At 38.7% G+C, this 60,948-nt stretch overlaps 3 protein-coding genes across 3 annotated transcripts; 2 read left to right on the forward strand and 1 right to left on the reverse strand.

Annotated features, from left to right (window-relative positions):
- The first annotated feature begins 20,574 nt into the window (after window positions 1-20,574).
- LOC134535465 (protein yellow) lies at window positions 20,575-24,712 on the forward strand. The gene is made up of 2 exons (XM_063374576.1): window positions 20,575-20,678; window positions 22,935-24,712. The coding sequence occupies exon 2, from the start codon at window positions 22,935-22,937 to the stop codon at window positions 24,063-24,065; it is 1,131 nt and encodes a 376-aa protein (XP_063230646.1). The 5' UTR covers window positions 20,575-20,678; the 3' UTR covers window positions 24,066-24,712.
- A 9,396-nt stretch (window positions 24,713-34,108) lies between these two features.
- LOC134535467 (ATP-dependent RNA helicase DDX55) lies at window positions 34,109-60,171 on the forward strand. Its single transcript, XM_063374578.1, has 11 exons — window positions 34,109-34,356; window positions 34,895-35,002; window positions 37,129-37,401; window positions 38,577-38,773; window positions 40,441-40,620; window positions 41,803-41,894; window positions 43,566-43,771; window positions 44,272-44,440; window positions 44,836-44,962; window positions 46,430-46,727; window positions 59,369-60,171. The coding sequence occupies exons 1-11, from the start codon at window positions 34,261-34,263 to the stop codon at window positions 59,417-59,419; spliced, it is 1,797 nt and encodes a 598-aa protein (XP_063230648.1). The 5' UTR covers window positions 34,109-34,260; the 3' UTR covers window positions 59,420-60,171.
- LOC134535466 (uncharacterized) lies at window positions 50,088-53,782 on the reverse strand. The gene is made up of 2 exons (XM_063374577.1): window positions 53,112-53,782; window positions 50,088-52,103 (listed from the first exon to the last, which is right to left on the reverse strand). Exons 1-2 carry the CDS (start codon window positions 53,307-53,309, stop codon window positions 50,283-50,285), a joined length of 2,019 nt encoding a protein of 672 aa, XP_063230647.1. The 5' UTR covers window positions 53,310-53,782; the 3' UTR covers window positions 50,088-50,282.
- Window positions 60,172-60,948: the final 777 nt, after the last annotated feature.

Raw genomic sequence — 60,948 nt, forward strand, 5'->3', positions numbered from 1 at the left:
TAGGTGTAAGTTTTGCAGTAAATAGTTTATCTTGAGAAAGAATAAAAGACAACACGAGAAGAATGACTGTGTTAAAAATCCACTGCGCAATATGATAAGTTGTGTTCGATGTAGCAAGTCGTTTACGCGGAGAGAGAGCCTAAAAAGACATGGCAGAACTTGTAGCGCCAAGCCTGCGTACAAGCTAGAGGACAACGATGAATCTACTAGCCTAAGGAAGAGTGATCTGCATTACGACAATAATTTTCTTGGCTCTTCCGATCTCGACAAAGAACTAAAATTGAAGGAGGATGATGATTTACGGAAGAATGAAGACAATGGAAGAATCCTTAACGTGAAAAGTGAGAATATATTCCAGCCGAATTCAAGTAGTTCTTTCCTACTTTGTAAAAATGATGGACTCCTAAAAAGGAAGCATGAAGACGATGAAGACACTTCAACATCATCAACATCGAATTATTATGGTAAATTGGGTGAAGACGATTCCTTCTACGGTGATTGTTACAGTGACTCTGAGGCTGCTGACAAAGACATAGCCTATGATGAAGCACCTAAAGCTGCCAAGATCGAAGAATGTGGCGGTGTCCTGAGACCGAAACGTTGGAAACGACGTGATATATTAAATAAATCTGATCAAGCTTGTGATGATCACCGTCTCAAACATGAAAGTTACCCTGAGGTTGGTGGTAAAACGGAAGACACCAGAGATCATAATATTTATTATAAAGGTGCAAGGAATATGGTGGTAGAAGAGAATGATTACACATCATGGAAAGATCCAAACATATTGGTTGACCGGCTAAGACTTCTACATGGTTCGCTTTGTGCAGGAAACTATTCGTGCATCAAAGAAATATCCTTCATACTCAAGGAACTGAGGAATGCTGGCTACATACAATAATGGCTTGTTTTACTTGCATTTGTATAATGTAAAGCAATAAAATAAATAATTAAAATAATAAGAATTTAATGTTTTTATTTCTTGTATTCTGATTTCTAACTAAGACTTAGATCTCGTAAATTTTGCATCCTTTTTGCCTTTTTTTTGTTTTTTTTTTTTGTTGATGGAGCTTCCAAATGTGCTTCCTTATTCGATGGTGCTTCCAAAATGTGCTGCCTTTATGATAGTGCATCCAAAATGAGCTGCCTTTTCGTTGTCGGTGCTTCCAAATGTGCTGCCTTTTCGTTGTCGGTGCTACCAAATGTGCTGCCTTTTCGTTTTCGGTGCTTCCAAATGTGCTGCCTTTTCGTTGTCGGTGCTTCCAAATGTGCTGCCTTTTCGTAGTCGGTGCTTAAGAATGTGCTGCCTTTTCGTAGTCGGTGCTTCCAAATGTGCTGCCTTTTCGTTGTCGGTGCTGCCAAATGTGCTGCCTTTTCGTAGTCGGTGCTTCCAAATGTGCTGCCTTTTCGTAGTCGGTGCTTCCAAATGTGCTGACTTTTCGTTGTCGGTGCTGCCAAATGTGCTGCCTTTTCGTAGTCGGTGCTTCCAAATGTGCTGCCTTTTCGTTGTCGGTGCTTCCAAATGTGCTGTCTTTTCGTAGTTGGTGCTTCCAAATGCGCTGCCTTTTCGTAGTTGGTGCTTCCAAATGTGCTGCCTTTTCGTTGTCGGTGCTGTCAAATGTGCTGCCTTTTCGTAGTCGGTGCTTCCAAATGTGCTGCCTTTTCGTTGTCGGTGCTGTCAAATGTGCTGCCTTTTCGTTGTCGGTGCTTCCAAATGTGCTGCCTTTTCGTAGTTGGTGCTTCCAAATGTGCTGCCTTTTCGTTGTCGGTGCTGTCAAATGTGCTGCCTTTTCGTAGTCGGTGCTTCCAAATGTGCTGCCTTTTCGTTGTCGGTGCTGTCAAATGTGCTGTCTGTTCGTAGTCGGTGCTTACAAATGTGCTGCCTTTTGGTAGTCGGTGCTTCCAAATGTGCTGCCTTTTCGATGACGGTGCTTCCAAATGTTCTGTCTTTTCGTTGTCGGTGCTTCCAAATGTGCTGTTTTTTCGTAGTCGGTGCTTCCTATTGTTTTACCTTTTTTGAAGGTGCTTCCAAATGTGCTTCCTTTTTTGTTGATGGTGCTTCTATTTTTTAATGTTGTTTTGACTCTAGTATTTTAGTAAATTGTTCTTGATTTGACTAGCGTATTATTCAAACCGGTTAATGTATATAAACGAGTCCTATACAGCAGGACGCTTATTTTGTTACTGCCGTTGACGGTGTACGGATCACCTAGTTTGTTTCTTCTGGTGTATAAGTCGCGTAATTGCCTGTTCTTGAGACTTCGATGGCATCTTTACCGACTTTAACGTCGTACTCGATGGAGGATGTACCATCGACTACGAGAACCATGACGTCGGCGCCGACGATGTTGGAGCAGATCCCGTTGGCAACGCCTCTGACAATGCTGGAGGAGACTTCGATATGTGCTGTTCCACCATCAGCTGAAGTTTCACCATCTGCATTCCAGACTTCAATTCATGAAGAGCGTGCATCGCATCAGTGCAAATATTGTGACGCATCATTTACTAGAACTTCAAATGCGCGCAGACATGAAAGGAGCGGTTGTTCTAATAATGTTCAAAGAATACAATTTCAGCGTATAAAATGTAATAAACTAATTTCACGTCTCGATAGCTTACATCGTCATTATAAAAAATGCTCCGAGACGTATAATGAACATGGTTATTGTTTCGACTCATGTGTTGTACCGGCTAATGAGACTATATAAGTGATATGAACTTCAGTCCGTCTCTGGCTGTGGTGATGAACGGATCGTATAGACATTTAAAGTCATGTAAAAGGCTTAGTCCGTACAATAAGAAGACTGTTTGAATCGAGAAATCCACAAAACTTTAGTAATTTGTCAGTGTTTTTTTTTTGTACTTGTAGTAGTGAAGTATGTATGAAATAAAAGTTTTTTTAAAAGAACTTGCGGTGTTTTTTATTTTCTCAAACCTTACACTTTAGTGGTACTTTTTTAAAATATTAATGTTGTTTTGTATCGACAAGGGATCGAACCACGGACCTTAGTCGATCCAATCAATCAGTATATTGATTACAAATTTATTTAATGAATTTTGAACTTTTTCCCGAATCTCTAGCATTAAAATTACGAATTTCCAATATGGTAGTCTTGACGTCTGATAGGATGATGGTAGTAGAGGATTTAAAGTCTCTTTACGAAAGTTTAACATGGTTTATTGAAATTATTATTTTTTCATAAAATTAAACATTATTGCATCGATCGGGTATCGAACCGAGGACGTGAATCGATCGAATCAATATGTAAATTAATGAGTGATTTATTTAATGAATTTTGGAACTTTTCCCGAATTTCTAGCTAAATAATTACGGATTTTCAAGATGGCGGCCAAATTTCAAGATGGCGGGTGTCACAGTAATAAATGATTACTGCACTCTATCGGATAAGAACTAAACTAACATGGCGTGAGCGCACTCTCGCCGACGATACATTGATGATGGCTTCCAGCATCAAAGACAAGATGGCGGACATGACGTCATACTAGATGACGATCTATATGCTTTGAAAAAAAGTGGTGGGAGTCAGTCTGCTAGCACACACTACGGGGGGAAGGATCGGTCGCCATTTTTAATTTTTTTGCCCTCGCCGGGTTCGAACCGAGGACTCCGAACTCCGTGTCGTAAAAATATAATTTTTATAAATCTTTTATTAAAATATTAATAAATGGATTTTTTTTATAATTTTTAAATTTTTTTTCATTAAAATCGGATAATAAATAAAAAAGTTAAAGATGGCGGCCGTAACAAAATTTGCAACGGTGACGTCATCATCCAATATGGCTGCCATGACATCCTTATTTTCAAGGTCGGCGGCTTATAAGCGGCTAGCTCTTAGGAGTTTTAAGCCGCTTTTAGGAGTTTTCGTTTTTTCTAGGGCAAAGCGACTTTTGAGGATTTTCGAAATCCTAATTTTTGAACTGTGGAATTATTTGAGATTTTTTGGCGGAATTTTTTTCCACATAAATGGAAATTTTGGCGAATTTTGAGGAATTTTGGGCAAATTTTGCCCAATTTTGGCGGATTTTGGCGATTTTTGAGGATCAAATTAAAGGTCAAGGTCAAAGGTCAAGGTCAAGGTCATCCAAGATGGCCGCCGTGACGTCACAATCCAATATGGCGGAAAGGACACACAGCACCACAGCCTGGAAGCCTGTGCCAGAACATACTAACCTATACTACTTATATACACACACACGTGTGTTAAATACGCGATCTTCCTGATTGAAAACTATGTGGTGTTTCAGAAATAATATTTTTAGGAATAAAATTGTGACTATAATTATTATTTTTCCTCGAAAACTTCTAAAATACTACTTACATAAGAAAAGTATTGGTGAATAGTTTGTAACTAAAATTCAACTGTCAATAATACTTCAAAAAAATATACTGATAAATGGTTGAACACAACATCGGTATACAACTCACTGACTGATACAAACTTCATTTAAATATTGTATTTAAAAAACTATTTTTTTAATGTTTGTTTGAGATTTATTTATAACATGGTGGAATGAAATGCTACAGTTACTAAAAACTAAAACGCTACAAAACTACAAAAAAAAAGTATTTTTGCAAAACTCCGTTCCCCCGGAGAAACCCCCGGAATGGCCACCGCATTGGGAGCCCAAGAAAAGAAACGGGCTCCCCCATTTGGAAGCCACCTGGAAGGTTTTTTTCTGTTCCACCCACCATTTCTTTGGTAGCCTGAATTGTTACAAGGGATTGTATTCCTACCAGAGAAAATGCCACCATTTTGTCTGGGCAATTCGCCTTGGAGGAGCCGGGGCGCGAACCCGGGTCCTACAAGTCACAAGGCAGGCGCTCTACCCTAGAACCAGAGTGGTAGAGCGGATATTTACAGTCTTCTTAACACTGACATGATGTTATTCCACGAGTTTACTGTAGTTTCGTGTGTCATTAACACGTGCAGTAACATTTAACCTCGGTAACGAACATATTTATGTGTTCTTATGTTGTTCGTTCAGCATGAATACATTGTGTAATTTCATAACAGTGAAATATAATTTGTATAACTAGTCTGGAAATTTTTTAGTTACCTTCCTGCAAACAAACTTACAATCCCGCTGTGCAATAATTATATAGAAATATAGACTAGTAAAAATATATGTAAGAGCTTGCACTGTCGATGGTAAAGTTATTTTGAAATAAATGATAGATATTAAAAGAGCGTGTTTAGTTAAAATATGTATGTGCTTACAAGCATGAAGTTATTGTATTATAAACATTTTATTTATTTGGTTTTAAAGCCACAGAAAAGTTAACATTTTTATATCACTTTGGCTTTCTTTTGGTAATATACGCTGCTAATACTGGAAAACTATTCAAACAACAGTTTGTAAATAGGCATTTTCAAAATCTTAAATTAAGTACTAAATCTATGATAGTGTTGGAGATGTCAAATTAAAAGATTCATTTTTATACTGACATCGCCAGAATTTCAGGTAATGATAGGACTGGCCTTAAATCGATCATTTTCTGAAGACTAAGAATTTAGATGCCACGAGTTTTCTCATTATTTGAATACAATACAACTATATTTTTTTGGAACTTACAGTACAAAAATCTTGGTAATAGCTTACCTGAGGTAGCAGGAGCATAAATGTTTTATTTCATGCAATAAAACCCTCAGAAACCTAATTAAACCATCGGGATTATTAAACATGAACTTCTTTGAGTAAACAACTACAGACAGTTATTAAATATTTGTGCACATGGCAGTGACATTGCTATTTAATTATTTGTAATTTTAATTGTAACAAAAGTTGGAATACGGTGTGTTAAATATTTTGGTTGTGTAATATTTCTACGTGTAATAGTATAAAATATGTATTATGTTTTAACTGTTACAATATCAAAAGTTCATTAAATGGTTCTGTATGTTTTTTTTTTGCCCAAAAAATATTTTGTACAAAGTAAAATATCCTTCAACAAGAAATTTCTCTTTTATTATAATTTTGTTGTTTTAAATTATTATGTTCGAACCTTTCCTTCAGTTTAACCACTTAAATATATACAAAAATTTCGCTATGAAATTAAATACTTGATATTTTGAGATTATTACGAAAAATATGTAATTTTATTTTAAATACTTTTTTTAAACGTACGGGTTTCAAATACAATAAAAAACAATTTTTTTTGTGGTTCTTGAAATAGGGGAGATTGATTTTATATATAAAGTTTAGGACATACACCATTGCTGATTACAATGTATGTCATAAGAAACCTCAATAACAGACAAGAAATCAGCGAAAATCAGAGAACATCAAAACAGAAAATTACGTAGAAAGACGGGCAAGGTGGCCTAACAACGACGAGGCAGTAGTAACAAGAACAGTAAATAAAGACGAAAAATACTTTGGACAACTCACAGAATTGAGTTTTCAGTACTTTTACAAAATACACTTAAAAAGGAGGTGATGCAAGCTCAGAGTCACCGATTTGAAGTCCCTTTGCGAGAATAGCAGTGTATCTTGTGAGGAGTAGACCTAACTTTCAGTAGATGTCGAGAAATAACGAGGCAAACCTTCACCTGCGATCGCTAAGGCAGCATGGCCCAGCAGACAGTGTCTGACTGCCTAGCTGACGGCTTAGACTTCATTTTTATATCAATTTTTTTATCATCTTTATTGATAACGTGAAATTTCATGTTTATTTATTGAAAAAAAATTTCCCCCTACAAACGCTCTTACTAAATGCACAACATAATATATTTTTCAAATAGTTGCCAAAGTATAGCAATATTTACACTTTGCTGTCATGGTGATTTGCTACAGAGTTGGTGCGCATTTGCGCGTGTTATGTACTTATATAAAAAAAAACATAAAACATATGTTCTGTTCGCAAAAGTTTTACATGAATATTTTTTTTTTTACATTGACAGAGGGACGCAGATTTCGTTAACATTCTGTAATGCCACTCGTGGTTGTATCAGTTTTGCAGCACACCATGCATATTTCAACATGATAGTACTGAACTTTGGAGCGCTCAATTGGCGAAGAACTAACGAGTGTACTTTGATGGCATCTTCGCGCGATGGCATTGCACGTTGTTCTCGTAATGTAGTGGGCGCATAAACGCACAGAGAACTTCGAGAAAATTCACGTTTTAAATAACGTACAAGAAAGAAGATACAATGCGTGAGATTTGATACTGGTGGTGCGTTATGTGGTAAATTTGTTTGACGTGACAACGTCTAATAAATCGACGAAAGCCGGCTGCACGCACGAAAAAGTGTCCCGTTACGCACATTGTCCCATTACGCTGTGTCCCGTTACGCTCATTGTACGCTTGCGCCGCATCTATCTCTCTTCCACTCGATTGGAACAACCATCGATTTGACTTTCCCGAGGCACATTAAAAACTGGAAACACTCCCATGGTTTTTCTACTTTCCTATCCTTAACAGAATAACTCAGATTGGAAGAAGTTAAATAGCAAACATGTATAAAAGTTATAGTTATAATAATCTGTTCGTTAAAGTAATAAACATATATTTGAATTAATGAGTGCAAATAAAAGTAAATTTATCAATTAAATTGTGAATTTCATTTCACTCCTTCTTTGTATCCATACGAAATAGTGATAATTCAATGAAAATGATTCAATTTTATTCATAAAAGTATGCAATCGTTTCATCAGTGTTTTGTCATGACGTTTTCACGTTAAACTATCGTCCGCAAACCGACTTTACCGACAACCAATTTTTTTTATTTATTTCTTGTAATTTCCATGGATAAAAATGAATGTGTGCGTGGTCGATGAGGAATGTGCAGACGCTGTGGCTGCCGGCAGACAACTGCAGGACTCAGCACTCCGCCGCGCGACCTCGCCCAAGGTCGGGCCGCAGCCATTGTCCGGCCGGCGCAAACAAGCGCGAGTACGTGCTCCGCGGAGCACACGCGACCTGCCGCGCTCCCGGAGGAGCACCACTGCGCCCCCTGGGACACCTGCCGGGACCGCGCCACGCCGACATCACTCGCACAGTCAGGCGTACGACACTTGATCCAGCGAATAAACAGAGCATCTTCGACATTCTTTGGAAGGAAAAATATATATATATATATATCCAAATTTCGCTCTGAAAATTTTTTAATTACGTAACTCTTTACTGGACATCTTGACATCTTGATTTCTCGCTTTGTCTAAATTTTTTAATTTGGCGCTTCTTCCGAAGAAAATTTTTAAAATTTTGCAGAAGCATGATGTCAAGTAAGGGATACAAAAAAGGGATACAAAAAAGGAATAAATAAAGCATCTTGGAAATCCAATGATATATATAATATATATTATATATTATATATATATATATATATATATATGCGTGCGCGCACGCACACACACACACAGGATGAGTCTGAATTCAACGTACACACTTCGGGTGCAGGTTCATCGCGACGAAACACGTAGAAAACATGTGAACGACTTCTGGTCTAAAGTGCTCCCCGAGTCTGGTATACGTCTTTAAGGTTGGGGCTTAACTGCAGTTTATTATAAACTAGCTAATGCCCGGCATGCTATGCTATGCCGCTTTCAGTTTTTTTTGTATTTTTTTTTGACGAAGGGATTCATATACAAAGCATCTCTCTCAATCTCTCTATATATCTGTATATGTCCCTCTATATATTTCACTATATTTCTCTATACATAAATCTCTCTATATCTCTATATTTATATTCTCTCATTATCTCTATGTATCCACATCTCTTCAAATAACTTTATCTCTCTATATCTCTCTGTGTCTCTATGTCCCTATCTACATCTCAGTCTATCTCCCGATCTATACCTCTATATATTCGTACATATCCCTCTATCTTTATAAGCCTATTTATACCTCTATCTCTATAATTCTAATTGTTCCTGTTTATGTGTGTATCTTTATAAAAAATAAGACGAACACATAAACATTAATTTATAATTTTTTTACCTATCTATATTTTTATCTACCTTTTTACCTGTCACAGGTGGGACACAGGTATATAAAAAAAAACAAGCGCGTAATCGAATGCAACGTTGTGACAAAATTTCAAACCATTCGGTAAAGAACATTCGGAGATTTAAGATTTACATTTTGGTTCATATAGATCATAGAGAAAGTATTTAAAATTGAACACGGGTCGTCTGGATTATGTTTAACTAAATGAAGTTCTCAATTTGGTCATTGTCACAAAATTATTTCATTGTACGATATTTGGATGTCCTGGCCGCCAACTGTAAATGTCTGGCTACCAACTGGACGCTTCCCTATTCACAAGAGGAATATCCTGGGTACAGCCTGGATGTGTCTGGCCCCTGAATAGTCAAGCCTGGTTAATAGACCGTCACGTTCAACTGTTCAACACAAGCCAAGGCATGCAAAATGACTTGCATTTCATGAAGACTAGAAAACGAGAAACGCTGGTAATTTGTGTTTTTGTACTTGTAAAATATATGTAATAAATTTTTATTTGCTTTAATTTTATTTTATTCCCCTGGCCTCTAAATTTACCGTTAAATTTAAATAATTATTTATACCCGAAATTTACTCTTTAGCATTGTCCTTGGTTGAAACCAAGCAATGAAATCGATCAAATCAATTAGAAAAGAAATGTTTTCTTTTTGTTTTGTTTTTACATGACGTCTAATAAATAGATGAACGCCGGCTGCATGCACGAAAAAGTGTCCCGTAACGCACATTGTCCCACTACGATGTGTCCTGTTATGCTCATTGTACGCTTGCGCCCCATCTCTCTTCCACTCGATTGGAACAACCATCGATTTGACTTTTCAATCATGTTTTCGTCGTTTGAATTATTAATATTATGTAATTCAACGATCGTCCACCGATTTTCAGCACAATCGGTACGGTTATTTAAAAGTAATGTTGAATTTTCAAATACGTTTTTGAACGAACAGTGGTATTTTACAGTTACACATAATAATTCAAATTACACCCGGGATTTTTTGCACAATGTTTTTAAAAATATTGTAACACATTATAAATAAGTTTGGTGTATTTGGGATGCGTATTTGTTATAAAATCGTATTATAAAAACGAAATAATATTATTCCCCTATGGTGCTGTCATCTACGGTGACGGACGCGAACCGAACGAATCGCGATATCCGCTTCCGCGGCAACCACGCACTCGTTAATACATTTTTTTGTTTGTTTATCGCGAGGGGCGTTATTATTAATGAATTATAAATAAAATTTTGGGCCCGGGGCCACAATTGCATATCATTTTGAGCACTGGAAGACATAAAAACGTAAAATATTCTAGACGAATTTTAATCTGTGGTTTTCATTGCTTATTACAACAACAATTTCAGCAATAAAGGTTCATTATTCTTGCATTTTAAAAATCTGATAACTAGTATAATTTCTAGTATTTATTATTTTATTATTAAAAAAAGTAGCATCTGTCAGCGAGTGCAGTAATAATAGGTTATGTTAGATATTTTATTACATTTTATCTATATGAAATCTTGTTCATAATTATATTTAAACTAAAAGTTAATGTGGTTTTCATTGCTTATTACAACAACAATTTTGGCAATAAAGGTAAATTATTCTTGCATTTTAAAAATCTGATTACAAGTATAATATTTCAAGTATTTATTCTTTTATTATTAAAATAAAAATGATTCAATTTTATTCATAAAAGTATGCAATCCTTTCATCAATGTTTTGTTATGACGTTGTCACGTTAAACTATCGTCCGTAAACCGACTTTACAGACAACCAATTTTTTCATTTTTTATCTGTTAAGTTTCATCGTTGATTTATTCTGTTTGCCGTTGTGCACCGTAAATTTTCTTTGTAAATGGAACAGAAATATTCATGTAACCTTAACTATTTGTTAATTTGTTCATTTACATGAAAATAACTGTATCACTACAAAATAGTGTTACCATTTATGCTTCGTGTTGCCCCAGTAGCTCCAATATTTAGTTATTTGCAAACAGTTGTTTGAATAGCTTTCCATGGATTAGCTGTGCATGTTAAGCACGGTAAAACAAAAGAAAGCCAAAAGTGATATAAAAATGTTAACTTTTCTGTGGCTTTAAAACCAAATAAATAAAATATTTATACAATAACTTCATGCTTGTAAGCACACACATATTTTAATCAAACACGCTCTTTTAATATCTAACATTTATATCAAAATAACTTTACCATCGACAGTGCAATCTCATACATATATTTTTACTAGCCTATATTTCTATATAATTATTGTACAGCGGGATTGTAAGTTTGTTTGCAGGAAAGTAACTAAAAAATTGCCAGCCTAGTTATGCAAATTATATTTCACTGTTATGAAATTACACAATTTATTCATGCTGAACGAACAACATAAGAACACATAAACTTGTTCGTTACCGAGGTTAAATGTTACTGCACGTGTTAATGACACACGAAACTACAGTAAACTCGTGGAATAACATCATGTCAGTGTTAAGAAGACTGCAAGTATCCGCTCTACTACTCTGGTTCTGGGGTAGAGCGCCTGCCTTGTGACTTGTAGGACCCGGGTTCGCGCCCCGGCTCCTCCAAGGCGGATTGCCCAGACAAAATGGTGGCATTTTCTCTGGTAGGAATACAATCCCTTGTAACAAGTCAGGCTACCAAAGAAACGGTGGGTGGAACAGAAAACAACCTTCTAGGTGGCTTCCAAATGGGGACCCGTTTCTTTTCTTGGGCTCCCCATGCGGTGGCCATTCCGGGGGTTTCTCCGGGAGAACGGAGTTTTGAAAAAATATATATATATTTTTTGTAGTTTTGTAGCTTTTATTAACTGTAGCATTATCATTTCATCATGTTATAAATAAATCTCAAACATTTAAAACATTAAAAAAAATTGTTTTTGTACATAAAATATTTTAATTAAGTGTGCATCAGTCAGTGAACGGTTGTGTGTTCAACCATTTATCGGTACATATTTTCTTGAAGTATTATTGACGGTTAAATTCTAGTCAAAAACCTTTGTTTTGTAGTATTTTAGCATTTTTGACGTAAAAATATTTATAGGCACATGAATTTTATTCCTAAAAATATTATTTCTGTAAAACCACATAGTTTTCAATCAGGAATATAGTCTTTAACACTCGCTTTATATATATATATATATATATATATATATATATATATATATGTGTGTGTGTGTGTGTGTGTGCATGTACCAGTATAAATCCAGATGTAAAAAAAAAATATTCTATTTATTTCAATATGAGCAAAGCCTTTCATACTTTCCAACATAATCGTATGATTAAAACATTGTCAATTTTAGGCCTCGTCATGCAATGCGTGGTATATACGTTTTTATCTTACAAATAGACGCTTTGCAGTCAAATTTGCAAATGCAATTTCGTGGTATTAGGTGTTCCGCAAAGTATTAGTTTATCTCAACTACTCTTTAATATTTAATAAAGATATTCCAACGGTAATCAAAATTCATTAAGAAAAGAAACTGATGAAAAATATATATAATTGGGAAATATGTTTGTGAAACTATTCAGCAAGATATTTCAGCTGTCCGGATCTGATTTTCAAGTTAACAAACGTCTGTGAATAACGATAGCATTTATTGTATAACCTTTAGTAAAAAAAACTAATTTTATTAATTAGAATTATCACATATTAAGTAATGACATTAAACGTGGTGTCCTCTTTTAAGACCTTCGAGTTATATTGGATGCCAAGCTTTTTTTCACCAACATGTAGATAATACTATTAGCAACACATGAATATCTTTATATCTTATTTAATTTAAAACTTTCTCTGCATCAAAAGATTTTAATTAGGGAAGAATTGAAAGTATGCAGAAAAAGTTCTTAAATTATTATTTAGAAATTTCAGGCATTTAAATTACTTTGAATATGCTACATTCTTATATAGCCTATTTGCATTTTCTATTTATTAGACGTTCGATCAGTGATGCACTTTTTATTATAAACATTTTATTACCATTTTTGTTGGTTCAGACATAATGACTCGTTTTGGATTAAGAATTTCAACTTGCAATTACAGAATTAGTGACACTTTTAAAACAATTAGTAACTATAAAATGTGTAAAAAATTATAACTCCTTTTGAATAATCTACAAATATTCATTGTTAAAACTTTTTTATCTACATATTTATTTTGTATACACCATTTTAGTTTCGGTTTAAGATTTTTGTGAAAACCAAAGTAACCAATTGGTTAACTGAACTTTATCAATCTTTATCTATCTGTGTGTTGTGTTGTTTCGTGTTTTGTCGCATTGATGTGTATCAGTGTATATCTTGTGTTTTATTTGTTAATTTATGTCATAATTCGTTTATAGGTGCTGTAAGGATGAATTTCAGTTTGATCAGTTTTAATGAAGCAGGATAATATGCTACGCATAGTAATATTTTTTATTTTCTAATATAAAAAATACTTAAATTTCAGCAGAGTTTATTTTTGAAAGACTACAAGCCTGTGCAAAGCCCATCAACGTTCGAAATGTACGAGCCTATGTCTCCCCTAGAGCGCCTGTGCTGCTTGCCCTGTGCCAACAAACTACACTACACAAAAATATTTCCCTCGCATTTCAGCAACTTAAAAACACATTTTGTAGACTTTAAATAATTTATTATAGACATTAAAAACTTTGACATCTGTGTTTTTTGTGATCAGTCACAGAAAACATTACATAAGAAAATCCTTGAATATTTGAGTTGGATTTGCACTCATTAAATAATGATCTACAATTACTTCAATTAGGTATGCCAGTGTGCAAAAATGTAAATTCTATGAAGCTAGTTACATTACAATTTTACGAGTAAGGCCGTTTTCCTCATTCCGTAGAATGTATAAGAAATACAAATAATATGGAATACTAGGTACCACATGTATTTTTTTAATCGTCGTAATAAGAATACATATGGATATGATTTGTTATTGCAACTATCACCGTCTGAAGCGTAATCTGTAGGCTTTAACGTTAACCTGAGAAACAGCAAGAGGGTTGACAGCGCTACCTACCGAGTATTCTATACACTACTTGGAGGACAATGCTGCTGTACTCATTCCATGGAGGGTGTAAGAAAATATGTTAGAATTCCGTCTCGTCCTTTGTACTTATGGCATATTTCCGTTATGGTACTTTTTCGAAGAGGCCAGGCGCAATACTGCCATCATGGTAGTCTTCCGTCGCCCCCACTGTTATAGTCTGGATGCCTAGAGGGGAGGATTGGGGGTGAGAAATATGAGAGGAATGGAGATATTTACATGACTTGTCCCGCTACCACGAGTTAACGCGTAGGCGGGCTTTGTACAAGAGTTACAAATAATAATAGGTTTTCTGTTATCATGCTTCACATTGATATAAACTAATTCCTAATTGAATTTATTATGACAGACCTCTGTGCACTTTTGTTAGTTATTAATTCACAATAAAACCTGATGGGAAGTTAGGTCAAATATCCTCACATTCCTGCCGATTTTGTGAGGAAACACGTTCAGACTTTTGGAAAACTGATGAGGTTGATGTAACAATGTAATGCCTAATGTTAAAACAAAATTTACTTTTAAACAAAACATTGTTTCTCCGTGTAAACACTATTTTTGTGCTAGAACGAAGCATACTACGACTTCCCGGTCCATCTAATAATAACCTTGATAGCCCCCTCCCCCGACCACACAGCCCTTAACCAAGCCAACCTGCACCAGAACACACGTGATCTATCTACTGAGAAGTGTTTGAACACGCGGCATAACAGGAGCGCCTCTCGTGGTTTAGTCGAGCATGCATTGTGACCATGACAGCTTAACCACAATTTTAAACTCAATAAATCTTAAGAAAATCACCCACTGTAGTATTGCTTGTACCTAATGAGTCAGTAATTTTTCAACGAACATCTGTTTTGAAAAGCTGATTTGGGATCAAGCTTTGTGCTTGTAATGCGAGTAACGTCTTTATTTAAATATATTTCCCTGGCATGACGCTCCGAGCTGTTTGGGCCGCGGCAGGCCCGGCGTGTGACGAGTGGCTGCGGTCCCGCGCGGGTCGCAGCTGGGCTTCGGGCACGCATGCCACGCGCCGTGCAACACGACCCGCCAAGGGCAGCCGCGCCGTGTGTCTACGTGATAACGGCCTGCAACAGCCCAGGAGTGTGACCATACAGCAGTCCGCCGTGTTTACAGTCCGGCGCGCACGCCTCCGTACTTTCTGGCTGGGAATATGTTCTCCCCGAAAACAAATAACAGCTATAGGAAATATTCGTGGCATGATACATTGGCCATTTCGCACGTATCTTTGCATACCTTTATTGGAGCTCGAGGTGGTGGCAACTTCTCCAAAGTTTGTGTTTGATTTCAGAAATACGCGTGTTTGTGCATTCTTGTCGGGTTATGCGAAGCTAGATATTTGCAAGTGTAAAGTTGCGGTGGCCATGACTAAGACGGGCCAAGACGCCACCGTGGTGTCTGCAGTTCCTCCTTGGCCGAGATCACACGGTACTCCTGCCAGCGGCGCTCTACTCAGAGCCCGCTAGTTAGTCTACACTTTCAGTAGACGTGTCAGTTTCAGTTACATAAAGCAAACGTACACAATCTATGTGCATGTGAGACTTAGTTTTAAATAATTTTTATATTTAAAGTCTTATAATTTCATCTAGTTTGTGAGACATTTTATTCATATAGCCTATAAAATCAAAGCTTCCTTTAAATTTATGAAAGGGAACTTTGAATCGCAAAAACTACTTGGATAAGTTAAGGGACATGAGACGCTGGATTCAGCTCACCGGGCGGTACTGTCAGCTCGCGACTGTGTCCTGCCGCAGCTTCCAGGGAGGACCACCTGCCGAGATGTGACCGTCTAGATCAGTGCAGGGCACAAACTACCACGAATAGTAATACTTCTGGAAGCTTCTATTATTGTTTTTATTTGTGCAACATTGCGTTACAGTATTCTCCTGGAGTTACCTGTCTCGTTCTTCCTGAAAGTCAGTTACATTACACCGGAGTGCATTGAAGTTTTATTGCTCTATACCTCAAACTGTTCACGACCCAATTTTCACTTGCGATAGATACTAGCTGGTACCTATAGTAAGACTCGAGACACTCGTGACACTCGTGACACTATTGACACTCGTGACACTCTTGATACTTGAGACACTCTTGATACTCGAGACACTCTTGACACTCCAGACACTCGTGACACTCTTGATACTTGAGACACTCTTGATACTCGAGACACTCTTGACACTCCAGACACTCTTGATACTCGTGACACTCCACTCACTCTTGATACTCGTGACACTCGAGACACTCTTGATACTCGAGACACTCTTGACACTCCAGACACTCTTGATACTCGTGACACTCCACTCACTCTTGATACTCGTGACACTCGAGACACTCTTGATACTCGAGACACTCTTGACACTCCAGACACTCTTGATACTCGTGACACTCCACTCACTCTTGATACTCGAGACACTCTTGACACTCCAGACACTCTTGATACTCGTGACACTCCACTCACTCTTGATACTCGTGACACTCGAGACACTCTTGATACTCGAGACACTCTTGATACTCGTGACACTCGAGACACTCTTGACACTCGAGACAGAGGCAGGCATCAGTAGGTTGTGCATGTGTGCCTCGCCGGCAAGCCTGTGTCTGGACGCATCTTGCGCTAGAGGTGCGGCTACTCTGGGCCTGTTGTAGTTCATTTAGGCATTTTCTTATGTTGGGAAGGAGTTTATATAAACAACTAGGCTTATTACATGATATGATGCTAGTTGTAACTCTAGGCAGGGCAATTATGAAACTGCATCATATAAATATTGAGAGTTTCCTCCAAAATTTTGACGTTAGTTTTTCCTTAAAAATCAACACTGTTATCATGCATTCGTTCTAACTAGAATAAGAGAATAATAGAATAGAATAATAAAAAAGTCTAGGAAAATGACTCTTGATAATAATTTAACAGCAAAATTAGAAAAACTTTTGAACAAGTAAACTACACATAACTGAGATCTTACTTTTCATAATAACTCATAACACCACTACTCTCTAGAAGACTAGTTATGTTCTGACATTGTGATTGTGCTGCCACCTATGAGCAATTTAGACAATGAAACTTACATGCTAGGACAATGATCATATTCCTGGTAACCAGTAATAATAAATCATTTTTATTATTTGAACATAACGCAATTTGTGTTTTTCAAGTAAATACATTACATACTAAACATTTAATTGTGAATAATCATAACTGGTGTAAATTAGTAAATTATCAGCCAACGTAACTAAATTTATTGGGTATTACTATGTTTTTGGGAGACCAGGCCAGTACAATAAGCTTTTTGATTTTAACTAATTTTAACTAGTTAAAAATATAATATACATATACTATCAAGCTAGAGAAGTAGGATATAATTTATGTATATTTTTGCTAATTGTTCCCTGTCGTTATAAACAGTTCACAGCAAAGAGTCGTGTATTTTTTTCTGTTTTGTAATGTTTACCCCTACATTGGTGGATGGCCCAGGGCCCGAGCCCCTCCCCAAATAAACTTTACTGACCGACACGTGATGTGACAGCGGTCAGCCTGGACACACGGAGCATGCACCCGCATTACTCGTGCGTGTAGCCAGGTTGCATACTCTACAGGAGCTCGTTACTCTATTGTTATACTCCGTCCTTGAACGCTCACGTGCTTTAAGAGCTGGGTCACATGTTTTATATTCGTATGTTTAATTTGTCATTTTTAACTTTACTGTGGCTTGGTTGAAACTCCATCAAAAATTTGCGACCATTAGTCAAGTCTTCGTAAGAGATTCTTACAAACATATAACCACACAGGAGGAAAGTGAGCTCATTGATCCTTTTATTGAAAAAAAAAAATAGACATAAAAAAATAGTGCATGGAGTCCCTCCGCGCGGAAGAAGTGAAACTTCGTAATGTGGAAATGAAAATAGGAAGGGGTAGAAATTGATTTTTAGTGAAATCATATTGTATCAAATCAAACTAAAAAAAAAAACAATTAAATGAAATAATGAATATTATAAATTAAAATAGAACAATAAAATAGAACAACAAGAACGTATTTCAACTAATTTCACGACACTCACGCTGTTTACTTCGCTACACAGAAAGAATACCACGCGCATGTGCTTGGAATATTGGATGCTACTCGTTGCTAACGCTCGCGCTGGCCTGTAACAGGTATACTACGCACATGCGTTCGAGTGCCACGCATTCACTCTCGCTCTGTCTCTTTCTATTCCCCTCCCCAGGAGCGTTGAACGTTTAACGCAACTGTGCTTCCATACCCCCTTCATGGTAGCGTTAAACCTTGTTGGAAGTCGCATTATAAGTTTCACTTCAATAAAGTTTTTGAGTTCTAACACCTTTACATGTTGCCCGCAATAACGAGTATGAATTTTCATGTACATGTTTTGTATCTCGCAATGTTAGACATAATTTATGATATTATGACCGGCGCCAGAAGAACAAGTGTGAAGCATAGCACTGACTCCCATCTTGGATAACCGTGGCCTTATCTTGTAAGTGATTATTATCATGGCTCTCGTGATTTTGGTAAGATGCTTGAATGGAACGATATTGAATATCTAAGGAAAACTAAAGACAATGGAAGTAGCATCTCCATGAAAAGCGAGACTACATTCAAGCCTATTAATTGTAGATTCACATAACTTTGCGACCAACGTCTGAATGATGAATTTGCGTTCAAAAGTAAGTTCTTTTTGATAAATATCCATCATTTATTTTATAAATATGCGTCCTTTTTATTGAAAGTCCGTCCGAATGAGCGTACTACATAATGAATGTGCGTCCGAATGTGCAGCCATGATTACGAATGAGCGTCCAATATCATGACGAATATTCAACCAAATGTACGTATAAGTAGATGTATGAGCGTCCAAATGTGCGTATTTTTTGTGGAATGTCCGTCCAAATGTGTGTTGTCAAGAGTAGTCAGAGCTTCTGTGTGTTGACAAGAGTGTAGTCAGGACTACTGTGAGCTGACAAGAGTAGTCAGGATGACATCTCACTTGGTTCAGGGACTCTTGGGTCTGTAGTAAGCGTCAAACATGTTACAGGAACGCTTGGTCTTCTAATAAGCTTAGTTAATTGATTTTGTATTTTGTAAAAAAAATTCCTAATAAGCTTGTAAAACACCTTATAGAATTAATTAAACACTGTAAATATGACAGTTCGGAGACTCTTGTACTATATGCTTGTAATACGTATTTTCGTAAGCATAAAGCATGTAGATTAACTCCACACAGCAGATCTTCTGCTCAGGAAACTCTAGACTTGTATGCTGGTCGCTTGTTTTTACTTGGACGTATTGCATACTAAGTGGTACCGAGTCACCTGGCCTAAATGTTTGACATTAGTCATGAATTGATTGAAATGCATATCATATACGGTATCGATTAAAAAAATGAGGGCTTTTGGTTGGCCTATATAATTGTTGTTGAAATTGGCACTATAGTAGGCAACATGTGCGCCTTATACGGTCTGCTCGGCAGACATTTTGTTTATTCGGACACTTGTGTACAGTCATTTGGTATGACTAGTAAGCTTGAAGAAAAGTAATGCAGTTACCATTTTTTGCTTTGACCAAGGATTGGACAAGAACCAAGTTTGCTCGAATCAAACGATAGAGTAACGTGTAAATTTTTATAAAAAATTTTTATAATTATTTTCGAATTTTCTTGATAATTTTTAAAGATGTTTAAGATGGTGGACAAGATGACTGACGATATGGAAGATTCTGTGATTTACACTAGTGCGCTCTAGCAGGCAACAAAATTAACCGATATGGTGATAGCCTACTCTAGCAGACAAGAAAATCCAACATGCCAATATGGCTGCCTTGACGCCACATTGGTGAAGGGTCATAAAAGTAATGGTATAGGTGGTTATCTGGTAAATATTGTGGGGTAAAAATATATTAACTTTATTTTACGAGTTCATTTACACTGAATCGAACCCAATACTTCCGAAATCCATGACGTAATTGGGTTTTTATTGATACATATTTTATATATATTTTTATATCATACATAATTTTTTATTACATTGCAACTCGCAGGGTCGAACTAAGTACTCCTAAATTGATGATATGAAAAAAGGTGGTATTTTTTTAATTATTTAAGAAATGTTTTAAATTTTTATTTCTAGGTAAAAACTTATCCAGGGTAATGCATATCACTCGGGGTGCAATATTTCAGTAATGGAGATATTTTAATCGAGGTCAAGTTCGTACGTCAAGGCCAAGATGATCCAAGATGGCGGCCATGACGTCACAATCCCAGTTGGCGGTCGGCGCCGGACTGAGAGACTCTGGAAACCTGACATCCGAGCAGTTCGCCAAACATGTCGCATTTATTTCAAGCATGGACACGCTGTCCCTCGCAGCCACCGTGCAGAGGGAAACAGGGAGGGGGCAGGGGGCTGTTTACCGGCGGGTCACGTGCTGGGGACAGGAGACAACAGGCCGTGGCAAGGCCGCCTCTTATAAGCAGCTGTGCGCGCGAGCTAGCGCCCACGCAGTCCGCTCCTCGCGCGCGCAGGTCGATACTCGCCAGTCGACCCTCGACAGTCGATCCCCGCAGGTCGACCCTCGCCGCGCCTCTGCAGTCCACAGGTACCACGCGCTCCAGACTAGTATCCTTGTAAGCTGCGCCGCCCCCAGCCCAGTTCACCCTTGAAGAACTGCTTTGTAAATGTTATATATATATATATATATATATATATATATATATATATATATATATATATATATATATATATATCCCTTCCCCGGGCAGTGGGGAGTATACTTCCCACCGAGGTCGTTTTGTTAAAGGGCCGCGGTAAGTTGTTTTACCACCTCGGACTTACTCTGACATCTGTCGGTTACTTCAGTAAACTATAAATAAAAAGTTGGTAACCCTTGAAAACAAAATGACAGGAATTGGAAACGAAGGAGAAGGAGAAGGCGCCAGAAAGTTGTGCTGAATACAACAATTCCGTGAATAATAATTTACACCATAGTATTCTCCAAACTCTTAACCAATGTTGATAATAACTGTTTCCTTATTAAAACGTAATAAAAACCCACAGGTGCCTGTCTGCCATATGCGTTAAAAGTGAAACTTCACAGATAAAGGTACAGAGGTATCTTGCCAGTTTGCGAGTGAGGAAGTATGCAAGTGCGCAAACAGGCAGTTATGCTATAATGCAAATGTGCCATCGAGTGCCCTACTCCAGGGCACCTGCGAGAGTCACGCTAAGGTCTATGAAAGCAACCTTGAGCCAAGCTAAAGTATGCCACATGCATAGCAAGTAACAACACGCAAGTGAGTTGGAACTGAAGGTAGCAACCCTCACCTTCAGTATCCCCGCTCAAAGTCAGCACGAAGTTGGTTTAGGGCCAGGTCCACCTCAGCTAAGTTAAACTTAGCTAACCAAACTTTGCTTAGAGTGACACAATAATTTTAAGCTTAACTTAAAGGTTTTCATTTCACCAGACATTCCTTGTAGGCCAACAGAACCGTGTAGTTAAACTTAGCTTAACTGTTTCATGATCGTTAGGAAAGTTTTATTACATGGTACAGATTATTGTTTGTTCGTTTTGGGGCCAAACCCAATTTTGTTTGAAAATAAATAAAGCTTCAGCACAAGTCAAGATGTTTTTATTTTTTTTTTTTTTTTGCGAATTTATTGTCAAGAGCAAAACATTCACTGAACTGTATTTTGCAAGATTTCATTGGTTTTCCCTAATGGATGCATCTGGTCACTAACATGCCTGGCCACAGACTGGATGTGCCTAGTCACTGACTGGATGTGCCTAGTCACTGACTGGATGTGCCTGTTAGCCTGTGATCATTGGACTTTTTTCCTAACAATCTAAAAGGTACAATTTTTTTCCCTGTAAAACAATCTTGCAGTTAAGTTATAATAACACCATTGCCTTATATCGCCTCACCAGCTGTAATGAAATGTCACTTCGATAATTCGTGTCGACACGCTCTCGTTGCTTAAAGAATTTGTCTGTACCGATGTTAGGGATACTTGTTGCCTTATTATCGAGAAACATGATCTAATAAATGAAAATGTATCTCTTGTTATAACTGCCTACAACTCAAAGCTGAGCAGATAATGTGTGTAAATATTTAGTGGTATTGCAGTCGTTGCACTGGGGAGCAGTCATGAAGTGCAACGACTGCAATGCCTCATGGTAGTACATTGCATAAGGGTGCTGACTAGTGACTGAGCTCGTGTGCCACTCGGCATGCTTGCTTGTACTTGTGGGCTCTATCACAGTCCAGCAGTTTGGTCGACACGAGCCAGCCCTGGCTGGCTGTATGTAGGTGGTGGGGGGTAAATGCACTGGTATTCATGCTAATACCACATGGTAAACGACAATGCTATCGCTTTACAAAACTAATAAATGTGTACAGTGTACTTAGCATGTTTATGACCGAAATTTTCTTGCTATAACCTCATGAGTGCATTAGTGCATCGTTAAACTGTGTATTAATTCTAAGTGTTCATATGAACTCATGTAATACTGAGGTAAGTAGTGTCTGTTGTCCTCGCCTGTTCTACAGGCTCATGCTCAGTCAGGCAGGGCATCGCCCAGCCAGCTGGCCTGTTCCTCGCAGTACCGAGTCAAGCTTGGTCACACAAACATTACACAGATATTGTGAAACCAACTCTAGGTGATACAAAATCAACAATGCCATTATATGGAAACTCCTAACTCGAATTTCAGTCATTCTCTCAGATTATAAACATAATAATTATATTTCGCAAGATATTAAGGACATTACCTTTCAGCAGGTTAATTCATTCTGCAGATCAGAAAGGACCCTCTGGCTGTAAGTGATGTGAGCTGCCTGCATGGTTCTGTCGGCAGATGAGCTCCATGAGGTCCCCGTGCGGAGCGCTCGGCGTGACGCTGGTGCTGGCAGCGCTCGGCCCGCTGCTGGCGCGCGAAGCCCGACACTCGCACCCCGTCATGTGGATCGGCGGCTCCTTCCAGTGGCCCTGCGCCAGCACCAAGGCCCTGGTCATCAAGGCCGGCTCCTACGTGCCCAAGAACGTGATCGCGACGCGTGCGCAGATCCTGGGCGACGAGGTGTTCGTGGCGCTGCCCCGGTTCAAGCGCGGCAACCCCGTGACGCTCGCCAAGCTGTCGCTGGCCTACCGCGGCTGCCAGGCCTCGCTGGCGCCCTTCCCCTGCTGGAGCCTCCAGGAGGAGGGCGACTGCCACGCGCTGCAGAGCGTGGTGGACCTGTTCCTAGATGCGCACGGTGTGCTGTGGGTGCTGGACACCGGCGTGGTGGACAGTCTGGAGGAGCCCGTGCGCCGCTGTCCGCCCAAGGTGGTGGCCTTCAGCGCCAAGACGGGCAAGCTGCTGCGCGTGCTGCCGCTCGGCGAGCTGGCCTGCCCGCTGTCGCGCCTGCAGCAGCTCGTCGTGGACTACGCGCGCGATGGCCACTGTTACGTGTACGTCAGCGACGCCGCGGCGCGCGCCGTGCTGGTGTGGGACGTGGCTGCGGGCCGTGGCTTCCGCGTGCTGCTGCCGCCGCAGCTGCTGCTGGGCTGCGCGCGCAAGGACGTGCTGGCCCTGGCGCTGGTGCGCAAGAAGTGCGGCAACAATTACCTCTACTTCACCTACCTCTCCGGTAAGCGGCTCTTCTCCGTCAAGGCGGAGTGTCTGCGACGCGGCTCCGTGGAGGGCCGGGTGGTGGACCACGGCTCCAAGCCGGGCCGCATGGTGCTCGTCGGCACCGACGGCGGCTCCGCCATCTTCTTCCGCTACGAGGGCTCGAGCGAAGTGTACCGCTGGGACGCCGACACGAGGTTCAGCAAGGAGAACTTCGCGCTGGTGCACCGCGGCAACCAGTGCAGCCTGGCGACTCACGCCATGGCGGACCGCAAGGCTGGCTCCATGCGCGTCCTGGAGAGCAACTTCCCCGACTTCATCCAGGGCACGGTGGGCTGCGGCGCGACGCAGACTCTCTCCGTCATGCAGAACTGCTAGGCGCCTGCCCTGCGCCCAGTCGATGTGCGAGACAAAGCCATGCAGGCATGTGCTATCAACTGAATACAGTGCTGTGCTTCAGTGTTCGTCTCACAGACTTTCCTACCTTGAAGACAGGGTCAGGCGATGGGTGGACTTATTGTGAGATCAACATTGCCAACACAGTTCATTCTGACATTTCACAAGACAGCTAGTCACAAGTTGTGAGTGTGTACCTATTGTAAATTACTTGGAAGCATAACATACTAAGAACAGTTACCATCAAAAATAATGAATTCAACATTTGTGTTTTTAAAATTTATTTTGTATTAATTTATCTGTAGCTATTCGAAGATGTGTTTAAGATGGAGAAAAAAAACTTTATAAACTTTTAAATTTTATGAAGGTAGAGATTATTTGGTATTAATGTCCGAATTTTTTTAAAAATGATTTTTATATAGAACATGCTATAACATATGCTAATTTAATTCAGTGATATAAATTACATTTTTATACATGTTAGAATGACAACATTGAAATATTTTATAGATGTGTTGCTTAAAGTATTTATGTACAAATAAACTGCTGTTCTAAAACCCCTATTAATTATAAATATATATAGATTTTTTGTTATTATATATTAAAAATCAAAACCAAAGAAAAGAAATAAAAATATTTGAAACATCTATTTTGTTTATTATCACTTATTTTTTGTAGTCTAAGTTCCAAATTTTATAGGGTTATGTAAGAATAATGTTCCTTATATAATGTCAGGTACAATGCAAAAGCAACAAATATGAAGCGAGCTGTATTTTTTTTTTCCCAGCCTAATAAGTATCCTGTTTAACATGCACACAGAAAAAAAAAACCCAAATTCGCACATAATACAATATAGCTAAATATATGTATAAAGGTATTTTACTTACCACATGTAGTTTGCTGATGCCAATTTTTTTTACCTAAAATATCTGATATTTCAGTAACAGACCAAAAGAACACTAACACAGCAAAATATCACATGTCTTAAATAGGTACTTAGACCTCGTACCACTGCGATACCCATTGATCCTCATTGTGGTGGCATTACTCTTCACCTTAAATCCTAGGAAAACAACTGGCATGTCACATCAGTCGCTAAGCACCAACCCCGAAAAACCAAACCCAAGGTAATAACATCTGTGCACCTGTCCAATGTATGTGACATGGGGTGTATATGCATGTAACAGTCTAATAGAGGAGGGGGGAGTGAATTTGATGCTGATTGCCGGTGCACCCTCTTGTCGCACAGGCCACTATACCTAATGGGCGCCTTAGCAATGCATGTACAACGAACATGCCCACAGCATTATGCAGTGCAGTGAGGTGTAAGGAGGTGAGCAGTCCAAGCCATCGATATATAGACAGCCACCCACGCAGCTATCAGCGATTGTCAAGTTTATGTGTTGGTCCACGATTATAATTTGTATGTATCCCTTCTGCCAATTAATTATTTTTGAATCACAACATACTCAATTAAAACAGTTTTATATAATTAACTTTTATTTATAAAAATATGAACATTGTTCATCATGCGATTAGGTTTCATAATCTCTCTACACAAATTGTCCCCAAAAGTGGCCTTGGCGGCGCGATACATTCTAGGGCAACTGCAGTTGTGGTTCACCCTGCGCAAAGGCAGACACATTTGCGCACCATGGAGACATCATCATCTTGCCTTCTTTGGGTTAGCTGCAATAGTGTTTTATTTAATCCATTAATATCTTTCTCTGTGGCCAGCCTCTATTGGCCTGGCATGAAACTATCAGCAGCTTAACTTAATGGTCGTAGTTGCTTCAGGATATGTTTTTGTTCTATATGATTCTTTAGAGTGAGGACCTGCTTTCATGGCAAAGTGGACCAGCCGCGAGGCTTCCTAGTTTCCCCTGCATGGGGCTGCCTATGGACTAATAGTATAAACCAACTTTATAACACATATTTTACATGGGGCTTTGCGATGGGCTGTGTAGTGTCTACTTGAGGCACTTGCCAACAGGGGCCCTCTGCCGAGACTCGGCAAGGAAACCATGTTTTCCACAAGTGTAACCACATGCTGGACATTCCGTGCTTTGTGTTAGAGTGCAGACTATGTAATAGTAAGTGTAACTCGTCTTCGAGCCTCCTTCACCCTATGCCGTGACCCGGAAATACGGGAAATGCTATGTTTAATTCTGTGTTGGTGTAACTGTTTGACTATTAGTCAAGATGCCACATTTCTGGAACTGTGAACTGTTTCAAACTACCCTACTCTAGCTCCTTGTTTAATCGATTAGTAATTTGTCTTCTGCGCACAATGCCGCGATGCACACTTTCACATGTGACTCTAGTCCTGCTCATACTCAGGATACATCAGACGATTAGGCGAATTCTGTGTGTAGATAGGGTTTGGTGTGTCTGGATGAGTCTTCGACTCCCAAGCGATACAGGCTAGGTATCAGGACAGCACTATGTAAAGAGTTATTTTATCTTGTATTAAATTAACAACATACGAAACTATCTTTTCAATAGTTAAGTAAGGCATCCTAAGTGGCCTACAGCTTGGGGAGCTCCTACTGGCAAGGATCCTCTGTCTCTAGCCATGTGGCCTAAAACCACTCCGGGAAATTCTAGTGCACAAACACACTGTAATTATGCTAGTTGGTGCTCCGAGCACAAATCAATATCAAATCAACTAGGGACAGCTGGACTAGCATCAATGTTAAATTGAACAAATTATCAATTGGTAAAGAACCCAAAACAAAATGCAATTCAAAATGCAGTTGGTACCTACGAATACAAAAATGCAGCTTAAATACCATGGCTGCTTTTTTTAAACATTTTATTTTTGTTGGCTGGAATTAATAACTACTAATTAAATAATAAACATAACATTACTTAACTGTGTGTTCATATGCATACAGGTTAAGTTTATAATCATAAACCCACATTTAGAAGCTGACGCCGACCGCCAATGCTCCTCTATGTCGCATAGACCGCTATGCCTCATCAACGTCTCACAAAGGCGTGTGCACCGAACGCGCTCGTGCGCGCAGCAAAGTGTAGTTCGTGCGACGAGGCGAACGCCTGGCGACGAGTGCTACACCGGCGGAAGGATCCGGCCAGGTGTGGCATATCCCTCCGTCGCACTACAACAAATTATTTTAAGTATATTTTTCCACAGGTTTTTATTAAACATTATTTTTCATCAATTAATATTTCAGTCCTTGCAAAATCATGTTTCACTGTGCGATTTGTCCCGAACCTGGCCGGTTCAGTTTCCCGCGAAATTCACACGTTTCCGCGTGAGGGCTGGTGGGGGAGGGGGGTCGCGCGCGGCGACACTGTCAGTGTCCTTCAAGAGCTCCGACAGGCCGGCAGCCTGCGCGCAACGCGGAACCATCAACCTTTGCTTTCACCGACATGTAGTTTCAATAGTGTAATATCTTCTTAAACTTTTATGTACAGTTCCGCGGTCGGCCTCAATCTACCATGAGGTATTTAACTTAATTAAATCAGTGCTCCAAGATATGAGTGTTCTATGTAATACATAAGTACTGTGGGAAGTCTACGAGACTTTACGTCGGCGCTTCACGCCCCAACTTAGCTTACCGGCTACTTAGTTTTTGGCTCGCACGGGGCAGCAAGCAGGCGACACGTGCCACCGAACGTACTAACGAATCAGTCCCTGGGACACATCTAGGTATCACGTAGACTCGCCGGAGACACGGACCTACGTGCCACTAGCCCAGTTTATTAAGTGTTATGTAGTAGTGAAATGTTTGTTCGTCAAAGTGTAATCGGTCATGTTAGAGTTTAGGTATCGCCGCTGCACGGTAACGTGCCACCAAATGTACTAACGAATCAGTCCCTGCGACACATCTAGGTATCACGTAGAGTCGCCGGAGACACGGGCCTACATGCCACTAGCCCAGTTTATTAAGTGTTAGGTCATAGTGAAGTGTCTTGTTCGTCAAGATATCGTTCGTCATGTTAGAGTGTATTTTTGTAACTGTCGCATCACGTGTACAAGTCCGCCCCTCACGCGCATTAAAATCGTGAGCCGCCACTGAGGAAGTGGGCTGCACGTGTGACTAGTCGCGTCGGAAAAACCGTTACGGCCAGAACGGGCAGCACCCTGTATAGGGCTGTGTCGTAATAAATTCATCAAATATCTTCCAGAAACTTTGTGTTGTCCTTCAGGCGTCCCGAGTGGTCATAACAGCTCGGGGGGCCCTACTGCGTTACCCCTACATCTTGCCACAAGGCCGAACCCTCCCTGAGATCTCGAACCCAAACCAAAATCACGTAAAAAATCATAGGAGGTAGCGGGGACGGCGTTAAAGCAAAGGAACCTACATCAAAAAGATTTGTTAACTCTCTTATAGGCAAATATAATAGCTTGACATTTAAGTTGTTTTTTTTTAACATGGAACTAAAGCAGGTGCCTTTAAATAATACAATTGTAAATTACGATTATTCTAAAGGTAAAACTGCTTAGGCAATAGGTACTACCTGATATTGTGTCACAAATATTGTAAGCTTAAATAAGTTATAATTTGTAGATTTAAAAGTAGGGTCGTCGATAAAGTTATACTCCACAGAACCTGTAGTAGTAACTAAAGATAGACATGTAAACTAAAAACATTATTGAAGATATCATCAAATATAAATATACAATCATGATTATTATACATAATTTTATTAAGAAGTTATCCATTGTCGTAAGAATAAAAATAAATAGAAAATTACAAACAATACGGAAGCAGATGATAGCACCAAAACAATAAGCAGACGACTTGTCCTCACGACTATTTCTTCATGTTCAATGCTCGAGGGCATAATCTGATTTACCTGAGACAAATATTGTAATAGGGACAAAATGGGATACTGGCAAAAAATACGTGAGACAAGTGGTGTCAGTGAACCTGGTGGTGTGTAATGTGCCTATGTTTTAAGTGTGTTAAAACTGGTTTACAGTTGTGGCATCTAGCTGCATGGAGTGTAAAATAGCTTGAAAGCAATGCAGAAAATTGTTTCGGGCTCCGCCAATGATAATTGGCCAGTGCTTCCCATTTTGTCCTATTACGATATTTGTCTGGGAGCATCTTGCTGCTTCGAGTAAAACGTCATTCTGACCAACTTCTTCCAGCAAGTGCAATGCGCAAGTGTGCCCTGAGAGTCAAAATGTCAAGAAAAGTCTGCGAGTGAAACGAACATTAGCGTTAATGTTGTTTCTCGTAGGTAATCTACTATTCTCAAATCTCCTGCAGCCGTCCTCCGTAACGCAGTTACACTTACTGATATTTGATTATGATTTGATAACGATACTTGAACAAGTTATGGCTGTTGGTGTAAGCTGTAGGCCACTAAGAAAACCAAAGACACCCAAGGTCCTTGAAAGACACCCTGCACCCGTGGCATGGGGAGGAAACTGGAATAGGAAATTGTTGCACAGGCTTTTTTGTTATGATGGACCCTTTTTTTTGTTAGTTCGTCATTCGCCATGATACAGGTGGCCGCGCTAAATGCTATATCACACAATCACACTAAAGACTTCAACAAGTATAGCATAGCTACTTGTACTTGTAACGAAGTTTCTACATCAATTTTTAAAATTATTCAATATTATAATAAAAATAATTTGCTTTGAAAATACTCCGCTAAAAAACGTAGGATATTTATTTGACTCGCAAGGGTTGACTTGCTGGCGCCATGTTGTGTTTAGTGGTAAACAACAACTTGCAGCTGGTAAATTAGAAATCATTTTAAAGTATTTGGTTAGCAAGAAAACGTGAAAAGATAAAAATGTCTGGACGATATGCCAATGAGCGAAAATGTGCAGTATGATGCTGTCGTTCAAAACCAGAAGAGCAAAGAGATTTTTCTAATGAGTTTAGTGAATATTTTTATAAAATAGTGCATAACCAACTCCGTGTTCATCAGATTATTAAAATGTGTATAATACAGCCTCCATTTCTAGCACAACCTATACATCGTCTTCTATTTTCATATCTCCTGTAACTAAAATGGAGTTATTGTCAGTAGTTCATAAATCAAAAGGTAAACGTTCATCAGGTTTAGATGCTGTACCTGATTTTATTATTAAAGACTTGTATTGATTATATAGTTGACCCATTGTTATATGTTTATAATGAATCTTTTATGCAAGGTTATTTTCCTACCTTATGGAAGTGTTCAAATGTTATTCCCTTGCATAAAAAAGGTCCTCGTGACGCCTGTCAGAATTATAGGCCAATATCTCTTCTGTCCTCATTCTCAAAAATATTAGAATTATTAATTTTTAATAGATTAATGTCATGTTTTGAGAAAAATAAAAGTTTAGTGGGCAGTCAACATGGATTCAGGCGTTGTAAATCGACGATAACTGCACTTTATGAATTTATCAGCATTATAACTATGTACCTACACAGAACGAATCATCCTGTTGGGCTATTTTGTGACCTAAGTAAGGCTTGTGATAGTGTTAACCATAAAATATTAATTAAGAAGTTAAGCACATATGGTGTAAGAGATACAGTGCTTAATTGGTTAACATCTCACTTGTCTCAGCATTTACAAGTAGTCGTAGTACAACATATAGATCCCTTAACCAACATAAAATATAATGTTCATTCAGATAGGCAAAACATATCTGTTGGTGTTCCTCAGGGTTCTGTACTAGGACCTTTGCTTTTTCTTATATACGTTAACGATTTGCCTAAAAATGTTAAGAGTGGGAAAATTGTATTATAGGCTGATGACACTAATATATATATATATATACATGGAGATAACCCTTTAAGTTTAATTGCAAATATTAAAATTTTAACTAGGGACATCATAGATTGGTTTAAGGCTAATGAATTAATTCTTAATAACACAAAAACAACGTGGCTGCATTTTAAACTTAATAACTTATACAATTTGCAAGACCCAACTGTATCGATTAATGGTTGTTATAATATATCTCAATCAAATTCAACCAAAATACTAGGTAAATATATTGAGAAGAACCCTAATTGGAAATCTCATATTGCTCATTTAACTAAAAAAATGAGCTCAATATTATTTGCTATGAGAACATTTTCAAAACTGACTAATCTAAATGCTTTAAAGATTATTTACTTTGGTTATGTTGAACCTCACGATATGGAATAATATTTTTGGGTAATTCCACGGACTCATCTAAAATTGTTCAAATACAGAAAATATTTGTGCGTATAATAATGCATATAAATTATCGTACCTCATACAGACAACTTTTCAAAAGCTTAGGTGTCTTAACATTACCATCGTTATACATTTATGAATTACTTATATTTGCTCATTTACAATTGAATGAACTGCAGAATTTCAATTTACATAATTATTTGACTAGAGCAAAGAATAATTTTCATATATTACAACATCGTAGGTACAAAATGTTTTGCTAATAGTTCGAGATACTCTGCTATATGTTTTTTTATGATAAACTTCCACCACATTTTAAATCAGAAAACTAACTTTGTGTATTTAAAATAAACTGAAAGATTTCTTTTGGAATTCAGTTTTTATTCTATTAATGATTTTATGGAAGCAAAACTATGCTAAAAATGAATTATTATTATTATTATTTTATGATGTACATTATGTTTTTTTACTATTATTTTTGTTTATGTTTATATGATTGTACTTAAATGTGTATTCATAATGTTTAATATTCTTGACGAGTCCTATACATACTACATGTACAATATAATTGTATATGTTTGAAGTCGACTTGGACATTTTAAAACAATAAATAAATAAAATAAAAACTTCTTCTTGCCGCTGAAGAGTGTAAATATTTCTTCATATATTGGTTGATTTTTTGCTCATCATGATATTTAATTTATGAAATTCACTTGTCTAATATATTTGTAAAGAATTGTACTCTGAAATGATCTGGCGGATGTAATAAACTAATTAGTAGAGTAAATTATGTTGTTTGACTCAGGTAAACTAGTAATACATATAAATAGCCTATTCAGGTTACCTTTGCATGAAATATATTCTGCATTTGAAAATAATCTGGCCCAAGTAGGTCATACCCTGACTTTGGAGCTTTCAGTATACCCTGTGACAGTTATGGCACTACAGCACCACAAAAATGAATGAGTGGAACCCTAACAACTGGAAAAATTACCTTGGTACATATTTACACTATTATACAGCATGAGTTTGTTGTAACAGTTTTGTTTTTGATTGTTGAAATATAATTTTAACATTAATTTTGTAAATATAGGAAAACACGACAACTATAATTGCACATTTTATTGGCACCAGTAAACATGGGTTTAGGTTTTGTGTCTTGTGAACAGTGAACCTTTTAATTTTTGATCTTGAATGATATTTAAATATATTGGTATAACATGTCTGAAGATACATTTTTTATTTACAGCAAATTCAATTTCCCCTTTCCTTTTTTCAGAAAGTATGGCACATAAATGAGACATTCATTAATTCATTCATTGAAATAGGTTTCATATCAAACATCAGAGTGATCATGGTTAACTGTTTTTGCCAACTTTTGGACAGTCGTTTTGACAGCTTGATCTACTATGGCTCCCAGAAGCCAGATTTTTGCAAAACAGAGTACACAGAATTATTGATCCGTCTGGCTAAATGTATGCTCATGACTTAGGCAAAAACTGCTATATTAATTATTCAGCTTTAGTTTTCTATATTCTGATTAAAAACCTGAATAGTTCAACAAATATTAACAGTGTTGATTATGTGTCACTGTTAGCCTACATTATATCCCAACCTTCAACATGCTTCTTATTCTGCAAATAAATATTCTGAGAAGTGGCGACTGGCAATGCAGTGCAACAGCACAATTTCACTGAGTAGTTTGTAAAGTATAAACATGTTCTCGCTTCTCAATATGTTAATGTATAGTCTGTATGGCTACACTGCTTCTCCGCCTGAAAGATAGTTTACCTACCTAGCTACTGCTGCCTTGTGAGGACCTGCCAAGCAGGGGTTTGGTCGGGCTTGCAGTGTGCAGAAGGACGTCATGGTCTGTAGGAACGCCACATAGTTTGTGGTGAAACTCTCCCTCCCACCTTGCGAAGCCAGCTGTATGCGCTGGCCAACATTTAAGGCCCATTCAATAAGTGAGAATCTATTACAAAATGCAATTTTGGCCTATTTGTGTACCATGTAATTCATCATTTTGAGGTGATATGTTATTAATGTTTAACTGTGTATAAAACTACTGAAGGGGGGGGGGGGTTGAAACTGTAAACCCAGTTGTGATAAAATTGGTTTTAATGGTAACAAAGTAGGATTTAGTCGGGCCTACAGGAGAAAAAAAACTTTAGTAACGAACATGATAACTAGATTCATTTCATAACAGAACCTTCCTGACCTATGTGTCAAAAGTGTAATTAAATGTATTCACGCCTGGGTTAGAGGCCTGTATGTTTTTAAAATATAGGTACGTTTTATGCATGCGCATGGTAACTTAAACCAAACAAAATGCTCACGAAAGTGATTCCATTCTGGGAATATATTTATTATGGTTAACATGACATGTCGCGGTTTCATATGGTACAAGCCAGATAATATCAGGCACCTTAACAAGAATATTAGCCTTTCTTTGCAACTGAAAGCTTAAAGAAGGTTAAGTATTTAACGAGTGTAACTTTTAGAACTAAACATGCAGAGATGCAATAGGTCCGAGTTACGCCTGTTTAGATATAGTACATAATTATTTGCCGAGAAAATTAATTACAAGTGTTTTATAAGATAATATCAAAGTAATTGACCAATTTAGTTTCGAAAATAATAAAAAGTAACATCCTTTGTGAAGAATGTTTTGCTTCTCTGCATCTTTGTTTACAAACAAATCGTTAATTTTCTGTATGGCGGGTAAAGCAAGCACGTGGCAGCTAAAAAAAAGGGCTCCTAATGAGCATGCGCCGCACGCTCGTTAGTTCAGGTTTTGCCACGACACACATGGTATCGCTGCGGTCGCTCCATAGCAGTCTGCTTATTGTGACACGCATTTAACATGGAAGTTACCACTCTTTCAGTAGGAGTAATGCTCGTTGACCCGAGGCCAAATCTCCGGAATAAAAACATGTGCGTGTTTTGGAGTTTCGATATAGTTAAAAGTTTTTGAGAACATATACGTTCGTTTTGCATCTTATGTTTAACTCCATACAATTTGCACGCAATGGAGACGAGATGGGATGAACTGGATACAAAGCTAAGCCCGCCAATTCTAAATGCAATAAATGATTTGGGGTTTAGTTTTATGACACCTGTGCAAGTACGTCTGAAACAATATTTACTATTTTATAAATTAATAATTGTGTTAATGATTACCTGTAAATGTTTCAAAAGTCACTTTTGCAGTAAAAATTAATTTCATGTTTTTGAGTTCTGTGTTTTTACCCTGATTTTACCCAAAAAAAAAAAAGTTTTGTAATTCCAAATTAATCCTCTAACAGACAGTAAGTGTTCATTAAGACATGATATCTTGTACACTTGATCCTGACGGCTTGATCCTCTACACACTGATCCTGTGGTTTATGATGCTTAGCCTGTTTTAATTTAGTACATCCAATAGAGATGTTAGTTTTCTGGAAAAGTACTTTTGGGAAAATGATCCAGTCAAGCTGCACTTGGTAAGTATTACCTTTGTAGATGCCATGAACACAAATCCCAAAATAGTTTTTCTGTCGTTATCGTAAGTTTTTATTCCACTGTTGAGCTAGGTAACTCTCACTGTGTGTTGGAAACTTGTAATGGCTATTGAAGAAGCCTGTGCAGCAGAGCACTGACAGTGACAGTGTGTGTGTGTGCAGGCGGCCTGCATCCCCCTGCTGCTGAAGAACAAAGACGTGGCCGCGGAGGCCGTGACGGGCAGCGGCAAGACGCTGGCGTTCGTGGTCCCTCTGCTGGAGATCCTGCAGGTAGTCCCCTGCGTGTCTCGTCACGCCCCTCTGGACTGTAGCGACACCCTGCCTCAACCGGTGGTCCCTCTGCTGGAGATCCTGCAGGTAGTCCCCTGCGTGTCTCGTCACGCCCCTCTGGACTGTAGCGACACCCTGCCTCAACCGGTGGTCCCTCTGCTGGAGATCCTGCAGGTAGTCCCCTGGTGTCTCGTCACGCCCCTCTGGACTGTAGCGACACCCTGCCTCAACCGGTGGTCCCTCTGCTGGAGATCCTGCAGGTAGTCCCCTGGTGTCTCGTCACGCCCCTCTGGACTGTAGCGACACCCTGCCTCAACCGGTGGTCCCTCTGCTGGAGATCCTGCAGGTAGTCCCCTGCGTGTCTCGTCACGCCCCTCTGGACTGTAGCGACACCCTGCCTCAACCGGTGGTCCCTCTGCTGGAGATCCTGCAGGTAGTCCCCTGGTGTCTCGTCACGCCCCTCTGGACTGTAGCGACACCCTGCCTCAACCGGTGGTCCCTCTGCTGGAGATCCTGCAGGTAGTCCCCTGCGTGTCTCGTCACGCCCCTCTGGACTGTAGCGACACCCTGCCTCAACCGGTGGTCCCTCTGCTGGAGATCCTGCAGGTAGTCCCCTGGTGTCTCGTCACGCCCCTCTGGACTGTAGCGACACCCTGCCTCAACCGGTGGTCCCTCTGCTGGAGATCCTGCAGGTAGTCCCCTGCGTGTCTCGTCACGCCCCTCTGGACTGTAGCGACACCCTGCCTCAACCGCTGGTCCATCTACTGATTGGAAAATGTATTTGTAATGAACAAAAATATTTTTTTCAGAATCTAGAATAAAACTTGTAATCGTTTACTAGTTGAGAGGCTCATGAAAAAAAATAATGATAATTTAAAAAAAAAAATTTTTTTAATTTCTTGCCCTTTTTTTTTTTTTTTTTTTTGTTTTCAAGTATTTCACATTTAGTCAGGTTATGTTAGCTACAATTAAAATACTGTAAAAATTTGTAAACTTTTGGCTGGATTCGGTTGTCTCCATTTGTTACCTAACATCTATTTACTACATATGAAATATGTTTTGGTAATATATATGACTGTAACTAACCAACATTTGCGAAGGCCTGGGTTTTTTTCCGCAGTGGCTAGGTGTTTGTACGTCTAGGTAATCATATTTGAAGAATGAGATTAGTTTTTAGGTTACGCCAGCCACATTAAAAATATTGTGAACTCATTGTTAAAATACGTAAAGCTATGTTAGACAATATTTTAGAACGTTAACAAAAATTGTAATAGGGACAAGATGGGAAACTTGTAAGAAATACGCGAGACAAGCGAAGTCAGCGAACCTGGCGACGTGGAGTTGAAGGATTTTAGGTCCCTCAGGGGATGGAACAGCGGCCCAATAGCTTCCAACAGCCAGATCACGGAGTCTAAAGAGCAAACAGTCGCTCAAAACATCCACGTTTTGGTACGTCGAAGAACCAAGGAGTGGTGTGGGCGTTTTCTACCAGTTTCTTAAACACAAATGATGAATGTGTATAGCAGTTAATAAGTAAGTAACGGCATGTTCATGATACAAAGAGAACACGTCTATATATTTTCAAGTATCAAACAACTCGTTTTATTCAATTAGATGTCAGTAAGCAAACAGTATTATCATCACGTCACACGTGTCTAATAAACCTCGTGGACAATTCATCACAAAATAGCAACATTTATAGATCTGCAGAACGAAAGTTACGTCAAAATATCTAAGATACATATAATTCCACTGAAATTTATAATATGTATGGAATCATATAAGACATCTCAATATTCACGTATCCCAAATGGCGGTAGTTCGCTATGACTAACGTAGAAATAAAAATTTCTTTTAATACAAAATGGTACTTTTTAAAAGCTCAAATCAATAATTAATAATGCCTAAAATTGAAACTTTAAAAAATAATCGGGTAAAAAAAAAATTATTACAGATAAAAAACTTTTAAGTTTTAAAAAAATCACTTCTCCTGAAATAAAGTCTAAGAATCTGAGAATAAATAAAAAGTTAGACCAGGATGATAGCTGTTGAGGCCACAGTCCGTGCCCAGGAGCCAGGCCAGCGGAGCGGACAGAGCTGAGGGAGAGGGCGCGGCGTGGTTGCAGAGGCGCGCGGAGCCGCTGAAGCCCCACGAGGTGGGTGCGATCATCGTGTCGCCCACGCGCGAGCTGGCGGCACAGACCAGCGAGGTGCTGACGCACTTCCTGCGCGGCCTGCCGTGGTCGCAGCTGCTGCTGGTGGGCGGCCGCAGCGTGGCCCAGGACGTGGCCGACCTGCGAGCCAATGGGGCCAACATCCTGGTGGCCACGCCGGGCCGGCTGGAGGACCTGCTCGAGAGGAAGCACGACCTCAACCTGCCGGCCGCGGTCAAGTCCCTGGTGAGTCCGTGGCGGGCCTCTTCTACCTTGTACACAGACACATGGGGGTAGAAGAATATGGACTATCCTTAATTTTAAAATAATCAAGTCGGCCAGTCATGGAGTGTCCTTAATACAGTAAGAACTTAGTTTCTGATACACATGCACTTAAGTAATTTTTAACTTAGTAACTCTTTAACAGAACTTTAGTCTTGTTAAGAGAAACAAATAAATTGTAATGAAATATAATACACATGTGCCAAATGGTTAGAACTTTTGTATTGGACTGAGAAGCCCGGGCGTAAATAAAAAGAACTTAAGTTTTTCTTATTAAAGTGAAACCTCAGGGGAACAAGATTCTGACCAGCCTTCAGACCTGCACGGGATAGGCAGGGGAAAACACGCCAGACAACACAAGATAAGTTCTGATACGGATCAGCAAAGAGTTAATGCGTGTGTGAGTCAGAAAAAAATTAGTAAAGGAAGTAGGAAACAAATTATTAAATTAAGGTTTAAAGCATGGTTGAAAAGGTATTTCCACAAATTTATTCCAAGTAAAAAATAAATTGTAAAACTGTAAAATAATGTTATAAATATCATAAAATGATTTTTAAGAAGATACAGCTCTGGTACATTAAATTTTGTTACTTTTACTGTACTTTATCAACTGTCTTGTATTGCCTGCTTAAATCAAACCTTTCATGATTCACAGACATAAAAAAATAATAATAATAATTCCCACTTATAATTTTCTGTGTTTTCGTAACTATGCATTGGTATCTTTATGTTCCAAGTTGGATTAGATTTTGGATGTTTATGAAATGTGATTTAATGTCTCAATCTACGTGTAGAAACCCTCAAATCATGAAACTGTTTAGGACCCATCCCATGTTACACTTGTGGATTTGGAGCCAAAAATGGCAATCTCAAATACATCTTAAAACCATGTTAGTTAGCTTCATCAAGAATTGGGATGCCAACTCGTGCTTATTTAATCATTGTTTAAATCTTACATGTGCAGTTAGTCGAGAGTGATGTGCGGACATGTGTGTGTTATTGTGCAGATATGCGAGAGTGATGTGTGGATATGTGTGTGTGTGATGGGGCAGATATGGTAGAGTGATGTGTGGACGTGCGTGTGTGTGATGGGGCAGACGCGGGAGAGTGACGGGGCGGGCGCGTGTGCGAGCGAGCAGGAGCTGCTGGTGCTGGACGAGGCAGACCGGCTGCTCGACCTGGGCTTCGAGAAGTCGCTCTCCACCATCCTGAGCTACCTGCCCAAGCAGCGTCGCACGGGCCTGTTCTCCGCCACGCAGACCAAGGAGGTGGCTCTGCTGGTGCGAGCCGGCCTGCGCAACCCTGTCTTCGTGGGCGTCAAGGAGAAGACCAGCCCGTGGGTCCCCTGCCTCGCCCCGTTCAGTGTTCACTCCCGAGACGGAGCAGGGCTTGTGCCTACCTGATTCCTGCAGTCACCGTTTCACCCTTCACACGCAACATCACTTTCTTTTTATACTTTTTTATGTCACCAAAATTTAACCAACAAACTTTTCATGGTACCAGCACCAATTTATTTTTGAATTTCCGATGATCCCTGCTGACAGAGACGTAAGTGAATTCGTTTTTCGGAAAAGGAGAATGGTCATCAGACCATTATCAAATCTTTGCCCGGTTTCGTCCTTCCCTATTTTCCCCGAGATGCCCGGATGTCAACGTGCTGCCTCCTCCCACTTGAAAAAAGTCTCTCCGGCAAACTCTAACGACGAAGCAGATTGCAGTTGCGCTGGGAGACCTACCGATCAACTTCGCTAGAACAGAAACGGTTATTCCTCTTCCGCGTGTCAGACCACCTGAGCTTTGAAAAGCGCATTATAGTGTGGCTCGAATGGTCATGTCTGACCAAACTTCTGCCCATCCTAAAGCAGTTTGATTTATGGTGAAATGTCCCTTACCTGCAAAATCCTTGAACACGTGTGGGTGGCTAGTTTATTGTTTTGGTCTGCAGCATTATAGTGAATGAGATTTTAAGAACTTGAGAAATAGAACCTAAAAAATTTCCTTAGTTTGGTTGTTTAGTTTTTTCACAAAATGACAATTTTATTTTATCATGGCGTACTGGTCTGCTGGCTGGGCAACGATCCAGCCCGCTCACCGCCCTCGTTACATCACGTGCCTGCAGCCAATGAGTGTGCAGCGAGAGGGAATGGCTTACCTTATGTATGTTAACTGGTACATACCCTCCCCCCTTATCCCCAACACTTAATACAGCTCCACTGCACTTGATGCTGCACAGACATTTAATATTCGGTCTGAACCCACTTTATTCAACATTAATCACTATACCATTCAAACATTTTATAATAATATGATTTTTCCATCCCCTACATCCATCCTAGAGAAAAATTAATTGGACATTTTTTGTAGTAAATATTATGTAGTGTAATTTTGCACATGAACAAGTTTTTGCTAGACTCCATGGTTTTCGATTTATTCAAGAAAAACGTGAAAAAGGGACAGTTAAATGCTCGCCCACTCCTGGATCACTACCCACCCGTATGTTGTATGTGTTCATCTCCCCCTTAATTTGCGACTACACTAATTATTCCCCCTATTCGACCTTTTTTGGCCTTTGTTTCCTGAACTATAAGGCAATTCTGAGCTACTCTCTCTTCCATCATTCATTGTTGTGTCAAGCTCATGAGATGCCATCACGTTGGTTACAGTGTCCATCATTACTGAATAGCAAACCTGACTGGAAATTAAAATGTTCAATACATGTTGGTTTTTTTTTTTTTATTTTTTTTTATTGTGAATTTATTTGTACAAGTTCAGCTATTAGTACTTTTTTTTTTTTTCCCACTTACTGTTTCATGAAAACAATATTGCATGAGTAAATTAATCATTTCAACATAAATGAAACGTTAACAGTAAAACCCTATTTTTTCCTTTTTTCCACGTAATTTTATGACCATTGTTTTGTTGTTTCCTGCACAGTTTTCTGTGTATTTCTGTTGTGAGTGGCTACATTGTCTGTCCATCACGTGTTGGTTCTTGTTGCCGCAGGTCGAACACAGAGGTCGTGTCGACCCCCTCCACGCTGAGCAACTACTACATGATGTGTGAGCCGGACCAAAAGCTGGCAACGCTGGTCTCCTTCCTCAAGTCGCAGCCAGCCATGCAAAAGTACATGATCTTCTTGTCGACGTGCGCTTGCGTGGAATACTTCACCGTCATCCTACAAACGTATGTTTTTATCTCGGTCCTTAGCCATTACGTTACTGCAGTACAGTGTGTCGAGCGATTCCGTTCAGGACATACTGTAGTGTAGATGTGTGTATCAAGAGACGTGTGGAAAGTGTAGAAGAGTTACAGATTGAGGGTTCAGGAGAATGTGAAAGGGAGGATTCATAAATATCTTACTATAGGTGGGGGTTACTAGCTTGCCCTCCCATTACATTACACTTAACCATTGTGTCTGTGTTCGTAGTGTTTCAAGACATGTGGCCATGTTAGCTTGTTACATTTTAATTTGTTTCGATACTTCACTGCTTTATCGTGTAAACTTTTATAAATTTTATTTTTGTTTTAACTTACAAATAGGAAAAAGAGAATGCACTATTTTCACGATAAGGTGAGACTTTTTTGCCCCGTCCTTTAGCAAACATTCAGACTTGGGCACCTCATCATTTTCACAAAATATCCGGCTACCCTGAAGACCTGCCAAAAAGGTCTGCCTCGTTTTCAACAGAGTGTAATCAAATTTTAGGGAGTGGTTTTTCTTCTAATGCCTGCGTGCTCGTGTCAAAGACACCGACTTTTTTTTTTATGTCGGACGTCGCTGCTGCAGTCACTAGGTAGTGGGTAGGGGGCGACCAAACATCCACTCACGCTGCATATTTTCTACCAATAAGAAGTGCTGATAGTTCTCATCCATTTTTAACAGCTTCAGTGGTTCTCTTTCTGTTAAAAACCATGATATGCATCACCACTGGTTTTATTTATGACCCCAAGCAACTGCGTTTAAACCAGCTTTTAACATATTCAGCTCTAAGAAATATCTTCAGAATCTTGGAAGTTTTATTATTTTTTCCAAAGACGAAAGTCAAATAAAATTAGTCTGTGATTCGACTTCTACTTTTGATTTACCTTATGTTTTTGCAATGTGCTATCAAATTCTGAGCTGACTGTGTAGAACGGTCAGTAGTTCAAGCTGTCACGAAAAGTAATGAGAAACGTTTTAGTGTTTGCCAAAACATTTAAATTTGGCTATCTTTGTGATATCAGGATTGATTTATGATTATCTGGGAAATTCTTGGTACGTGATTGCGTACGAAGCAGCGGCTGAAAGCGAACCGTGCTGGGTCGCTGGAGAGAGGTCGTGTCACGGCTCAACTGACTAGCGCGGGGCGCGGGGCTTGTGCGCAGGTTGCTGACAGGCGTGCAGGTATTCGCCATCCACGGCAAGATGAAGAAGAAGAGAGTCCAGGTGTTCGATTCCTTCAGAGCAGCTGACTCCGGTAAGCTCAACACATCAGTCAAGTTCTGTTATTATTCAGTACGTTACAGTGAATACTCATTACAACTACTTAAAAAAAACAGCAATTTTGGTACTTAATAATGAAACTACGTACACTATACTAAACCGTTACTAAATGTAAAACATCTTGTAGGGATTTTAAAATATGGACAGTGAGAAATCTTTTTAAGTGAGGTTCAGGAGATACTTGGGATAAATGCTGCTGTCCGGGGACTTATCCACACATTATAAAATATTGGTGAAACCAAAATAAAACGATTGTTAGAAAAATTGTTTTAAAAATTGTGAAGGTGGTTTATTTTTTTTCTTTTGGATTGTGAAATTAAATTTTGTAGGCAAATTTAATTTCACTTGAAAAACATAAATTCACAATATATCCACACTTGGTAAAATGATGAAACACTTAAAGAAAAATATTTTTTTTTATAATATTATTACAAATTAAAAAGCAACTTTTTCAGTGTGAATGATTAAATTATAAATATTTTACAGCCTAAGATGAAAAGTTTACTTTTCATATGTAATGTTGACCAATTTTTACCTAGTTTTGAATTTGTTTTGAATTGTAAGTTATATTATTTTTAAAACATCCTCTTGTTTAGCTATCTTACAATCGAAGCCTTGATAACCACATGTCCTCGGTGCAGTGTGACAGATGAGACAGGTTAGCACTCTGTAATATCATCCGACTCCTCCTTCCTGTCTTCACAGTGGCGACAACCAACGTGTATGGGCATTATTAGCTTTCTGAACCACAGCTTTTGAACTGCCGTGGCAAAACACATTTCTCAAACTGCTGCTCGCTGTTTCAGAAGAAGCTGTGTAAATCACTCTACTCACAGAAGTGGCACCAGGAGTTCTGATTTCCTGTCAATATAGTTTTTGTGCTAGACTAGTCGCATTAGCTTCAGTCACAATATATTTGAGCAAATATAGTATGTATATTCGAGAGATATCCTTTTTATTCCTGATCTGCGTTATTTTTGAGCTTGACGTACATTTAAGGTCGACTTAACATTCAGAAACGTGTTGTATTTGCGATCATATTGTGTTCGAGGTTGCTTTGGTTGTGTTGTATGCAGTGACACCCTACATTCAGTGATTTTGGATTTTTTAGCATCTTACATCCAAGGTCTTATACAACTCAATAGATTTTTTGCGTAGTATTAAAAAAATTTAAGTGATTGTTTAAATATATAGTTTATTCACTAGAAGTGACTACAAACTACAAACAAATGTAGTAATTTATTGTCACACAAAGTTACTGTCAAATAAAAGGTCAAACTAAATACTTGGGAGCGAATATGGGAGCAACAGCAGTCCACCCGATGACCGTCATGGCCGCCTGCGCGTGCGAAGCTTCCAGGCAGCGGGTAACCAGTCCGCTCTCTGTCCGCCACGCACCGACTCAGCTGTCTCTTGACGTCACCACTCGCTCGGCACACCTCAATTTCCGCATTGAAAGCAACCGAGTCCCAGTGTTGGCAAGCGTGGCAAAAATAAAATAGACAAAACTTGTGAAACAAAAATTAAATATTAAAATGTAATTTAAAAAAACTTTAAAACACAATATTCAATTGCAAAACACTGATATTCAATAGGAAAGTGTAAAAGAGAGAACACAAGGGTGTCAGTGTGGGGACGTGCGCAGGCGTGCTGCTGTGCACGGACGTGATGGCGCGCGGCGTGGACATCCCGGAGGTGCACTGGGTGGTGCAGTACGACCCCCCCTCCTCGGCCGCGGCCTTCGTGCACCGCTGCGGCCGCACCGCCCGGATCGGCAACGAGGGCTCGGCTCTGGTGCTGCTCCTGCCCTCTGAGGACGCCTACACCGACTTCCTGCACCGCAACCAGAAGGTGCGCCTCCCGTCGCCGCCACAACGTACACATAGCCACAAGGCTTAGCTGGAGAGACAGCAGTGGGTTGAAGAAATATTTACTGTTTGGTTAAATTAGCAAAAAAATAAAACATTGGCACTTTCAACCTATCTCCAACAGAGTAAACTTCGTACCACCCGGGCATCTGTTAATGACAAGAGCGTACTACCGAGGTTAAGCTTGTAAATGGTTTTTCTGTGTATGTTTCACCTGCTATATCTGTTTTTTGTTATTTGTTTAGTTATTGTATCTTGTAGTGTGTTTTTGGTGACTTTTATACAATATTTTTATGGCCTTAATAACAGCAGAATAAAACAAGGGGTGTATTCCACCAAAGTAGTGTCCTCTGAGTCGGTGATTGCCAACGCATCTCGCTCGTGTGTTGCTTCCCCCGGGCACGACTCACATCCGCGAGCACCGCCAGGTCTCCGCGAGCCTCCGTGCGTGCGGGTGTCGCGACCGCCGTGCCGTGTGCGCAGGTGAGACTGGAGAGGCTGGAAGCACCGGCGCCGGCCGCCAACGTCCTGTCCCGCGCACGCAGGCTGCAACTGCAGGACCGCGCGGTCGCAGACAAGGCCACGCAGGCGTTCGTGTCCTACGTGCAGGCGTACGCCAAGCACGAGTGCAACATCATCCTCCGGCTCAAAGGTGACACACGTGAACTCTGTAAACGTGAAGAACAGAGAGATATGCATGAGACCTAACTGATGATTGTATGCAGGGGCGCAACAACAGGGGGGGGGGGGGGGGGGGGGCAAGGGTGTTTTGCCCCCCCCCCCCTTCTGAAACCTTGAAGGGGGGGCAAACGGGGGCAAAGAAAGTGCTGTGTAATCAATTTTTAGATAATAAAACTGCTTAAATAGCACCATTTTCCACCTTGAAATACAAATTTTCCCGGGGGAAGGACCCCCCGCTTCAATAGGGGGGGATCGATGATTCTTTATAAAAAGGAATATTGCCCTCCCCTTTGGAAATTTAGTTGTTGCGCCCCTGGTTGCATGAACAGGAGAGGTGTGGAAGGAGGGGAGGCGCCTGTGTTGCAGATCTGGACCTGGGGAAGCTGGCCACCGGCTTCTGCCTGCTGAAGCTGCCCAAGATGCCGGAGCTGCGGGGCAGAGACACCGCGTGCTTCCAGCCGGTCGACGTGGACCTCAACGACGTGGCCTACAAGTGAGTTCCCTCCCGTCCTCCCGCCCTCCCGCACTCTCCTGCCCCTCAGTCGTTTGGGTGAATACTGGCTGTTGACCTTAAACTTTGAGTGAAGTAAACACATCTGCCATCGTTACTGTCCATTTTCATATCAGTTCACACTTTGCATTTGGTATTCCCGTTAAAATGACATTGGATTCAATAATTCGGAAAAATTGCAATCCAGCATGGTTGTGGTCGCCTATATGCCGGGTTGAAGATCTTTCACTGTAGCGTAATGCTGCATAAAATAAAATGTAATTCTTTTCTACTGTTGAAACACACTGTGCAAGTGCGTTGTTCCAGAAAGAGCAACCAGAGACTGGATGAACCAAGCGTGTGCGTTGAGACCCCAACTTACGAGGGTTATATACATGACATAGTTTTAAATATGTTGGGACTCCTGAACCAGGTTGTGCAATAGTCATGTAAACCATCCTGTGTGCAGAAATGTGGCAGACGTTGCCATGAGTACGTCGGGTTTGTCAGACGCCCATTTCCTCCACCCATGCTCCATTCTCGTCACGTCTCCATCTCTAGGGACCTCGTTCAACAAGACGTTCACTGTCAGTGTGTCTGCAGTGATCTATGGCTCTACTCCACTAGCGCCCTTGTGCTCCTCACGTGCACCTCTTACTGCTCTGCTTCTTAAGCTTAGCCAATTTTTAAATAATTACATTACTTGTAATTGTCTATCTTGTAATATGACTTTTTTTATATATATACTTTTGGTAAAAATGTGTTTACATTAAGAAACTCTTGCATTTTACTTAAGACCTGTATGACGTGATCTGAAAAAACCTGCAAAACTGGCTTAGCATAAAAAAAACCAAAAATTGTATGAACGTGTGGCCTAACAGGAGGTGGAGAAAACTATTTACTTAATTTATGGTGAGAAAAAAAAAGAAAAAAACGCACGCACGCACGCACGGTCAAACCAGTGCCCCTAGTAGGCCGATGTTACTCTCAAGTAACATAAACAACTACGGGGAGGTAAGATGATTAGGTCTGGATATTTAGCTGTTTCTTCTGTACAAAAAGCAAAGTATTCTGATTTTTTCGCATAATCGTCGCACCGATATTTTAGGGCATCAAGTTTGCAACTTGCCTTGTACATTGCTGATAACTTGACTAGTTGTGCGTTCAGCATTAAAATGTGTGCCTGGTATTTTTCCAAACATGTTGGCAAAAATATTGCAATACACCATCGCCCCATCGGTCTTCCCGCTCCCGTGGTTGATGCCAAAACAGTCATGGTGCAACACTGATATTATTTTAAACGTGGTGCAAGGGAATTACCTAATTAATTTAACGGAAGTATGTAATTTTCACGTCACAGTAACACATATAATTGCTAAGCTTGCTGCAGAGACGCGGTTGTCGCGGTAGTTTGAGCTGGTACTGGTAGTATGGCCTAGACGCGGTGGTGATGCGCGTGGGCGTGCGCAGGGACCCGCAGAAGGAGAGCTCGCGCCTGCGCAAGCTGCGGGAGTACCGGCAGACGGGCGTGTGGCCGGGCAGGTCTCGGGCCGCGGCCGGCGGCGCCACCCAGCCCTGGGCGCTGGCCCAGGAGCGCAGGCTGGCGCAGAAGGCCAGGCGCAACAAGCGACGCACCGGCAAGCAGCGGCTCAAGGAGGCCGGGGCCCAGCCCCCCAGGAGGAAGAAGAAGCCCCGCACGCTCAGCAAGGACGAGATGGAGGAGCTGGTGCGGGACGTGGCGCTCATCAAGAAGCTCAAGATGAAGAAGGTGTGTGCTCATCCCGTCGTGACGTCACTTGTAGCGAGGGAGCTGGCTGCCTGTCCTGGTGTTGTCTGAACGGGAGCCTGGCCGGGCTCTCTCTCTCTCTCTCTTCCCCCCCCCCCCCTTCTCTCTGACCGATTAGTAATCTTTGACATCTGCTGTAGATAGTCGTAGATATTGTGTGCTCCTGGTGTGTAGGCCTTACCGTTTTTACCAGAAAGGCAGCACCTTTAATTTTGGTCAAAAAAATCTAACAATTTCATCTGGCATGTAAGAAATCCTGCCCTGGTGTTGACAGTGTTCTTCTTTGTCTGTTCACTGCGGAGGTGTGAGGCGGCCCACTTCTGTGCCACCCCACCCTTTCCCCCATATGTAAGACCCCATCAATTGCCGCTCTACCTTATAAGAAGGAGAATTCTGCTATTTTTTATACCCTTGTTTTCCCCCCCTCTTTTCACCTTTCTTTTGTCTCGGAGAGAGAAGAGGCAGCAAGGTACTCTATAGAAGGAGCTGACAAATACTAGCACGTTACCAGCAAACTTGTGCAGGGCTGGAGGAACATAAAAGGTGCACCTATAAACACCAATAATGGCTGCAGTTTTTTCATGGAATGTTCTGTTGAAATACTGGGAAATCTCATGCAAAAACAACAATGTTTTGGCAGTTGATGGGACATTTACATTGATACGGGAGAACACGCGCACACACTCTTATTAGATTGTCGCCAGCCCAGTGCAGCAGACACGTCACTTGCCGGCGCGACGGGGCACACGGCAGGCGTGCGCTCTCACAGCTCTACACCACTGCTGAGATATTTTGATTAAACAAATTATACGTACTCGTGGAGTTCTATGTTGGTTTTTAATACATATGTTAGTTATTTATATTGGGATTCAGAAAAAGATGGTGCCATAAAAAAAGGGCACAAGATGTGAATCAATCATGACAGGAAATTAATTTTTATTTGTGGCTATTTTAACATTTCTTTGTAATGGCATTGCAAAATAGCGCCCAATTTGTGTTTTTAAACAGTTCATACATAACATATTTTATAAAATACTGATCTGAAATTTAAAAAAAATTGCATTTTAAGGGGAAGGTTCATAGACTAAAAATCGCTACACTTCCAAATCGTGTTAATTTTGGTAAAATGTGAATAAAACCTTCGAAATCAACTACCCGACCACTCCGCCCGGTCGGTATAAGTACCTGTGTAGCTGGGAGCAACGGTCATTCGAGTCAGGCTCTTCATACGGGGAGGGTGTGCTTCTCCTCTCTCCTGGCCGGCTTTAGACACGCGAAGACGGTTGGCCGCCCCCTCCCCCTGAATGTGCGGGTTCTACCCGCGCATGCGCAGGACACGGCTGAGGGCCGCAGTGTTGCCGGTTCTACTCCACCCGACCAGGGCCACGAGCCTCCGCAGCCGATGGAGGTTTACAATTCGCCGCGCCGGCCGGTGAGCGAAGTTTGACGGCCCGTCGGGAAATTGTACCTTCGCGCGCACTTTAGACATCAACACATTTACGTGCTGTACGTAATATTTTATGTTAACTAAGATTCACTATAAAACCATAATACACATTTAAAAAATATTTTTATTATTATTTTCACTAACATTTCAAACATATATCTTTAAATGAGACGTTAAAAATATGTTATATTATCACATAATAATTTAAAATTTGCTCACGGTTAACTCAGTTTTTGAAGACTCGAAGTTATGAGAAGTAATTTATATCTCATACTGAAAGAAATAAAATCTTCACTGAGTAACTTAAATCCAATTACTGCTACAGTAAATTGTCTAATTAGAGGCGTTACTATTAAATATCACCGCAGGCATTGTACACTATTTAAGGGGATGGTTTACACCCCAAAAATCGTCCCCCCCCCCCCCACATACACACACACACACACACACAAATTTTGCGTTGACACTTGTTTTGGGATCTATGGACAAATTCAAATTCGAAGTCTTTTTATTGTACACGATAACACTTTACAACTTAAGAGTGGTTACATTGACACTCCAGAATCTTTGCTCTTTTGCCAATTGCACAATCGGTTACATTATTAGAATTAAACATCATAATACGCATTACACTAACATAAAAGGAAAGTTTAAAAAACCTTTTATGACATGAGACGAAAAGGGTACAAACATTTTCCGAAATTAGTACTGCGGTGACGGCCACAATAGGTAGTCTCTTATAAATATACCTAACAATAACACACGTAAGTACATAAAATTTGTGTCATACTATGATTAACTTTAAATAAAAACAAAACCCCAAATGTTTTTTTCGGGTTACAATACTAGCAATTAGCAGTGTAAATACTTGAATATGCAGTTTAAACACTATACTGTCGAATATATTGGTCAAACAATTTTTGCTATGTTAAATATAAATTTTAATATTACCTTTTTTTTAAATTCTGTATTAAATTTACATTGCATTAGTAACTAGACGACTTTGCTCATAAAGATACTCAATAATATTTATTTGTAACATTAATATCCAAGTTATAAACTTAAAATTAAGTGGCAGCTTATTTTAGCGTGGATAGCTACGGAGCATAATTATACTTTTCTTGTCTAAACCTGACAAAATTTTGTTTTAAAATAAAAATGCTGGTTTCGATTACAAGACAGTATTTATTCTAGTTTTAAGAAATACTAGGTGAATTAGTGCGTAAATGCGTGATGCTCATGTAATTGTCAGGTTTTCAAGCAGCGTTCCACACAGGCTTAGTAATATATGCCTATCATCGTAATCTATGTGCATTGACAGTTTCATTAAAATCTTAACTTTAACTTGGTATATTTCCTGCTTTTATCACAATTAGCTGAAAATAAATAACCATACCTCCATATATATCATGAAAGCCCAGTTTACAATCTCATCGTTACGAAGAAAAACATGCTGTCTGGACCCTCTCTTTCAACTTTTATCATTGCTACTTTACAGTTTCTACAAAATAAATAAATACATATACATACATCAGCAGATTCAATGTAAAACAGTGAAACATAGTGAGTTATAAAAATAACATTTAACAAAATTACATATATGTACTTTTTTTCAGAAATGATATTTGCAAACACTTAAAAATACTTAGCAGCAATTACAGTTTTTAGAAATAGAAAATAAATTTTATTAAAATTAAAAAAGAAAACATACTACAGTTTCATCATTATATGTTATTCTGTTTAGCGAATATCATATGTGTTTCTATTATTTCCTATTTTATTTATTACGTACTAGATAATATTTGTGTTCTAAATTACAAACGGAAACTCGGCATTTACTAAGTATATTTTCTAAACATCATAATGTTACAAAACATAAAGTTAACCCTTTTTATTTAAGTACACGATGAACAGAATAAAAGTGTATATGTTCATATGTTTTGAAGGATTCGTATTGAAGTTTTTTGTAAATAATACCAGTAACAATGGCACTGATGCTGTTTAACATACGTGGATTACTTTAAATGTAAGTGCAGGTAAAATTTATGCTTATTTGAAGGCGAAAAAACATCACAACTTTACAAAAGAAACTAAGATTTTTTGGACTTTTTTGCATTTATTTCTTCTTTTGCCTTTGATATATACTCTGGCTCTCTCACTTGTTTTCCTCTAATAACTCGTGAATCAACAATTTCGGGTAGTAAACACTTTTTATAGAATCGCGTGAGTTTGGGCAGCATTTCATTTCTCCAGAAATCTTCATTTCGTTGAACTTTTTCAACAAACAAATCTTGTTTTGTGTCAGTCATGACAATTAAATAACAAAAATCTTTTTTTGTTATATTTAAAGTTCCCTGGATCTGATAGAAGTGATGATGTGTGGTTTTAAGCTGTAACTTCTTGCTGGCAATTTCTTGGAGAAAGAATCCTTTCTTACTTCTGGCCAGCTCTTGAAGCCCAGTAGATATGCCTGATGGAACACATTTTACTTCAATTGTAGCATTTTCTGTGACCACAATTCCATCTGGACTAGCTCCTAAAAACCCATTTTCTACATCTATGTACAGTCCCCTCTTCTCTACATTCAAGCCTGTTAGTGCTTCGAACCTTTTAATAGCAACATGTTCATTGCGGCGACCGTATTCTGTAGCTTTGGTATTCACAGAGGGTTTGTACAAAAGATTTTTCACCAAGTTCGCACATGGAGTTGATTCTTTTCTTCGGCACACTGTTCCAAAATTACTAGCTGTTAAGCGTACTCGCCTAAGTTCATGCCAGATTATACAATTCGCCTGATCTTTAGTTTGAATGGCAATTTCTTCTTGCTGCTCAGAGGTCACATTCAGAGATTCAACAAAGTTCTCACACTTTTCTGCTAGCTGTGCATCTGAAATCTCGTCACACGGATCATCTTCTACTTGTTCAGAGCTTGGTCCATAGTCGATGTCTGCTGGATGAGTTGTATCAGTTTTGCTTCTTTTCTTTTTAGGGAAGTCGTCATGGAACTGCAATTTACGGCGTGTTAATGTCTGCTGTCTCTTTCGGATAACCTTATAATGACTCAGTCCAGGGCTTCTTCCTGCCAGTTTCCTGAAAGGGCTTATTTCCCAAGCGTGGCCTTTCTGAAATCTTAAAGCCGCGGCGTGGCATCGTCTTTGAAAAGATCCTCTTTGAGTAAAGTTGAGACGTTTTCCAGCATTGAACTTTGCAACAAGACTCATGTAAAATTCAGCTGCATTGCTTGTTTTATTTTCCACAAGTCTTGGCGCTTTTGCTACCAGGCTTCCTAAAAGACCTTGAATATGGTCAAACAATACAGATCCGAGTAAAATATTTACCCTTTTACCATCAGATTCATTGCCTTCGCAAAAGTAAGGTCGGCACTCAGAATGGTCTCCAAATACATGATTTGGACCATTTCGCAAGTCCTTAATTAGGTCTTCAGCTTTCTCACCCACTTTCCCACAGTGCCTTATGGCACCTCGTGCTGCAGAAGTTAGCCTTGGAATGACAGATTTGAGCATCCGTCGAGCCTCTGGGTCAAAACTCTTATCACTTGCCAAGGTATGCAGGTGACTGGTATGGTTGCGTATGCAATGGTTAGCACATTCAAGTTTGTGCACAAAACGTCCATAAGGGACATTTTGAATGATTCTTGCATAAACACTAGAATCTCCATCACCCACGAAGTATTTGTACTTTAAACCATGCATTTGTATACTGTTACAAAAACCTTCTACAATAACACTTTGCTCCATCGCTGTGGATGGCTTTTGTTGGCTCCAGTTTTTGTAGCAGAAATGTTTTTTCGGTTCTTTATCTGCTCCCGAATGAAGACGACAGATGGTACAATACTTATTTTTTACGCCCAAGAACAAAAGTTTTCCTGTTCTTTGGCCTATGATCACTGCCTGGAAAGAGAAGTTAAGAATTAGTTTATTTATGTTGAAGTCAAATCTATTTAAAGTAAATTTTTTTATGTAATACTAGTAGTATATATTTTAATGCCTATGTATTAAAGAACTCAATTTATTCAGGTTGAAAAGAACTTAATGTTTTTTTCTAATGTAAGAGTTACATCTATTACGAATTTTATTACAATAGTGAAGAAATTCGTGAGTAAAAAAAAACATTCAAACATCCTAACATTTACATTCTTGCATTAGAGGAATGGGATTATTTATATTCCAGTTTTGCACAATAATTTCCGTATGTAGTAAACATTTTTAGATGGTTTAATATCATGAACATTTCTTAGTACAGACATTAATAAAATAGCATTGGACTGAACCTAAGATCCGAGAATCACCAACCAAATGGCAGACACATTGTTAATGAATCGACTAAATCAAAATACATAGGTGGCATACATAGGAGTATATCCATATACGTATGGAAACGTCATCCAAATATCTCACTTGCAGAAAATGTGGATTAACCATACAGGAAAATTAGGAGATCGAATTCATATGGGACGTATATGGTCTGACAACCTCGCATCTTGCAATTTCAAATATTTTGATACTGCTTGTAACAAATCTTCCGTGATAAATGTTTCGAGTCAACATAACATAGGACTTAGCTTTGCCCACTTGTTGAAGTCAACACTTTTGAACTGATGTGATTATCATGTTCGTTGTAATAATGAGTGAAATAATAATTATTTCCTTTCAGTGCTTACATAATAAGACCTTTTTTTAAATATATGTTATTACAAGTTATAGGTCTGGGAGATATTATTTATGCCTTGAAATTCATATATATTTCATTAAATATAATTAAAATATAGGAAAAATCCAAACTAGCGGGGCCTAACTTAGCCAAAGAAATATGTATTTCGTAACAGTACCTCAGCCCTTTACTTCTTAACAACTGCGACATTATTGAAATTGATATTGTTAGACCCGTAAGTAACTTACCACTCCTGAAAGAGAGTTGTATTTATGCCCGTAAGAACGCTTGGCCCATCCACCGTCCACAATGACTGTAGTAAATGGAATGCCATCTTCGTCTACATCTCCTTCTTGAATAGCCAGAGCTCTTTCTTCTTTCCCTGCATCTGATATGGTTCGGTCCAAGTTCTCGCACCAAACCTTAAATACACTCAATGAAATCATATACCATCGCCAAAATACTATAATACTACATTTTACAATTTCTTAGATTTTCGTAGCAGCAATTGTAGTCCTAAAAATATTTATTATGAATAAATGTGTTTCTCCCTGAAACAAATCTAAGATGTTTAGTGATGTATTATACTGTAGACATAAGATGATTTCAAAAAATACTACTTTAGAATGGCATAGGTAGTCTTTGTTTTGATTTATTGTTTTATTGGGGTTGTGAAATGCGTTACTTTTGTGCTATTTTAATGTGTTGCACCAGTTTGTAAGCGAGTAAAAAAAAATCATTTGAACTGTTCAGTTTTTCACATAATTTGTGCAAGTGTTTCAAATAAAAGCTGAATGGGGGCTTTTGCAAGTAATCAAAATAAGGTTAGCATAATCAGATTTTAAATTTTTTCATTAAACTGAAACTTTAGTTTTATTTTATTTTGAAATTTGTTTTGACGGGCATGGATAATAATACAGAACATTTTAAACATGTTTGAGTTGCACTAGTTTGTAAGCAACAATAAAAGGATTCACGCATTTATTATGTACTTATAAGTAGGAATTAATTTTCTTTATATGTGCAATCATTAACTTTCTAGATTTTGTACTAAAACACTAATTATAAAACGTAGTTTGATGATATTTTGTTCCTAAATGAATAATTTCCTTTGCTTTTTGTCACTTGACTTATATTGTTTATCTAATCGAACATTTGTATTTTAAGATCCTTAAGAGGCCGTGTCAGTAAATGTTTATTTCCAATATTCTGCTCTAGAAGTTCTCTCTTTTAACAGTGAGATTTAGTGGCTTTTTCAACCGAAGGAACTGTAGCCGCAGCGCGTGATAAAGCTACTATACCCTTATCACAGGATTAGTGGGACGGTTGACAGCTCGAGTTTACTCGACAAAAAATGTATCTGGTTCCTCGACAATCTAAGAGGATGACAATCTGACCGGCGGCTCACTAGGAAATTGCGGATGCAGGGATTCAGAATCAAGAAACCTCACTTTAACAAATGTAGTATGAGTCGTATCTAAAACTAAAACTAAAAATTTTAATACTTTAAACGTATCGGAATACAATTAATCTTCAAACATGTGGTAATTATTCTTTATCTGGATGTAATAGTCCGTGAAAAATAATGTTAGTTGACATTAAAAAGTATACGAAATTCATCATGTAACGTTTTAAAAGGATAATAACATAAATGCATATGCTTGTATATTGCATATGCATCACACACAATCTAAATACAATCTCACTTAAGTCAGACTACCTAATTTTTTACAATGCACCATCATACAGTTTAACAGAGGTAGGTGAACCTCTTATCGACGTTGTTTCAAAGAATTTAAATTTACAAATATTACTATTTATCTTAATACGATATGTAGCCTACCTTTATGAATACGAACTTACAAAAAAATTATTGAATTTATCACATTACACTTTAACATTACACAAGACTAAAAAACTAACAAAACTTAATTTTATACATTGCTGTAGCATATTAGAAGACGAAATAACTCACAAGACTAACATTAAGAGGGCTGCATTACAAATTTACTTTACAGAGAAGAAAATATCCTTTCAAGATATTTCATTACCTCATTGATTACATAATACTGCCGTTGATGTGATCGTAGATATAAAGTATTTAAAAAATATATTCCATTATGTTTATGTAAATATTTTGAAAACGTTATTGCTTAAAGATGCTCATTATTTAAATAATAACGAATCTTTTACTTTTATGTACTGAACAAACAAAATACTTATAAGTTAATAAGAATAAGCTTAGTTGAGTAACATCTTCAATTTGTATTGAATTCAATGTACATATCGAAAATCATGTACAATGAATGCAAAAGATTGAATTCAATAAATATTTGATCTTGTGAAACGGCCATAATATTGATGTAGATTAGGGACCGGAAAAATTCGCGGTTTCGACGGCCTTCAGGATAGACTGCACATTCCCCTGTACACTCGGGCAAATAACGGCAGTTCATTTGCTGCTGACTTGTTAGTCGTCTCAGCTTGTTTGTCTGTGATTCGATCCATCTTTGGCTGGTGTTTTATAATTGGTTGAGATTCGTCCAGATGAACAGTAAGCCAATAGCAAAATCATCTAAAAGGTATATGTATTTGATTTCTAGCCTATCGCCTAATGAATCCGCGAATTTTTCCGGTCTCTATTAATTATAGATGCTCACATGCATCGTGAGAGTCCGTATAAAGCCTATTACAATTCTATAAGTATACATTAAAATGATTTTAAAATATACATGTGTAATATAATTAAAACTTGTTTAAGTAAGATCATCACAAAAAAAATGAAAATCCTTGAACAGTAAGTGATGTTTTATAAGATTTTAACAAAACACACTTACAATAAGAGAATACTAATCATAAAACATAATTCAACACAAAATATACATTCCAGTAGGCGCTACGTAAAAACAACTTCTATTTTTATGCTGATAACTCTGCATTGTTTTATATATATATCATTATTTCTAACTTTTAATATTCTCTACACATTAACTGAAATTACTTATTTACAGAGTCTTAGCTAATGTTGGTCTGTACCACATACAGTTCGTACGATATCTCTACGCAAAACACATACAGTTCATTATTAGTAATATCAATTATATTTCATGAACATAATGAAATTAGTATAGGCCCTAGGTTGTTCACTGTTAATTGAGTACTTCTGAAGTATTTTCATTGTGAGTTAACATACATACCAAATGCCATTCTTCCAGTAAAGTTACAAAGAAGACAACAAGATAATATAAATATGTATGTAGTACCATATTTTAAACCCCTATTAAATGAATAATAACTCAATCTCTATTCTGGACTATTAAAAAATAATTTTTATTACTGTTATTTATAACTTAAATAAAATGACAACTAACAAATTAGTAAAAAATATAATTACGTGCGATATAGTGTGATATTTGTACTTGGACGGCAAACGAATATAATAAAATGTCTATGACAATGTTAACTTTACTCATTATTATGGAAAGAAACAAAATGGGCAGATAATCATATTCTACGCTGACATTTGAAAATGCTCAATTCAAAATGAACATTCCCTAGCAAGAAAATTTATTTTATATCACCACAAAAAATCAAACTGCGGCGTCATTTTCCCGATGACAAACAAAAAAGTTGTATGGTCGCAAATAATACATTCGTATGGCGTCACATCAGCGGAATATTCCCTTGGCATAAATGTGTGAAGTCTGTGGCACTTATGGAGAAGTAAACCTTCGCTCGAACACAAAAACAAATGAACGAACAGCTTTTTTTTTTGATAAGATGTGCAATCGGAGACCCCTGGGGTGGTTGAAGAGTGTCAGGTCGGTCGCCAGACCAGATAGTAAAAGCTCAGGGGCTGAGGATAGAAAAGGCATATCTCCAAATTATTAAGTATAAATGTTGTCATGTAATAGTTAAAGACTTGATTACACCCAGGTTTATAAACCCATCATGATCATGAAGACACTGATCGAAAGGTAATGTGCAATACATTTCAATGGCGTTTTCAGTTTTTGCTAAATAATTATAAATATAAGCAAAATTTCAATGTATCTGGACAAATCAAAATATTGATAATATTATTTTCATCACAGAAATAATATATGATATGATAACTAAATTTGAAAAAAGCGGTTATGTTAAATGTATTGTATACTTTCAGTAGGCAAAATTTCCGGCCCCTACCTCTTATAGACTTTGAGAAAAACTGCCTTTTAAAATAACATTGATATAGATAGGAGCGCAAATTTGTGACACGGCCTCTTAACCGTGCCCCGTAAAATAAGGCGACTATTAACCGGTGATGGATGAGTAGTGAAAAGTAATGTACTAAGATTAACATAATATTTTATTTTATTTGAAAAAGAAATTAAAATTGTTTAATTACCTTATCTAGTTCTACTTCTTTCTTTATGTAAGTGTTCTTTGACATTGAAGGAACATTTAAAATGCTCAGAATGTTTTCTAATTGTGTGAATCCGATGCCAGATGACACAGCAGCCCATGCCCCCGTACTATTCATTACACTGCTATCACATTCTTCATTCTGTATCTCATATTGTCGATTGCAGCCATCACATTCCATGAACCACTTACAATGTAAGCCATTTCTGATTTCTTTTTTGAATTGGATTGTACCCAAAGTGCACTGCTTCTTGTGGCTGCTCTGAAGGCTAAGAATTTTGGGAATTACGTATGCAGGATTGAAGAGCCGGTTTCCTTTCAGATTATCCCAAGAAGAACCTCCTTGATCAACTTCAATTAAAAGTGGTGGCATACTATCATCCAATTCTGTCTGTTCATTTTCATTCCTATATGTAACAAAAAATATAAAAACCACATATTTCAATTAACTTTAAAATAACACAAATATTTTAAAGCTAAAAGGTGTACAGAGGTAGAAGGTGTATGATATACTTTAATTTTTTTTAAAAACAAGGTGATTACAGTTAAAAATCAAGTCTCAAGTTTTGCATTAAATTGTATACAAATGTATGCAAAAAAACCCTACGATTTAAATTTTTTGCTATTGAATTTTTTTTTTATTATATATTCTTAGGCAAAATAACTTAGGGACACGTTTTCTGCCACGGACTATATACGGGCTTGGAACCTCGGCCACGCAAGCCGTTGCCATGAAGCTGCAGGCCGGGGGACATGTCGGTAAGATTTTTTAACAACATGAGTACGTAAAACGCATTACCGCCGTTCACATTTTTTTTTCCAGGGAGAAAATGTACCCCCGTTTCTTATAATTATTTACTCGTTGTTGAATTATTTTCATGTTGTTGCCAATCAGAATATAGCTTTTCAATAGTTTCTACTATCAAGTTTCATTAGCGAAAATAAATACATGACTTTGCTGTTATAAATTAAGTCTAATTAAAAATAACAGAAGTACTTACTGTGATGAAATTTCATGCGGTTCAGTTTCTTGTGCACTTGGGTTGCTTTCTGCTGTTGATACTGTTGCAGAATTGTTAGAAGTATTCTGTCTTCTCCAGTAGGCAGAAACCGACAAAGCTCTTTTATTTCGCTTAAGATTGCGGTAAGACCTTTTCCTCTTGCCCATTGTAAATAATAGTAAAAATTGCGCGCACTGTGTCACCACTACAGAGATTTCAAACTACTAAATATCGACGACTTGGCATCACTGTGCCAGCGCGTGCCCTACACAGCCGGCGAGCAACGCACCGAGCGAGCATTGCACTGCGCTCTGTTAGCGGAACTGACAACTATCCGTTAACCTTGCAGTATAGGAGAAAACGTTTGTTTTTGGTTATTTTGCTCATCTATTGCTCTGATTTTAATTGTTGTACTACCAAAGTCAACATATGACGTTACTCCTTTAAGCAAGACACTTACTTATCAAAAATAATACACTACAACGTCTTAAAAACAAATATTTTTACTAGAAAATTTTCATATCAAACATCAAAAAATTAAATTTAAAAGAAAATATCAAATTATCAGTAAGTATGTTTAGACAAGTTGATGCCCAAATGACTGACGATTTATTGGACATAAAATTCAATACTCGTTTATTTTTATTGCACGTAGAGACGTACTATTTCTGATGGTGCCGAAGCTTTAAAAAGGTCTGATTTCAAAAATTGTTATTAAATTATGTAAATACATTAATGCATTTAACAATATTCCTAAAAATAGGCTGAACATTCCTCTTTAAGATATATCATACGATATCTCTATAACTTAAATCATGCTGGCTCAGTTTTTGATCAAATGACATGCCAATTCGCAAAAATCGTGAACTATGGCCTTAACATAAGTGTTATAAGACCATGCAAGGAAATATTCACGAAGATGAATTCAGTTGCGAATTTTTTTTTATCATTTGATTCTATATTTGCTTTGCATCAAAAAACTAGTTTTCGCTCAGGCTTAGTTTCTGATGCATTGAACTTATTATGTACATTTGTGTCTTTGCCCCTTTGCTTGACTTCCGCTGTACAAATTTGTAATTATGATATCCTTTCTGTTCCAGGTAACTCAAGAAGAATTCGACTCTCAGTTTTTTGGTGACATGAGTGACTGAATAGCCATTTGTTCCTGCAATAAATAACTTGATATTTTCATACTAATTGGTGTGTAATGTCGTGCCTGTTACCTGTTTCCGTTGCTTGGTCGTTGGGAAGTTTGAGCTCACAGAGAGTTAGTTGAATGTGTTGGTTGTAGATGAGAAGTGGGCATTGCAAAGAGGAGTGCCGCGGGTGTAGTTACTCATGTCTCATAGGCAGGAACGTCACTGAAGGACACACGACGAACACAAACAGGTGAACTGATGAAGGACCTTCCATGGCCGGCACTGTTGTAGCGTCCCAGAGCAGCTCGTTGATTCTGAAGACACCGAGTGCTGACGCAGAAAGGGGAAAGATTTTGGTAGATAATGAGCAATGATTTTTCTCTAACATTGTGCTTGTTATCAAATTCTTAGTATTTGAAGTGAAACTCCTTAACAGCCGGTAGGGTACATGGAGCAATGACTCATTACCGGATGATGGAAGTGAGTATAAGTAGCGGAAGTGACAGATACTGCTCGATAAAACGAGATTTGAAAAGACTTTGTAGAGAAGTTGAACCAAGGAATATAGTAGAATTTTGCAGGTTTTCCATTGCCATGTTTGTGACATTGTTCAAGTGGATTGTTGAACATTTGGAAGTCATTCTACTGTACAGCCAGTAACACGGATGGCAGGAGTGTGTCTCATGCAGTTGCGTGTACTTGGAGGTTGCTGTTAGCAACGAGCGACAGGAAGAATAATAAAGTATGGCTCTGTGAATGTTTTATATGGTGAATGCTTATTTTAAATTGACTCTCCCACACCCAGAAAATTTTACCAGGCTATGGGTCCAGTTAAATTGGAAGATTAGTTGGTTAGGGTGGGTTAGCTATGTTTTAAATACTTTAAAGCATTTTACGGCATAATTAGTATTCAAAGATACAATTTTCTGAATTTATTTTGCAAGGAAGAGTATCTATTCTATAAAATAACAAAATTTTCTAGTATTCCGGCCCAAATTAACTAGAGTGAGTTTCCTTTTTAAAGCAACATTTTTTCACAGTAGTTGGAGTAGTTCAAGGCCATGACATCATCAGATAATAACTAAAGTGCCCAGGAGTGCGGTGCTTCATGGCATGTTTCCATTCTCACTCACTTGCATACTCACATGTACTTGCAAAAATGCATACTCGCATACTTACACCCATACAGCACCATCCCCAAAAATCTCCCGACCTTGAATCATTGGTTTCCAAATATCAGTGCTAAGTACACAAATTCCATAAAGTCATATAGTGGAGAGCAGACATTTGAAACTGCTCCACAGTTAGAACAAGTTTTTGAACAGGTCACTTGAATTTTCCTCTATAATTTTTTACATTAGCTGCCCAACAATACAGTCGTTTCCAGAGAGTTTCCTTGACAACTGGTTGCCATGTGAGTGAAGGCAGTTTTCTACCTTTGAGGAGCCAGTGTTTGTGACAATGTTGTGATTGTGCTGTAGGGAGGTCCACAGTTGTTGAGATAACCTCAGTACATGTTACATTACATTGTTACATCGGTG

This window comes from Bacillus rossius, chromosome 8 (assembly GCF_032445375.1).
Source record: "Bacillus rossius redtenbacheri isolate Brsri chromosome 8, Brsri_v3, whole genome shotgun sequence".
Classification (NCBI taxonomy): domain Eukaryota; kingdom Metazoa; phylum Arthropoda; class Insecta; order Phasmatodea; family Bacillidae; genus Bacillus; species Bacillus rossius.

Excerpts from the sequence above, each read along its gene's own strand:
- LOC134535467 (XM_063374578.1), top strand. The coding sequence starts at position 34,261 with ATGGAGACGAGATGGGATGAACTGGATACAAAGCTAAGCCCGCCAATT. Across the intron at positions 34,357-34,894 it reads GTTTTATGACACCTGTGCAA|GCGGCCTGCATCCCCCTGCT; the intron begins GTACGTCTGAAA and ends GTGTGTGTGCAG. Across the intron at positions 43,772-44,271 it reads TCCTGCACCGCAACCAGAAG|GTGAGACTGGAGAGGCTGGA; the intron begins GTGCGCCTCCCG and ends CCGTGTGCGCAG.
- LOC134535465 (XM_063374576.1), top strand. The coding sequence starts at position 22,935 with ATGAGCTCCATGAGGTCCCCGTGCGGAGCGCTCGGCGTGACGCTGGTG.
- LOC134535466 (XM_063374577.1), bottom strand. The coding sequence starts at position 53,309 with ATGATTTCATTGAGTGTATTTAAGGTTTGGTGCGAGAACTTGGACCGA. Across the intron at positions 52,104-53,111 it reads ACAACTCTCTTTCAGGAGTG|GCAGTGATCATAGGCCAAAG; the intron begins GTAAGTTACTTA and ends TTCTCTTTCCAG.